Source organism: Labrus mixtus, chromosome 23, assembly GCF_963584025.1.
Source record: "Labrus mixtus chromosome 23, fLabMix1.1, whole genome shotgun sequence".
Classification (NCBI taxonomy): domain Eukaryota; kingdom Metazoa; phylum Chordata; class Actinopteri; order Labriformes; family Labridae; genus Labrus; species Labrus mixtus.
In genome coordinates, this window is record NC_083634.1 from 11,810,811 (window position 1) to 11,882,899 (window position 72,089).

General features: G+C 40.1%; 2 protein-coding genes and 1 long non-coding RNA gene across 19 annotated transcripts in view; 1 reads left to right on the plus strand and 2 right to left on the minus strand.

Annotated features, from left to right (window-relative positions):
• Nucleotides 1–8,406: 8,406 nt before the first annotated feature.
• LOC132958201 (multiple PDZ domain protein) lies at nt 8,407–53,397 on the plus strand. Of its 17 annotated transcripts, none has more exons than XM_061030887.1 (50): nt 8,407–8,502; nt 10,550–10,628; nt 13,361–13,527; nt 16,419–16,580; nt 18,058–18,197; nt 18,423–18,636; nt 19,057–19,179; nt 19,392–19,592; nt 20,079–20,181; nt 20,863–20,951; nt 21,346–21,595; nt 23,564–23,650; nt 23,955–24,034; nt 24,167–24,313; nt 24,598–24,768; nt 25,269–25,457; nt 25,550–25,759; nt 26,786–26,941; nt 27,283–27,435; nt 29,326–29,622; nt 31,237–31,348; nt 32,171–32,369; nt 33,363–33,401; nt 35,046–35,183; nt 35,574–35,654; nt 35,907–36,084; nt 36,293–36,403; nt 38,595–38,687; nt 39,518–39,580; nt 39,814–39,885; nt 40,604–40,787; nt 41,648–41,844; nt 41,984–42,075; nt 42,987–43,065; nt 43,415–43,480; nt 44,167–44,262; nt 44,344–44,418; nt 44,628–44,721; nt 44,851–44,996; nt 45,613–45,696; nt 46,617–46,810; nt 47,204–47,218; nt 48,687–48,834; nt 48,931–49,017; nt 49,108–49,189; nt 49,301–49,464; nt 50,245–50,349; nt 50,596–50,690; nt 51,667–51,790; nt 51,870–53,397. In XM_061030887.1, the coding sequence occupies exons 2-50, from the start codon at nt 10,613–10,615 to the stop codon at nt 52,014–52,016; spliced, it is 6,315 nt and encodes a 2,104-aa protein (XP_060886870.1). In that variant the 5' UTR covers nt 8,407–8,502; nt 10,550–10,612; the 3' UTR covers nt 52,017–53,397. The 17 variants fall into 17 exon arrangements, with proteins under 17 accessions (XP_060886870.1, XP_060886868.1, XP_060886875.1 ...); XM_061030881.1 differs by lacking the exon at nt 38,595–38,687 and adding an exon at nt 37,531–37,617 and having other exon boundaries at nt 8,408–8,502; nt 44,544–44,721; XM_061030878.1 differs by having other exon boundaries at nt 8,408–8,502; nt 44,544–44,721.
• LOC132958202 (uncharacterized) lies at nt 44,956–46,715 on the minus strand. The gene is made up of 3 exons (XR_009666733.1): nt 46,597–46,715; nt 45,550–45,734; nt 44,956–45,397 (listed from the first exon to the last, which is right to left on the minus strand). It is a non-coding gene; the product is annotated as an uncharacterized LOC132958202 (long non-coding RNA).
• Nucleotides 53,398–69,000: 15,603 nt separating the features above from the next.
• The window catches only part of LOC132958298 (leucine rich adaptor protein 1-like), a 4,597-nt gene continuing 1,508 nt past the window's right edge, over nt 69,001–72,089 (minus strand). The window contains exon 2 of the mRNA XM_061031032.1: nt 69,001–70,511. Coding sequence (XP_060887015.1) covers nt 70,122–70,511 — 390 coding nt within the window. The 3' untranslated portion in view covers nt 69,001–70,121. The remainder of the gene's footprint in view (nt 70,512–72,089) is intronic.

A 72,089-nucleotide genomic window follows, 5' to 3' on the forward strand; every position in this document is an offset into this window, starting at 1 on the left:
GTGCATGCCTACTGTCCGTGGGCACAGCACGCCTGCCCACATCCAGCATTACATCAGCTGCCATAAACCGAGCAACACCAACGTTACTCTCTCCCACTGCAGCTTTAATTCTTCAGCAGGGGAATATTCAAATGTACTGCAGAAATTCCCACATATTAAAAATAGATTGAGCAAAAGCAATAACCTGAACTACAGCTGTAGACTGACAGAATGTAGCTGCACAACAGGCTGATAGTCCGTACTAGCCCCTTTTTTTAGATTAAGGTAAAAGTTACTCCTCTTTTTGATATGATGTCTAATACATGCTGGATTCAGATTAAGAATATTTTGAATACTTCATTCCCTCGCAGATATCTTCCCCCCCATCAGTGTATCGGCTGCTATCTACTTGAGATTAATTAGAGTCCTAATGAATTGCAGTAAAATGATTTCGACCAAACTCGTGGAAAATGAGCGGATAATTGAACGGTCTGAAATTAAAGTTGGATCGATAACTCTCTGTGCTCTATTGGACGAGCTGAAGTGGGGCTTCTGTGTCTGCGCTGAGAGTGTGTGGGAGCGAGGCAAGATATGCACACCTACTGACATGTAGGCAAAGGTTGTGCGTGTGTGCTTTCTGTGTGGAAAAGGATGATGAAACCTTCACTTTAGCTAGAACTGGTTGTGTTTTATAGCTGCTGGTTTGGTATTGCATATCTGAAGACGTGTGTTTGCAAAGATTCTGAAGCGTGTTCCTTGTTTAGTTGTATCCAAATGCTTTATTAGGAGGTATTAATACAGGGTTTCCGCAAATAACGTCTCATTTATCCACACATAAAACCCTTCATGAGTAAAAACATTTAGTTTGAGAATGTACCAAATACATCTTATTACGATAACAACATCTGTTATTTTAACAACCACATATTCACCTGCAATGTTTCTGCTGCTTCCTTGAGATTTGGGTTACATGTCACTAACATGACATAAAAATCTTTTCATCAGGAAACACAGCAGCAAATACTGTGTACAAACCACAAAGAAAACGAGCGCCGCTTTGTGCTAAACAAGGGGCTTCCTCAAACCAGAACAGTTTATCTTAGCCGTCAACTCGTTTTTGTAAAACATGCAAAGTCTGCAGTTTATTTGAATAAGTTATGAATATGTTCACGGTGTTACTGGAGCTTGTCATGTTATTTAAATATGTATGCACGTTTGGGGAGGAGAGATCACAACTATAGAAATTTAGACCGATACAAAGGATGATACACATCTTACTTCTTCTACTCCAGTTTCAGAGTTTTCATTGTTTAAACTGAAAACTAGAAACTGGATCACCGGACGGTGACTGAATGTGCTTCTAATGTTTCCTTTCAACTGTGATATGTTATTCACATTGTTTCTGACTTATTCAAAGACTGGTTTACTTCATATATGTTCACTTCTCAACCAGAAATACGACAGCAGGAAACTGTACCATACCGAAGTACCTCCTTTGGCCAGACAGCCTTTGCTATGAAGGCAACCAACTCATGGAATACACTTCCTACCGAACTTAAGATAAACCACCAGAGTTGCCAACGTTTTAAAATGAAATTGAAAGAATTCCTGTGTAGAGATGTGTGTATTGTGTAGGTACTGTTTAATGGGAGGGGAGGGGTAAACTACACTGAGTCAGATGCTCTTCTTACCTTGAAGCATTCCTGAAGTTTGTAGACGTCATAAAGGGATAAAGATCTGCTGATGGGGCACAAACAGGAACAGTCTAACAGAAAAGAGCAGACGACATGAATTCCCTGTGGGTCAATACACAGACTGCTATAGTTGGGTTTGTTTGTTTGTTAATCAGTAAGTCATACAGTGTTAAGACAAACTCATTACCTTTAAAAGGCTTGAAGTGAAGAGAAAGTAACTGCTGTCAAATAAAGGACTGCTATCAGGAACAGCCTATACAGAGAAGCACATAAATAAAATATCCATTTATGATTCCATCATGGCAAACAAGTGTTTGACTAATTGCTTTACTTTCACTGTGAAGGAATAGTTAAACACTTTTGAAAAAACTCCTTTTTCCTCCTTTCCATTAGTTAAAAGAGGAGATCAATATAAGTCTCATGTCTGTGCGCTACTTAAGGAGAAGGCAATTAGCTTAGTTTATCATAAAGTCTGGAGGCAGGGGAAACAGCGAGCCTGGCTCTTTCCGAAGTTTAAAAACTTGTGTAGCAGCACGTCTAAAGCTCACTAATTAACACAGTGAATCTCACTTGTTTTTCCCCACTGGAAAAAAAAACGTGTTAGGGCGTCAATTTGAGACAAATAACTGGGAATTGTTATTTAGGGAGCATATGATTTATAAGGCAACAAGAAAAACAACATTCACTTACCCCTGGTATGGAATGAAATTCATGTTACTAAATGTACAACACAAGCACAATTATAGATGGACAAAATCTAATGCACCCAAAGGGTATATATAAAAAAAAAACACTTACAACTATAATCCAAATCATCAGCCAGCATAAAGAGCATCTATGAATTTAGAAAATATTGTTCTTTGTGCAAACCTGAATGCTGCACTGTACTCTGCTTTTTACAGAGAGGGCACCCTATGCCCACATCACCCTGTATGTTAGGCGTCATGATGACCACCTGTACCCGGTTAGCAACTAGCCTCCACATTGCTTAAATTAGCAGTCTGTTATCAGTGACTGAAAGCATCCCTCAGTATTTGTTTCTCAGTTGTTGTTTTTTTAAAATGACAAAAAGAATCAACTAATTCAGCTCCTACAGATATATTGGTATAGACCTAGATAACCTGTTTAGCTGGAAACTCATGTTGATCATTTGTCTTCTGGTATTTTTTACATAGACTCAGGGTGTATGGTGTTGATCATAAGATCGTGTTTTTGTTTTATCAGCTTTTGTTGGAGAGAATCCTCAGGTACGGGATGTCAGCGTGGTACAGTAATCTCTCTGTTCAGTTCAAATCTGAGCTCGCTGGTTTGGTGCAGACTGAAATGAAGGTTATGGGGAGGACTGAAAACCTCTCCCTACAGTCAAACTGAACCACTTTAAAAACTTTTGTACCGACGTCGATCAAATTCTGAATAATGTTTATTTGGCCACATGGGTTGTGCAATGTTGTCAGAAGACAATGATGGTTTACAGCTCAAAAAGTACATATGATAATTTGTTAATAAATCATCTTTTTTTTAACTGCACTTGAAAAAAAAACAAACGTATCAAATGTGGTGCTATGGTACATGATCACAGTCATTTATTGTGTCCTATTTAATGAGTCTAAATTCAACTGGCTGTCCAAAAAAGCTGGGCAAGTATGCAGGTGGTCATGTGCATCGCTACATGAAACATCAGTCATCAACAAAGAAGACACTTCTCGCAGAGATTCTTGGCATCACTTTTTTTTCCACCCTGTCACACATTCAGCATGGGTGTCACTTCCTTTGCAATTAACAGGCATTTTCACAAGCAACACCAAATTATAAATCATCATGACAGATAAACACAACTCTTCAGGACGCTCTTTCTTAGCTTGTTGTGAAATGTGGACGAAAAAAACAACCAGATTTGGACTGCACATTTTAACTATGATAATAGGTATAACTTAGAATTTTTTAAGGTTCAATACCAAAACTGTGTGCATGAGGATTGTGTATAATTGATTTAATATTGATTTAATATTACTATCTGGATTGACATGACATTTGGTGTTGACATTCCTGCTCCAAAGATGCACAAGATTGTTGATTTTGATAGCCCTATATGACCTCTCAAACTTCAAGCACACAAAAGTTTCCAAAACCTCCAAAAGCTGACCCTAGACCCCTAACGTTAAATTCAAGCTGCCAATTCACATTCCTTCCAGTAAGAGACTTATTGATTACCTATGACCCTTGCAACATACATACTACACAACATAGCCAAACTATCACTTTTTAAATACTTTGACCCTCAAGACCTTCTGACACTATCTGAAATGATCTTTAGCGCTAGCATCAGGATAACTGTTTTCGTTTTTCCAACTCTGAAACCTTGCGTTGTTCATTTTTTATGAATAGGATTAAGAATAATTGGCTCAACATTAAATTACCTAGATGAAGTTTAAAGCAGTCTTATAAATTGTGGTCAAACGCAATAGAGAGATTGTCTTCATAAAACCAGGAGGCCCCTTGTACTAAGTGATTATTATTTCATTATTTTCCACCTTGTCCTATCGTATGAAAATCACAATGTCTCATTCTTTCTGTGAACCCTTTTACATCAATTGGGATGTCACCGTTTCAAAGGCTATTTGAATGTTGATGGATTTATTGGCAATAATTCAAGAACGGCAGACAATGCCAGCTTTGCCCCTGCCAATATGGCTCAGTCATTGAATTTGCGATTCCTTCAGGGGTTTTATTCTTTATTACACTATATGACTTCATACAGCTAACTGGTATCCAATAAAGCAAAGTTCTGTCAAAGAAACTATGAGGCACTGGTACAACAATGTCATTTATTATGGCTGAGAAGGTTGTCATTACACTGCTACATCACGATGACCTTGAGTAATCACTTCCACTTTTAATCCCCACTTTAAATTGCAATCAGACCCTGTAAGCTAAGTGTGCTAACGTGACTAGCACAATGTATAAGCCGTGATAGGGTTTGACAAATCTGATCACTGTTGTTTGGTCTGCATGATAAATGATGGAGAAAATACAAATCTTTTTGTAGTCAAAGTTTTTCCAAATTCACAGAGGAACATTTCCAGCTGTCTTTTTTCATTTGTGGACAACCAAGAGATATTAATTTTTCTGTCACAGTAGAGGAAAAAAAACAGAGGATATTTGATTTTATGAGACTGAAGTGTAAGATTACTTCTTCAAAGAAAAAATACACAAAATCCATGATCAAAAAAGTTGGCAAATATTTAATAGATGACAACTGTCCAGTGTCAGCTGCAACTCTAATCAACCATCTCTAGATTACAGGAGAGAATTGGGAGGAAGATTTTGTTCATTATGCACTTCAATAAAAAAAGTAAAAATTTAGAGAATGAAGATAAAAAATAAATAAAAATGTTAAGAAATTAAGTTTTAATACAATTTCCAGACTAAAATCAAAATATCAATAAAGGTCGAAATGTCGAGAATAATGCTGAAATGTTGTTTGCCAAGAGGGGCCAGAACACGTTGAGAATAAAGTCAAAATGTTAAGAAAGAAGAAATTTCTGTCTGAAGATTCCACCTCTCATTATATATTTCCCATGCCTTGCCCTAATCCTCTTCTGTAATAGACCATTCAAACAGCTGAAGGTGAAAAGAAACAAAAACAAAAACGTCCTTTCTGTACTTGTGTTTAGAGTTTTCAAGTATCCATTCTTCACTTAAGAACTAAGGTTGTTGTACAAAATATTTGTACATTTTCCCATCTTACAGAACATGCATATTACTTTAGCTTGATAGCTTCAGCTGAAATGGTAAAGTATGGACTTGCAGAATGGTGTTCATCAGTGTGATTCTGCTCAACATCTGTGCCTGTGAAAAGGAACTTTTCTCAAAAGGATATGGTCTAGACCTGCTTCATTTTTTAAAAAGGTTTTGTGTTAAACTCATCTTGTGATTTGGTGCTACAAATAAAAACAGATTTAATTTTCTGAAATGCATTTGAGAAGAAATGATGTTTATTTATAGTTTGTACAAACCACACACAGGTGTTTCTAATTGTGTTAATCATGTCATTATGCCATTTAGGTGTGCTTCACTTTTTTTTAATGTACTGCTTTCATTAATGTAATGAGTTACACCTGCTGTCACGGAGAACATCTCACACTGGCCACATGGAATAGATGAATGACATTTGTAGCACACAAAACATCAACAGTATGAACCTATTAAGCTTCAGATTAAACAAAGCATTGGGCAATTGTAAAGGGTTACGTACAAAGAAGGTGTGAATTGACCCCTAGATCCAGTCACAGATGTCATGTCTCGTGTTAGTCTTAAAATATGACTACTGCCTTTGATTGGCAGGTTAAAAAAAAAAAAAAAATGATTCAGATGCCCAGTGCTGAGCTGAAATGGTTCATTTTCTTTTCTTTCTTGTTCCAATCTCTCGTCTTTGGCTGAGTCAGACCTCCCACATAAAAGTGGCTTATTGTCAAAGTAAGCGGGAAGTTACTGTGTGGATAAGAAGGAGGTAGAAGCAAAGATATAAATGGTGAAGGGATTTAGTCGGTATCAGCTCTGTGAAAGCTGCTTGTATCCCTTTCCCCCTTGTTGAAATGACTTCTTAGAGAGTGACCCTGCTCTTGTCTGGATGTCTTGATCCATGAAATGTAAAAGTTCTGAAGTTTTTTTTTTTTTAAAGCTTAGTGGTCAGAGGGTAAATGGACAGTTTGTGGCATCTACCTGAGCTGCAAAATACCTGAGATGAATAATCAGAGTATTGCTTTATTGATGCTGTTAAATTTGAGTCATGACTTAAAAGGCAACAGCTCTATACCAGTGTGCATTTCAGTTTGAGTAACAGCTCGTATCAAATTTGATAAGCATGGCGATTTGCCGCCTGAAATGGAGTGCATAATCCTATAAACAGGAATTCTGGTTCTATCAGCATCCTGTGTCCTTTCCAAGGTGCTTTCTGAGATTGCAAGTATTTTACTCTCCATCAGTAATCAAACTGCACCAATAGTGCAGTGTATTAATGATTATCTGACAAGTTCAGGATGTGTGCATTCAGTTCTAAACGACATTTATAAGCACAGTGCTTTGCCCCCTCCAGTTGAGCTAAGTGTATTTTCAGAATGCTTACTCGTGTTCTAGCAGGATGAGGCATACAATTCCTGCCTGACCAATGTGTCTGATTCACCCCAGAAACGTAGGCTATTTTTCAAAAACTACAGCAGCAAAAAAAAAAAAAAGGTAGGCGAGAAAAGTTATTCATGGAATGTGAATCCCAACACAAGTTCATGTCAATTTTGCCAAGAATGTGTGTCCTGCAGCCATGTCAACAGCCTGCATTAAGGATTCAAGTATGGATTATCTGTTCAGCAATGACTCAACAAAAAGAGAACGATTATTCTTCCTTTTTATGTTTTACCGAGCTTAGCATTTTGCTCAAGGGCATGCAAACAATGCACTACTGCACCTGTGACACACTGGCCAATTCTCCTCAGGTAGGCTATAATTTCAAGGATTTGATTCAGCCATAGACAATACAACATAACCCCCCCCCCCCCCCCCCCCCCCCCCCCACACACACACACACACAAACCTCCACGGCAACTAAACCTTCACATTGACTACGTCGCTTATGAAACTGTCTTAATGGTTTTCTCCTTTGTGGGAAATTGACATTACATGACACATAAAGACTGAATAATTTGAACAATGTAGCACAAGAGGGAGCGCTGTTAATAATAAATAACAATACATTTTATTTAAAGGCGCCTTTCAAAACTCTCAAGGTCACCTTACAGAGCATTGAATATCTGCACGGCTGCCATGCTAATATTCAGAACGCTCCCTCTTATTTAATAGAGTTTTATACAACAGTTCTACAGTCACCTTAGGCTATAGCTTATAGATCAGGGGTCTCCAACCTTTTTTCATCTGAGAGCTACTTTCAAAAAATGAAAGTGGCCAAGGGCTACTTGCATCAAATCGCTTGCACATTTATTATGTGACATAGCTCACATCAGCTGAATTAAGCTACTGTTTGTAGACGTGTGAAATTGCAATAAGCCAATGCTTATCAATAATCTTAAATTCACATCAATGTCCAAGAAAACATTAGTACTTCATACTTGTTTTTATGGTCCAAATATATGACTAGTGGGAAGAGGTGCATTTACCGTCGTCAGATTTTTATTTTTATTTTTAACACAGTCGGTCAACCTATAGGCGAGCTACTGAAAACCTGCCCGCCAGCTACCAGTAGCTCCCGAGCTACCTGTTGGAGACCCCTGTTATAGATGAATAGATATAAGATACTTTATTGATCCCGAGGGAAATTCAAAGCAGTAATAGTAATAAGTCATTAGCACCCACAGCTTATAATCGTAAAGTAGGCCTATGTAATCATTCATATGGCTCCATTGACTCCAGTTCCACAACTGGTCTTAAACTGGATTTAAACATGTCCTGCATTGATGCCAGGACTTAGGGTAGGCCTATCGGCGAATACAGTGTTTGGTAAAGAACAAGCTGTTAGGTTACTTAAGTTGTATAGCTATTTGACTAAAATACCAACAGAAAGGCACAAATAGCCTACTACAATGGTAACTGTTTTGGGTCCAGGAGCCAGGCCTGATATTTGAGGCCTAGGTTCCAGGGCAACCAGCAAGCGGCGCTTCAGTCCCAGCTTAACTCTCAGCACCGCTACCGCTGAAAATGTCCATTGAGGCTCGAGTTACACTACGCCCCATCTTTAAGCCCCAGTCGGAGCGCCGTTAACCACAAGACAACAGTGGATAGGATAGGGGACTGGCCGTCAGGGAAGTAAAGCTCCACACTCGTAAGTGATTATTTCTAGATGAATTTAAAGACATGTAACCGAGGATTTGGAGGTGTAAAAGTAACCTTAGCTCTTCTTACGGTCGCCTTTGTTGGCTACAATGTCGCTAATTAGAGGGGAAACATTCAGAGGCGTCTGTTCGCTGTGGGTCACTCAGCAAGAAAAAAACAGGATACAAACAGACTATCAGCGTCTGTTTTCGGATACAAATTATGTTCTGTGCACATTAAAGTGGGCGTTTTATGCCTCAAACCAGTGCTATGTTGACTTTTCGACAGTTTCTCTCTCGGCAGCCTGTTGCTTCTTTTCGCTCCGCGCATGAGATGGGGAAGGAGGAGGAGGAGGAGTTGAGAAAAGCGGATTTCCCAAAGTACCATGGCGACTTTATTCAAAAATACCAGCAAACTGCGTTGTTTATATCAACAATAAACAGACGTCCACAATAACAAACGCGTTATCGCGAAGAGCACGTAAGAATTATGTATAACTTATCCGACGTTAGGTTGAGCTGCACGACAAATTGACAACCTGTTATAATTAGCTATTTGAGGCTAACATAAGATTTTACCGGCGATTGTATTGGAAGAAAAACGCTACTTTAAAGTATTGATGTGCAGACTGTATGAAAGTGAGCTCGTAAGGCCTTTATTTAATCATTACAAGCCTCTGTTTATGTGCAGATTAAATGAATCCCTTCTAGCCTACTCGCTTCAGAATAGCCTACATCCCCAGCAATGTTACATTTAAACAAAAATGGACCACAGATCCGTGAATGCACCATTTATCATATAAGCTTCAAATGTTGACAGCAGTTCAAAGCCCAAGATCGTATATGTTTTGATGTGCATTTTAACAACTGATGTGTTTTTTTCCCCCTGAACTGGATTGCAGTTCGTTATTTGAAATAGGCTACATTAAGCTGTTTATGCATTTAAAGGGGTTGCAGTAGCAGGAACAAAGTAATATAAATATGTTCACCACAAGTGTGGAATTTTACAGCAAATTATCAGTGCAATATATGAATAAAATCAGCACATCTAAAAACTACTGTTCCTTTTTCTCACTTAAACAATACATCATGATTTGCAGGTCTAAATGAAATGATCTCAGGCAACATCATTATATTTTGAGACTAATAAACACACAAAGCAAATTAAATAAAGACTAATGTTGCTGGGATCCGTTTGCCACATGCACTGAGGCTATTCTAAGACTGTATACAGGGCTTTCAATTATCCCACCAATCTCCTTTAATCGTGTAATGTCTCCCTGGCTCATGACATGCTTGTAAACATAGCCACCTCTAAAGTCATGACGTGCATGAGATGGGAGTTGACAGCCATCACAGCATTAACGCGAGCGTTAGTTAAATAAAAAGAGACATTAACACCTTCATATTTTATTATTGGCTTGTTAAGATGCTATGTGTTCAAGGCTTTGGGTTCATGAAATGTTTATTTCTGCTTCAATCTGCCTATCAAACACAGTGGATGTTAAAAAAATTCTCCTGAATTTGATGGATGGATGGATCATTTGAATGTTCTACGATCAAGTATGGACTAACCTGTTTACTCTTCCTGCTGATGGGCCATGTATAAAACAAAACTTACAGTACAACATTTACTGAAAGAAGTCCCAGGAATGTAAATTACCAAATGTTAATCCATCAATAAAAGCATTAGCCTAATAAAAGGGAATGAAAAACCTGCATTGGATTTGTGTTCAAACGGCCTCTCTGCACCATCACACTGGAAACACAGTAAAAAGCCTGCAGTCCTTCAGCTCAATGGTTCCTCTGTGATGTTATTGTGAAGCATTCTTAAGAGATAAATATGTCCCTCACTGAAAGGAAATAAATCCATTTTCCTTTCACGTTGACCTTTACAATGGAGAGTGTTTAAGAAGTTGAGTTCAGAGGAGAATAAGGCTTTCCAATTCTTACTTCCTGTTTATAAAGAGTGCCTGATGGAGGAGGGAATTTGTGCCCTGATATTCAGGTCTGTGATTGTTATGAAAAAGATCTAACCCATCATGTTGTTATTTTCAGGTAACAAATAAGGGAAGAGTTGTCGTAAATGGGTACAAACAACAACCGACTGGACATCTAAACATGATAGAAACAATGGGTAAGTAAACCTTTTTTTTTAATTGCTTTCTGACAGTGAGATGCAACTTAATGAGTTTAGGGCTGCAGCTAAGGATTATTTACATTACTGAACAATTCAGTTGCTGATTCAAGCGGTATATTTATTATATTTACAGACCCGAAATGTATCCTCCATGAGCAAAGCACTTGGCAACATTTAGCAAAGTAACAGTGGCAAGGAAAACCTGCCTTTTTCCAGGTAGAAACCTCGAGCAGAACCAGACTTATGTTGAACGTCCATCTGCTGAGACTGTGTTGTGCTTGCAGAAAGAGAGCTGGAAAGACAAACAAACAAACAACAACAACAACAAATAAAGCAGATGTATGGCTACAATATTAAAGGTAAACGTACAGTATACACAGTGTGGTATTAGCAGGAATAGCAAAGTCTTCTACTTAACTGGTCAGTCTAATTTTAACATCAGGACTTACAATGATGATGGAATGGGGAGGAGCAGTATAAGGAGCTCAATCCAACATTTGTTTGACATGTTTGCTCAATAAATGAATGACAACATTCATTGATTTTAAAATTAAATATAGATGGTTTTTTTCCCTCTCAGTCGACAAATCCATTCATTGTTGCAGCTCCAACTGAGTCTGTGTTTTATATAATAGTTATTTTAAATACTTGTCAAGGATATTGTAGTTGTGAAATTGGTAAACAAGGAGTGTTTTGTTATTTTTCTGATATATCTTCCAAAGATAGATCCAAAGTCCTTCATCTTTCCCTTATTTAACAGGCCAGGCTTGAGTGCCTCAGAAACCAAGTACTAAGCTTTAGTCAGATTATTTACTACTACTATAATAATTAGGGTCTTTTTTTTATTTTATTTTTTTTAGAGTTTTTAATCTTTATTTCTTAAATCAGCATTTTTTACAAAGGGGTTTGGCGCAGTCATTTTGGGAGTCCATCTTTGCTGGCTCCTCATCTGCTTTTGGCTCAAGCATGGAGTGCTTCTCAACCAGCGTAAGAAGCCCTGGATTCAGTTCAAGGCGTGTTGACTGCCAATGTTGCCATATCTGACAATGTTGCCACATACTTGATTGTTTGTTTGTCCCCATAGAGATTTATATGTCCAGCTGTCAAGCTTGGAGCCAGACTAGTGCTGCCAGCTTCTTTCTTTAATGCCGCAAGCTGTGGTCAGTCTCAAGGCTGGCATGTTGACCGTGAGCTTATCAACTGTAGTGTGAAGGTTGGGGAATGGGGGCTGGATACAGCGGTCTTAGTAACATTAGGATATTTAAAGAAACTAAGACAATTAAAAAGCGTTACATGGAATGAAAGTGGTACTACATTTCTGACCATTTTTTTAGACAGTGTCCTCCTCATCTTCTGATCTAGACAAATCTTGGATTTAGAAGAAAAACAGGATTGTGGTTATCAATGAGGAAATTCACAGATTACCATTTTTGTGGCTTCTGATATACAGAATATTTAATAAAGACCTCTTCAAAGTTGAATTTGCATAGACATAACTCAATAATTACTCAAATTGTTGCTTTCTTTGACAAACAACTTGATTACAGAATATTTGCTGTGGCTCAACATTACCAACCAATTGTAGTGCAGAACACTGTCTGCTTAGCTGTGATGCTGCAGATAGTGCTAAGTTCATTGTAAACAAGATAGTCTGAGCACTTACTACTGTATAAACATCTCAATGACACAGTTTAAAACTTCCTCTTGAATTGTTTTTGCATGAAAGATGCTGTTAAAAGTTTTCCTATTGGAACATAAAAACACATGGGCCAATACCTACAATCCTTTGGTTCGCCCATATCGACTTAACTGATAACATCTGTTTAACCCGCTCTTGCCACACTGTCTTTTAGAAACACACATACATGCAACACCTCTGGTGGGACTCCTCATTATGCACACTAAGTCAAGATCACTGACAATGTAACAGCCACCTGCATGGGAGCAGAAGAGAATAGGAAAAAAATCTGCTCAGGCTCCATTGTCGCCAGCTTGTTTACAACCTTTGTTCAAACAACAAAGCTTTTAAGTGCAAAGAGTGCTTTGGACCTTGTGCACGCCCGATTAGGTGTTAGTCACAGTTGGTGAGCTTTGGAAATTGCTTCATTTCTGTTTTGATGACGTTGGGCTGGCCCATCCGCTCTAACAAGCCACTCTGGAGTTGCTCGATTGTGGGGCTTACGCAGGGTCCAGCAAGCAAACTGTGGAGGGTGGGCTTCTTTTATCTTTCCCTCCTGATAACCATTCTTTGCTGCTGTGCAACCCACCATTGACCCTATAGACAGCAACGGAAACATTGCTTTTCTGCAAACAAGCAGCATGCTGAGAATTAAGTTTTTCTTTCTTCTGGTATAAAACCTGATGGTTCGTGATTTCAATATAGTAAGGTCTGCTTGTCCCCAGTCAGCCTTAGCTAAGCCTACAGGTCTCTGCATTCTTCTTTATACTTTATTTACATGCCATTGTTAAACATAAAGAGAGAAAGAGTAAAGGCACAAGCCAAATTGTAAAGCTTATTGTATATTCTTAAGAAATGAATTCAAATAAGGATATTTAAATGTAAAAATGTGGCCATGTCCAAACACAATTCCCTGTCCCACTATCTCTGCCGCCCATGTGCTGATAAAGCCTCTGTCCTCATCACGTCTCTCCACCTCTATCTCTCCCTGCATCCACTCCACTCCCTCACTCCAACCGGCCCTGTCACTGAAATATGCGACGACTTGCAGATACCCAGCGTGCCTTGCAGGCGGTGGAGCGTCTCCAGGCCAAACTGAAGGAGCGGGGGGAGGTGCCCACCGAGGAAAAGCTCAACCTCCTCAAATCAGTGCTCCAGAGCCCCCTCTTCCACCAGATCCTGGCCCTGCAGAAGTCTGTCCAGCATCTCAGAGACCAGGTAAACTTTGCTTTGTTGATGTCAAAACACCAATTAGCCCGCCATCAAACATAACAACAGGACTATTTTATGCATAAAAGTTATGTAGGTTTTATTTGCTTGTAAACAATGCAGACCTCATTATAGAAAGCTGCAAGACTGTGAACTTGTTAACTATGAATAACATTGGTGATTACAAGTGAGCGATGCTACAAAGGCAACATGGAAGGTCATTAAGGGGTGCAAGGTAATGGTCATTTGGAGGTCCGCAACATTAATTTATAATATCTATAAACTGCCAAAATGACAGCTGGCAGCATCAAAACAGTAGCAGTCATATTTGTGTACTTTAATGGTCATGATGTTGGTTGAGGATGATTAGTGTGGCGACATTTTGATGTTGAGACATGAGGGAGCCTTTAGGAGTTACCCAGAGCAAGTTTGAAAACTAAAAGCAATATGATTACAATGGTTTTAGTTGCCAAAGACAGGATACATATTTGAGGTGTTTTATAAAATGACGTGGGTGTACACATACTGTACAATAAAGGAGTTTGTAGTTCTGTAATTATTCATGTTTTTAAGTATTTTCACAATGGCATTCTAATTCAGTGAAGGCTATGATAAGGGCTAAGCAGTTTAATTTAGTTCAAATTAGTGGTGGTCTTTCAAATGTAGGGTTATTTGTGTGCAAAGATTCCATCTTGGTGTCTCATTGCTGAACTGCAGTGGAGCACAAAGATGGAATTTTGCACTAAAAAGGCCCGTGCCCTTGGGAAGGTGCCCATTTAATTACACTAATTCAGAATATTGAAGCCGCATAACTGGTTTGGCTGAACTTTTGAATGCATTATTGCAAAGAAAGTAGACTGTGGAAACACATTAAGGGAGCTCTCAACAGCTGGTAGGGAGAAGAGAAACAACTGCAGTGACCAGTAATGGTTTTGATGAGCATATGGGATAGTTTCACTGTTTTAAGAATATAAAATATGTGTGGAAGTCTTTTGCCAATTACGTGATAACAACAGCATATCTCAGAAGAAAAAGAAACTCCTAACCTCAATATGGTTGAAATATTTTCTGTGCCCGTACACCCAGGATTGCTTCAGCCTTTATCTCTCCTGTTTCCCTCGTGACCTCACTGATTCAGTTTTTGGCTCGTGTCGAGACACAAACCCTTTCCCACTTTCAATCCCCATCCTCACTAATGTTGCAGCCATGGCAAAATTGCTGTCAGGGTTCAAGCCAGTTATAATATGTGAACATGAGCAGAGATAGTTGGTCCAAGTCAGGGACTCCTTTTCAGGCGGATTCTCTCCATAGAGAATTGAACATTTAAGTGGAAGGAAAGAGCTCTTAAGTCACAGTGGAGAGGGGCCAGGGAAAGCGTTTGAGAAATAGAGACGAAAATATGTGAGCTATGCAGAGGGAGGCAGGGATGCAAGAGCTTTTTACCCCTTGTGGAATTTAGATTATAAAAGCCCTGCTGGATTTTTTGTGTAGTAGAGATTTAGCCTATTTCAAAAGAGGTACATTCCTAAGTGTGTGGGCAGATGTATGCGTGTTTGTTTTACAAAGAAATATTTATCAAGCAGTCTTTTATATTGGAAATTCTCGTCAGATCTTAAAATGGATTTATTCTACTTTTGAACAATGGTAGAGACATAATTCAAGAGCTGCATCATGTTTTCATGGAGTGACAAACCCCTACTGCACTTGTTTGGTCCCCTTTAACAGACCCAAATTAGACAGAGCGTGTATTAGGTTTTGAGAGCCAGACACATGAACACAGACACACACTGTCCGTCAGTCTGGCTCTACTCGTTAGGCCTTGCACAGGCCATGTCGCTATGGCGACAAGGCCCCACTCCTCCAATGAGAAACAGGCCGCTGTGTGAAGTGGGGCAGAAACAATTTCTTAAATGTGCAAGAACCAAACTGGAACTTTAATCCTCTTAGCCAGGCCCCAGCTAACAAAGCTCAAGCATGAGGACAGCAACTTAGCAGCATGCTACGCTAACTTAGCCTGGCCCATAGGGTTTTTGTTTGCAGTGTGCAGCCCTAATGTGTCCTGTCCAGTGTGGTTTTGTTTCTTAGGATTAATCTGGGACCGTGTTTAAAGGAGGCATACTTTACAGTACATCTACTCAAAGCTCTGAAAGTTGTGCGGTCGACTTCCATATATGTATATATGTACACAATATACACAAGTTCACAAGGACAGCTTTAGCTTGGCAGCGCCATATGCCAAATGGTGTGTTTATGAAATTATTGCAGTGCATAATGTCCGTCCTTTTGAATCCAATTCAGATGGTCATAAACGTTATGCCCTTTGGCTAATGAAACTGGAAAAACACTGTTTTATGTAGTTGTAGCTTTCATGTAATTCATCTGTCACACAAGTAAAGTCATTGCACTAATTAAAACCCGAGCTTATTAAGGCATCCAGATGGCCAGTGATGCTTTTCCCCCACCATGATGGAAATATTGTATTTGGAGTCGAGTCATTGTTGGAACATCAGCTAAGAGTCATTATCTCCTGAAGGATTAGGCTGCCATGGATCCAGCTAATCGTGCTGGGATAACCAACTCTCTGGCATTAGACAACCACACTTCAGTGTTCTGGTGTCTAAAATTAAATTTGCTAAATTTAAACGTTAGCGCAAGGAATTAGTCGTGTTTTTTGTTCCAACTTTTAATTGTATTTGGTTGGATTAAAGCCAGTGATTGCTGCCTTCTGTAGAGGCATTTTTCTTAAATTAAAAACTGTTATGTAGCAGCAAACTAGAAACTTAACAAACAACATCTCATCTTTTACACAGGTATTTAGGTAAACATGAATAGTAAAATAATTAAACATGGGTTTTCAACATCACTCTCTAGATGTTTATCTTTTTTTTTTTTTTTTACAGGGGACTGTGCCGCTCTCACGTGGGAGTGACCTTGATGATCACGTCGCAGCAGTCAAGCCCAATGGCAGCCATGTGTCCTGCTCAGATACTCCAGCTGCTGCATACATCAATGGCCAGACAGCATCTGAGGAGTTTGATCGAACTATTCAAACTATGGCGCAGGTACGGACAACTGTAAAGCAAGGCAATCATTGGGCAGATCATGTGACTCTGCTAGTGTCTACAGCCCGTTGTAGAGACAGCTTTTGGTGTAAGATGGATTCATTCGTTTATTTGTGTGGCTATTAGCAAGCCTGAGACATAACTTGGGTTGGATGACTTTCTGCACCCAGTAAAGGTGCTAACCACGAGACAAGGATGACACATAAAACGATACGCCGCAATCTGTTATGAATATTATATGCAGGGATGTACACTCGGCCTCCTGGTCGATCACTCTCTGTTTTTCTCTTCTAAGCTTCACCCGTCCCCTTACTCTAATGTGTCTTAGCCTCGGTCATTGTGTCAAACCGTATCGCGATGGGTCAACTGGCTAGTGCAGTAAAGTAAAGGTGCACCGATAGATCAGCATTTGACCTGAATCAGATGATTTTCATCCTGCTTGGCTGTGACCGGTGATCGAATTGTCCTCACAAGAGGAGCTGATTCTGAGCCGATTTATTCTTTGTGAGGTATTCTCACAGACTCACAGACATGAGCCGTATCCTGCCATGTGCATGGCATCACAAAACAATAGCACAACAGCCACAAGAGCACAAGCTGACGTCTCTGCAATTTGTAAGTGAGGTGCCCATCAGCAGAGGAGATTGAGCTTTGACACACTGGAGGATAAGCAAAGCTCCTCTCCTTGCCCCTCTTGCCTGAACGTACTTCTCTGCCCTCGGGCAGATCCATGTGTCTGTGTGGCTCGTATCTGCTCTCTCTCTGACACACTGTCTCTCTTCCTCCTTCTCACTCTGTTTTCCTGCCTCACGCTAGGTCACCGTAATATACTTTGATTGTGGTTGGACACTTAAAAACACTTTAAGGGTGTAATCAAAAACTTTGACCTGATGTAAGACGTTGCACTTTGTAGGAAATATAATAGATTAATATTGATAACCAACTGATGTAAAACATAATAAAAAGTCATTTTCATATGTTTTTGCTGTAAATTGTAGTGCTTTAAAGAGAGAAAATCGGAATCAGTCAAAATTGGTATTGGCAGTTCAGACAAGGAAAGAATCAGTTATTAGAATCAGCTATAGATATGGCAATCGGTGCATCTCTGCTGTTACGAGAACGGCGGCCCGCTGCCAAACTTACATAGTATCCAAAGCTGGGGACCAGGGCACTCTATGGACATGGGAGATCAACTGGGAGACTACCTGTTGTAACTTCTATTTTAAGGTGGGAAGGTCACATATTGTTGCCTTAAGGGACATTCTGCTTATTTATGATACATTTCTTTTATTGTTTACACAATTAAAAAGTTCCTTTTTTCCCTTTTTGCATTGAAGATGAAAAAGGACTTACTTCACACCGAGTTCTTTTCTCTTGAGGAGCTCCACATAGACTTTGAATGGCTGCCTAAAGCTTTGATGCTATAGTGAATCAGTATAAAGCCAAATATTATACACTGCTTGTGTGTTTGATCTAGGGCCGCTACGTCCAACATGTGGACCTGCAGAAGCCAGTGTCAGGAGGTCTGGGATTCAGCGTGGTGGGACTTAAGAGCGAGAATCGCGGAGAACTTGGGATCTTTATCCAGGAAATTCAACCAGGAAGCATCGCACACTGGTATGTATCAATCATACAGCGAGAGAGCTCAAGACTGATTTAATTTAATTATGAAAAGTCTATGTTCCAGGAAGTATTCCACATTTGGCTGTTATATTGAATTTGATCTTTTCTTCAGATCAAAACTCTACTTTGAAAGCCCTCATCAGACAGTTAGAACCTCAGAGGCTCAGAAACCATTTATAACACTATGTCACTCTTTCTACCTGCTTCTTTCCCTTACAGTGATGGGAAGCTCAAAGAAGCTGACCAGATTTTAGCCATCAATGGCCAGCCCCTGGACCAAACAGTGACCCACCAGCAGGCTATCGCCATTCTGCAGAGCGCTTCAGAGAGGGTGCAGCTCGCCGTGGCAAGAGGACCGATACCTCAGCTGGCCAGCCCTGCGGTGTCTCGCACACCTTCTGCTGCTAGTACACTCTCAGCTAACTCCAGCGCGGTACAGACACTGCACACTCTTTCATGATTGGAAACTTGCACTTGTAAACATACTTGTTGATTTGAAGTTCAAGGCTTAGTTATGTCTGCAAGGCCAGTAGGTAGAAGGAACAAACTCTGACAAGATAAGCTTAAGGAGATGTACCACACTTTTGTTTATTACACATCCAGTTCAATCAGATAAACAGATAAAGACACCATAGACACATCCAGCATCACAGAAAATATGACACTATGAATACAAATAGATATATATATATTTCTAAATTGCCATAACTACTGATGAAATGTTATCCTTAATTTCATTTGGATGTTGCTATATAATAAATATAAGAAAGGCTATGTAAAGACCTGGGGTTTATGGCTGCATAATATAAAAAAAAGTCTTCTTTAATCTTCATTGTTTCTTCTCTTTCACTAGTGGCAGCACGTGGAGACAATAGAGCTGGTCAATGATGGCACTGGTCTCGGCTTCGGTATTGTGGGAGGAAAAACCACAGGGGTTATTGTCAAAACCATCCTTCCTGGAGGGATCGCGGATCAGGTGATTACATAAAAACATCTCTACTTTATTTATTTTGAGGGTTTTAAAATGATTCATTCACTGATTGCCTTCCAATTTCTAAATTTTAGAGATTGTTGTTACTCTTGTTGATCGTGAGCAAGCATAGAATCATTCTGTGTTAGTTTTTTTTGTTTGGTACTGACACATGATGCTACACATATTTAGTCAGAATAATGTGTTATTTACCTCAGGATGGCCGTCTGCGTAGTGGTGACCACATCCTGAGAATTGGAGAGACTGACCTGTATGGGATGGGCAGCGAACAGGTGGCTCAGGTCCTCAGGCAGTGTGGCAACAGGGTGAAGCTGGTGGTCACCAGGGGTCCTGTAGACGAGACTCCTTCTGTCTCTGCTGTCATGCCCGTAGTGCTCCCCACTGTCACTGAACAACAGGTGAGGAAAATGGTGTCACTTTAAAAACAACGCCGAAATTGTAATTGATTAGGACACACACAGAGTCATACACTTAGATCAAAACATTTCACACCTTAAGTTCAGCTTTTTCATCTTCAGCTTTATTCTGTCTTATGCCTGACAGTATGAATCAATGAAAATAAAGAGGGTTGAAGCCTGCATCACTTGTGACTCACACTTTGGAGAGCAGGTATTGCTTTCCTGTCTCAGAAACAGCGATTTCATGGCTATTTTCAACACTCAGCTCTATTTAAGTATGAATGAATTTCAGTGACTCACTCTTCAAATGACAAATATTCTTTCCATTGGTTTTTTATGGCTCACAGGTTCAAAGGGCTTTTTTCCCAAAGATGAAAAGTTTGTTTTGGTGACCATGCTGCTGTCAGATGACAGATGAATCAGCCTTAACTTTAGTTTGTTATCAGTTTTTGTACCTGTCATCCAATTTATTCAATCTTTTCACAGGGATGTGAGGAGGAGGAAGCTGAAGCGTTTGATGTGAGCCTTACTAAGAACACACAGGGACTGGGGATAACTATCGCTGGCTATGTTGGAGATAAAAATTCAGGTGAGAAACTTCAGATTACATTTTAATGTCGTGTTGAATTTGTACTTTGCATATTAAAGCTGAAATGATACTGTATGTATTTTCCAGCCTACAATCATTAGAACTGTGTAATAAAAAATAAGTTAGCATGTCCTGATAAACAAGTTAGATCTCCAACCTCTGCACTGGCATCTCTCAGCTTATTGCACTCTCATTGAGGTTTGGTAACTTCTTTCCACACAAAACCCAGAAAAAGTCAGCTCATGCTACCTTTCCAACATCAATTAGTTCATGGTGGATCTGGATGTTTGCTAATACAATAGCCTCACAAACTTTATAGGATGATGTTAATGTTTCAACCTCAGTGAAAGTGAAAAACACTTCATGATATATTTTTGCTTTATTTTCTTCCTCATCCACCTAAAAATCTATCAATCAGCTACAATGGGACAACAGACGGCTTTTTCAAACTATTTTATTGATTGAATAAAAAACAACATAAACAACTAAATTGCTAAAACGGATTCGCAGTACTTTTCCCCCCAAGGTCAGCATAGATGCATTAGCTTACAAATGCTTACACAGACTTTTTACAACATACTGAAACATCCGATGCTGTCCTCCTTTGGTCTTCTGAAATGTCTGAAATCATGACTGTGTTTGTCATCTCTTTAATATTTTTTTCTGATTCTGACTCTTCAGAGCCCTCTGGTATTTTTGTTAAGAGCATAACAAAAGACAGTGCTGTTGATCAAGATGGGCGTGTTCATGTCGGAGACCAGATTATAGCTGTAAGTACCCCAAATTTGACATTTGTAGCAATGACTATTGTGTCTGTGATCAGTAGCTGTGAAGGTTTTATGCTATCTATTTTAATCATTAAGTCTACGGAGGGCAGCCCTTCCACACTGAGTAGTTCCATTTTCTGATTTAGAACTCCATGACTGAAAAGATGAAGATAAAGTGTTTTTTTTTTCTTGCATCATTGGAAACATAAGTTAAATAATTGCTGTGTTTACTAAAATTCTAACACATTTTTTTACTGGTGTATTGGTATGTTTATGTGCTTTAATGAAATATTCTTCTTAAAGAATAATGAGCTTCTGTCACATAAGAATAAAAACCTAATCCAGCATTTTTCTGGCCTGTTTAACCCCTGCATTTACAAATGATCGCCCCCTGCAGGTAGACGGTGTTAATATCCAGGGATACACCAATCAGCAGGCAGTGGAAGTGCTCAGACACACGGGCCAGACAGTCCACCTAAAGTTGATCCGGCGGGGCTTCAAGCCTGAGGAGATCCCCCCTGCTGTTACCCCCGTCGCCACTGTCCTGACCCCATGCACCACCGCCATCCCCATCCCCACCACCACCACTGTCATGAGGGAGCTGGAGCTGGAGCTGGAGAGCAATAAAGCCGAGGAGGCTGTTCAAGGTAGGAAGGAGAGAGTGAGAGGAATTTAATGAGGGAGGACAAAAACACAGTTTGCTTCTCATCATCCTGTAAGAAAAAAGGTGTTGTTTGATGTGCAAATTTGTCCGAGACAGGAGTTTTTATTATGCAGTGATGAATGACTCCTAATTAAAATTTCACTCCAATCAACAAAAGTAAAATCCAAAAGAACTTTCAACATCATGAGTTATTGGGGATGATGGATATCCCATTTAGTGAATATGATGTGAACTTTATTCTGCTGTATTTGTTGATAAACTTTCATTAATTGAAACTCTTCTTGATGTTAAACAATGTTTTTTCCCTCTTAGACAGCTCCTCAAAAGCAGCAATTCAGTACAGCCATGTTATTGTCCATCTTGTCTTCATAATGGAGGGAACTGCACTTATAATGAATCATTCTTAACAAAGTACAAGAGGACAACATTATTTTTTCAGAAGATTTTGTTAAAACAAGTTCTGTTGAGTGCTGCCTTTCTCACCCAACAGTTTTAGTGCACTGAAGGAATAATGTACTGCATTGACAGACCCTCGTCTTTTTCTCTTACATTTCTGTGTTTGTTACTTAAAAGATGAATGATGTCATAATCTGTTTTTCTTTTAAATATAAATTTGTGAATATTTTATTCAGACATTTTTCAATGTCCAGTGGTCCCAAAAAAGTATCTACAGAAAGAATCCAAAGGTTCCCTTGTGCTGTGTAGATCCTATGAAGTATTCAGCAATGGACAAGCATACAGAATGATGCCCAATATTTGACATGGCATCCTTGCAACTAAGAAAATGACATCTGAGTTTCCTCTTGGGTCTTCATCTAAGGTCTTCATGATATGTTACTTTTAAAAAAAAAATTATATATTGTATATATACAGTATATAAAAACTACACAGGTTAAACAGAAAGATTATAATCTTGTCAGAACTGAGAGGATCTCTATGCCAATGCAAAAGTTGTTGGTTGTGATGGCTGGAGCTTGAAAGGAATTAGGCTAGGCAGCAGGAAGATGGAGCCAAAAAGCATGAAGAAAATTAGCATTCATTAGTTAAAAAGAAACATAAAAGGCAAGTATCGTCTTTGCTGCTGTAAAAACTATAATTAAAAATATTACAGCAGCACCCTCTTAGACAGTAAGTGTAGAGAAAAGAGTCTTCAACAAATGTATTCATCATTGCTTTCCACCTTGGTGGATTTACCCTTGGTGTTCTCTTGGGGTAGAAAGTAAAGTTTTGTTAGCAACTAGAATGTATTTAAGTCAACTAAGCGGCCATTGGATTATGAGTTCAGCTGAATGTGCACACAAAAAGAAATTTAACTACCCTGTGAAAATGTCAGCGTGAAGGTTGTTTACTTCCTTTTCACTAAATACACCAGTTTGCGTTCGTTTTATGTGGGCATTTAAAAGCTGCTGATGTACAGGATAGATTGTGGCTTGCTGACAGCAAGGGTACTAATTTCATGGGTGACCAATTCGGTGCCCTGTGGAACTCCAAAGACATAAACAGTGGCATGAAGTATTATAAAAAGTACCAGGATCATTAAACATATATTTGAAGTCCTTGAGTGATTATGGATAACATCAGCAAAGTCTTGCATGTCCTCTTCTGACCAATAGGGAAATTAGAGAAGTTTCTCTTTTAAGGTGAAGGTGTTAATAAAAGAGCATCAAAGAGCATTTTTTTCTCATATAAAAAGACATTTCAAGGCAAGGCAAGTTTATTTATACAGCACATTTCAACAACGAGGCAATTCAAAGTGCTTCACACAAGACATCAAAAGCATCATGACAGAGGAAAAACATTCTTAAGGTAAACTCAGCATTCATCTATATTTTTGTTTGTATGAGTGCGGATATTGGAGAATAGAAAACAATTTCCAGTAGCCTGTACTGTCATTGTGTCTGTGCTGCCGCCTGCTTCTGTCTATCTCACTGTCCATTGTGTGTTTTTACAGTCACCACAGATGAAAAGGCGCTCCACACAAAGAGTGACGGATCGGATGTCAGCCAGGCCACAGATCAGTTAACAGAAGACAAACATGGTAGGAGGCTGGGGTTCTCCTTTAAGTACACCAGCGGAGATACTGGGTACACATCTGACAGATAAGGGTTATTGTTGACAGGACCACACAGACTGGCCAAATACACTGTGAGGAAATACTGAGATGGGTGCTGTCGAGTAGATGCTGCACTCGTTCAAAGTTTTTTAGAGTGTTAAGACTTTATTATCGCTTTGGAAATAGTTGATGTTTATGTTGCATTGCTTGCTGGGAATAGTCAAAACCCTTGCATGTTTATTTTATTTTGTATCAACGCATGTACTTTACTTTCTATTGTGATTCAAAGGGATGACTCTAACAGCTGTTGAAGAGGAGGAACTAATGACAAAATGGCAAGAGATTCTGGGTCCAAGTAATGAAGTTGTAGTAAGTGACTTTCTTTCTCTCATTCATCAAATTAAACTATCCAGAACTATGTTTCTTGGCACTTGTTTTAAAAATTATAAACAGCTCATAACTGCTGATGTAAAGACTAACCTGAGTTTGTTTGAATGACAGGTGGCTCAGGTGGAGAAATACAGTGAGAGCAGTGGCCTGGGCATCAGTCTTGAAGCTAGCAACGGGCACCATTACATCCGCTCTGTTCTACCTGAGGGTCCTGTTGGTCGCTGTGGCAAGCTCTTCAGTGGAGATGAACTGCTGGAGGTATGTAGCACCATAATTAAACTAAAACATTTATTTAAAAACAAGGTCTACAGCAACAAGCTGTTCAAGCTTGAATAGGCATTGACATCATTTGGTTGAAGTGGATTCAATAAGCCACTTGTGTAGTGCTAAAGTAAAAAGTCTGTTTGGTGTGATGAACGACTTCTGCCTTAAAATTCAGATATTCAATTTCCCTCACATAACAGATTGAATCAAAGCTATATTTAAAGCTGCTCTACAGAGGTTTTTTTCATTATCAACAAATGTTGTTTTTTTTGTCACAGGTCAATGGTATATCCCTAATTGGTGAGACCCACAAGGAAGTCGTCAGAATCTTGAAGGAGCTTCCCCTCAGTGTATTTATGACCTGCTGTAGGCCCGCCCCTCATCTGCAGACTGACATGGAAACTGTCCAACCAGAGTCAGAGGATTTATCCACAACCCCAGCATTGAAGGTACTGTATTTCTTAAATTTCTCTGTTGTGGGATGAATAAAGGTTTATCTTATCTTGTCTTTTCATCAGCATACTACAGTATATAACTAAAGATTTTTGCTAGATTTTAGGAATCTAGTATTTGTTTTTTCGTAACACATATACATGAATTTGAAATATTTTTATATATTATTATATTTCTTCCAAATATCAACTAAAGTGGATTACGATTGTGTGATAAGCAGAAAGTTTATTATAACCAGATCTAGTAAGGCAGGAGCCAACAATATTTGCTCTAGATATAAAGCATATGAGGCCCTTTGGGAAGAGTATTTTCATCTCTCCAGCTTTATCTGTGATAATGTACTGAAGCTCGAGTATCGCAAAGATATTTCCCTTTTATCTCCTGCCAGAAACCTGAGCCAGAGACACAACTTGAGGCTAACAGCCTATGGGGTAGGGAGTGAAACTGAGGGAGGCATGCTGTTAGTTACTCAGAGATGTTGGGCTTTTTTCCTCAGCAGAAACAAATAGACCTGAGCAGTGTTCTGGTTGTTGAAGACTCAGAAGGGAACACAGCAGCAGTGACACGGGATAATGTCACAGAGGAGGCAATAGGATCTCCTTTAGCTATGTGGGAGCTGGAGATCCAGAATATAGAGCTCGAAAAAGGAGAAGGAGGACTAGGATTCAGCATTCTGGACTACCAGGTGGGAAATATTCCTGGAACATATTGGATTTGTGAAAATATGGAAGAAGAACCTCTTCTTAAAAGTACTTTTCCGGTCTCTCCCTGCCACAGGACCCACTGGACCCCTCTAAGACAGTGATCGTGATTCGCTCTCTGGTTCCTAACGGTGTCGCGGAGCAGGATGGCAGACTGCTGCCGGGAGACAGGCTCATGTACGTCAACAGCACCGACCTGGAGAACGCCAGCCTGGAGGATGCCGTGCAGGCCTTGAAGGGGGCCAAGCTTGGCACGGTCCAGATAGGAGTTGCCAAGCCACTGCCCGTAAGAACCAGAATCAGTATTGTTACTTTTCCCCCTTGCTTTAAATCCAAAAACGTAATGTAAAATGTGACTTGTGTGTGAGGGTGAACAGAAAATAGTTTTATACATAATGCTGTGGGGATTTTTTTGTTATCTGCATGTCATGGGTTTATCACTGCACGTATGAGTGGCTGTGAATCAGGCTGTCTTTATATCATGTGACTCAGTATTCCATCATGAGGTTTCGGCTTACAAGGGCTTGAATTTTTCATGCGGGAAAAAGAGTGGCTGTATGGTTAAGCTTTCCACCCATTGTTCTTTTCAGTGGAGGCGGCCATCCCAAAAAGCTCCATGCCCCTTTGTTTCATATTATTAAGTTCTCATTATTTTCCAAGAGCACAGACTCTCTGTAACATTTAAACACACATAGGCACCTGACAAAACACCCACTCAGTCTAATGCCATGTTCATGGCTATGGGATCCTCTGCAGAAATTCATGCATTCTTTCAGCTTAAGAGCTGCATTTCTCTGGTATTGAATCTGTTGTTGGATTACTCAGTGAGACCTCTGGGCTGCGTAGGTTAGCTGTATTACAGAGCTGTAGGAAGGAAGCCTCTGTGGAGCTTACAAATCCTCCCTCTGGACATGGAATGTGCTTCTACAGGGGTATTTTATCGTATTGCCTCCCAAGATTGAGTCAGTCAAGAGTAATCCTCCAATATGCCTATGCTCATTTCTTTTCTGTCTGGGCTGCATAGTACACTCAACTCTGAAGAATACATGAAATGTTTAAGATCTTTTCTGTTAAGAATTCATTCAAAGAGAGTCACGAGTGTGCCGTGTTGAGCATTTTCTCTTCTTGAACGCTTACTTAGCAAGATCAATACTTAACTCTTTACATAGTGTATGAAAGATTCTCTAACTCCTCACTTCTTTTTCCATTCCATACTAACATTCGTAGCAGCTTTATCTGGGCGTAAAAACCAAAAAAAAAAAAAAAAAAAAAAATAGCTGGAGGCACTGAAAGAATCTCTCCACTTTCCTAGGATTTAGGATATTCCCACTCTCCACACCCATATGGTGAGCAGGAAATAACTTCATCATCCACCATCCATTCATATGCCTTCAACAATATAAGGGTTGAAGAAGGAGAGGAAGGAGGACTGGCTGAGGGCGTCGTTTACCGAGCAGAGCCTGCATTGGTTAGTTAGCTTTTGGGAAAAGAACGAAGACATAAATACAAATAAAACAATCAAAACAACATGAAACATGGAAAATAAACAGTACTTTACATGTAATATTTTTTTTAAGAAGAGAGGTCTGCTTGCTTTTTTTAATTTAACAGTAAGCTTGGTTATATGCCATTGCTCGAGTGCTGCATTTATTTTTGTGTCAGCTGTATTTTGTAACTAGATAAGTTAAGCATGAGGGACTTTAGGTAAATATAATATTGTAATTTTAGCTCTCTGTGATTGGATAGTTCAAATAATAGCAGCCTGTATTGTGTCCCTGTGTGTTCAACTTCTTCCATTCGTCCTTACAGATTGACACAGGAGAAGCCGACCTGTCTGACGAGAAGATGTTAGATCACACTTACTCTAGTATCATGGACGACACTTTCCAGGCGTCCATGATTGCTCTACACGGTAGCACCTGCAGTGCAGACTTGGACTTCCTGCACTCATCTACACCCAAGGTAAACAACCCCTTTCTTTTCACCATGTAGTAACAGCTGAAGCTGAAAGCACATCTTGAATGTTTCCCTCATTTTAATAGATGTCCCTGCAACAGTAACTGCCCTTTAATGTAGTAAAAAGGTGGTCATTATGTTGTGCTTTTTGTAATTGAAGGCTTAAATGTCATGTGAAGTGGTTGCTCCCTTTGTTTGGGCAGTCATAACAAGACTGATTGTGTTGTTCTGTGACTATTGCAGCTGCTTTTGTTGCTTTGAGTGCCCAAGAGCAGCTCCCCAAATGGATCTGAAATTATAAGAAAATCAACAAAAACAGCGAGGGGCACGCAACATTTTTCCTTAAGGTATCTGTGTGCTTCCAGTTCTCCCAAAGGTTACAGCTGACCTTATTTGTCAGACTTTCCTTGGAAATGTATACTAAAACAAAGCATCCTAGAGGGACACACACGGCATAAGGCATTTTAAGGCGTTTTATGACTTGGGGATTTCACAGAAACAGATTTCAAATGTTTGTATGAGGTCAGACAGCTCAGTCTTCTTGTCATGATGAACAGTTTTCCTCCCTAAAGCTCCAGGGAGAAACTGCAGATAAATCTCAGCCTTACTTCAGTGACAGTAAATGGTGGCTCAGCTTTTCAGACGGGCAGACCGTATCTAAGGCGATATATTTTGAAGGAATATGGATGTGTTGTTCCTGTCTGGTCCATAACTGTTTGTGGGACAACAGTAGAAAGGTCAGCAGGGAGTTAAAGATCAAATAAGCGCAGTGAGCCCACAAAGACGGCCTCCAACGTTCCTGTCGATGAAACACTGACAGCTTCTTTTCTCATGATCACATTGATAGATTGCTGTTTTTGCTTCTTTGATTTGTGGTTGTTTGGCTTTGAAGAGAGTTATTCATGTGCACACACACAAGTTTATTCTCTTCAAGGCCAAAGAAAAAGTACTTTTTTAGATATTTTTTGAGACGCTCCTGTCTTATCTCTGTGTAAAAAAAGGACTGTGCCCTTTAAAAAAAACAGGAGATTAGATCAATTTAACAGACTCAACCAGTCCATTGATATCGTTCTGTGCAATGAAAAGTTTTATTCGGTAAACTTTGACTAGTGGGTGATATTTAAAGATTAATATTTGGACTTTTTCATGTTATGTGTGGATAATTTAGAGGTTTGCAAACTGAGCATTTTATTGAAAATTCCTTTTTTTTATTTTTTTTATCACTCCCTCCCTAATAAACCATGCATGCCATTTAAATAATTCTTACCCGTGATAATGTTATGTGCACTTTTTTGTAAGGGTATGAAGAAATGTAGCCATAAAAAATATAGACATTTTAAATAGTTTTAAGTTTACAACCCCCCCCCCCCCTAGAAATAAACACAATTTAGATGTTTTACTTATACCTTGAAATGTCATTCCTCTTTTCATAATTGATGTTGTACAGATCCCTGTGAATACTCACACTTTTAGATTTAGCAGCCCAGAAAGTATTTGTCCACCTCATTTGATCTGACTCACACATTTCTGCTTTAGATCTTTGTATCGTGTTTGTATATTGAGGCCCACTTGAATTTGCATATTTTTTATTTTTTGCCAATGTTTTATACGTTTTTTCCCGGCTCCCAAACAAAAGTGCTTGTTGAGATTCATCACCACACAGTCTGTTTCTAATAATGTCTTAAATGAAGTTAAAAAAAAAAATCCATTTTGTGCTTTGCAAGCTCAAGATCCCCAGTAATTCTGCTGTTCTCTATTGGCCACTGATGGCTTTTCTATGGCTCATTACAAGGAGGGTAGGACGGCGATTGAGCGAGATGAATTCCCCCTGTTGGGCAATTGTCTATCTAACAGAGTGGAACGTTCATTCAGCTGCTGTGCTTTGTTTTACCTCAGCTGACAGCTCGTCTCGACTTGTCGGAGGAGCCTCCTCGCTTCGCAGCGGCGTCCGGCTTCCCAGACGACACTCAGGCGTTCTCTCTGGAGAAGTCACCCCCGTTCTCCCCTCCGAGTCTGAGAGGTCACGCCTCCGATTTGACCTCCATACTGAGCAGTAATGATCAGTACCTGGCACAGCATGTGAGCAAAGAGGAAGAAGTGGAGACCTTGAACTCATACAGCACGTTTGCTAACGTCCCAGAGGAGTCTGTGGCGCTGCCTCCGTCTTTTGGAGATATAAAGATTTTGATGAAGGTAAAATAAGCTTATTGTGACCTGTAGAGTTGGTAGACTTCAAAACAGGATGAGCAATGATTATTCAGTTGAAACGATGAATGATAGCTGGTGATTGGCATGCAGGGAAAAAAATCACATATTTGAAAAGGTTAATTAGAAAAACTGAAAAATATATCATCCCTGATCTTCTTTGAAAAATAATTTCTCAAGGTAACTTCCTCCCTCTCCTCACTCAGATGTGAGGCTCTTTTCAAATATTGGAGAAACAAAAGTTCATGCTTTTTAAAATTTTCAATTCATTTCCCATGTGCTGCACCTGCCGGTACCTTTCCTCTAAAGCAGTGCAAGACGGGCTGTGAAAGAACCTCCACAAAGCAGAATAAATAAATAAATATCACCATGATGATGATTTCACTATTCATCCTTAACCTGATTAAAACGGTCTTTCATGACATTACATAGAAGTTAGTTGACTTATAATACTTCTGTCTGATTGTGAACTTTCTTGTATGTGTCTCTTTTGTCGTTAGCATGTCTAAATACATGCTTTGCCTGTGAAGGACAGCTGTAGTGATGAAACGTGATGTTCCCCTCTGCTATGGCGGGAAACTACAGATTTACATTAACTAATTTTTTGTATGGAACAAAATCCGCTCAAATACGGACCTTAACAACACAAACAAAAGGAGCATTCGCCTGTGTAGACAGTGACAATCAGTCCTGCACAAGGAATTATGGGAAATAAGGCATGCTGGGCCGTCACTACATACTATCAAGGGTTTACCCGGTCGGACAAAACAGGCATTTTAAGGCAGTGAAGTTATCTGCCATACAATTTTAGCATTTTCCTCCTTTATATCTAGAAAGATCATCACCATCCATGATCGATAAACTGATGGACAACCCTCTCACTCTTTTCATATCGTGTATCTGTCGCAAGCAGAGTCTCCACACACACACACACACACACACACACACACACACACACACACACACACACACAGATAGGGGAGAGCGATAGAAAAACCTTGATCTTTGACATTCATGGATTGAAGTGTGACGTCTCGTAGTTAATAAGGATCCTCAAATGCTTCAGTTTTAAAGACTTCTGTTGCTGTCGATTTCATTGAGGACCACGCTGTTTTGGATCGATTTGATACGCTGCTATTAATGTAAACATGATCTATACTCTCCCTTACACTGCTCACCTGCTGAGGTGAGAACGCGATCGCAGGTGAAAACATTCTTAACACGAGTTGATCGTTTGGGGGAGAAGTTATAGAACATACAGCCGATTATAGGCATGAAGAGCAGAGAAACAACAGGAGAAGGACGAGCTGCTGTGTGCATTTATTAGTGTGTGTGTGTGTGTGTGTGTGTGTGTTGGGGAGGCAAAGAACACTCTAATGGTGGAGCAGATTAAAGACGGTCGAGGAGAATAAAGACGGGTAATAGTTTGCGTTGAGAAATTATAAAACAATATAACCTCTACCTATCACCTGTAGTAATGTTGTATTTCAAACTTAACAAACAACTGAAGTTTGGGAAAGGCCGCTCTAAAGAGCCCAGCTTTGTTTGAAGTCTCTTTTCATCTTTTCTGTTGAATAACCTTGTCGAATTATCTCCCTTAAGGACGAGGACATCGGCGTAGAAGAACCGGCAGAAGACGATGACAAGGAGGCGCTGACCTCCGGGAGCAACTTTGAAAGGACTATCACTGTTGTCAAGGGCAACTCCAGCCTTGGTTTGTGTTAATTTCTTCACTTTTTTTAAATAGTTTATTTCTTCTCTGCATCCATCAAAAGAAGTGTAAATGAGGTTGGCCTTTACTTTTGTGGCAAATTTGTTATGAATGCCAGATGGGAAACAAAATGGTAGAAAAGATGATTTGGCTGCTTTCCAGTCTGAAAGGGTAACTTCAGGGGTTTCTTTTGCATTTCAAAACACACCGAGGGAACTGCTACTGACTCAGAGAATACTAAGTTTACCTTCTTAAACAAAAAGGTGTTCTGAAAGCACTCTTTATAATCCTCAATTCGGCCTCATTTTGCTTTTCAGTAGTCTTTTTGGATTTCTATTACTGTTTTGTTTATCCAACCTTTTTTACATTGGATATAGTTCCACTACAAAACAAAAGATGCTGCTGTTATTTTTATGATCTTTTAAAAAGAAACCCTGAGCTCTGAGGGAGTTTGAAAGTGTAAGAAATGTTGAGTAGAAATATATTATTCAACACTTTCGAGTGACTGCATTGAGTGTGAATTGAAACCAAATGGAGGAGTGCTTTTATAGTTTCAAAGGTTAATATTCTGGATTATGAGAAGAGGTTTCTTTTACTGTTTCGGTAGGGAAAACTCTGCTGTCAGTCACTTTTATATTAGATGGAAATGATTAATGAAGCTATAATATACCATTATATTGTAGTGAGTGATTTTCTTTGATTATAGAGTTCAAATGTTCTCTTGGTGGCATTGTTTGATCTGTACTTCAGGAGTTGTTCCTCTAAAAGGTCCAAACTATTAGTTCCAGGCTGAGTGTGTAACAGGAATTTTTTTTAAATCTAAAGGGATGACGGTGAGCGCCATGAAGGATGGTCTGGGAATGCTGGTTCGCAGCATTATCCACGGTGGCTCAATCAGCCGCGACGGGCGTCTGGGTGTGGGCGATCTCATCCTGGCTATTAACGGCGAACCTACAGCCAACATGACGAATGTTCAGGCCAGAGCCATGCTGAGACGACACTCTCTTATTGGACCGGACCTGGGGTAAGAGACTGCGAATGCAATGCAGCCACTTGCATTATCTGTACATTGTGCAATGTAATGTGCAAACATAAAATAAGAGGTGTCACTATACTTATTGAAAATGACATGTAATGCTGCTTACGTATGAAGTCATTTTAAAAAGTAAAAACTCTGAAATATGTGTCTAGATGTGGATTCCTGCTCTCAGACAGGATCCAAAGAAAGTACTGGAGCACACAAATCTCTTAAGGCAAATGTGTTTAGGTGGAAAGGACTAACGTTTGGATGCACTGCGTCTTCCTCAGAGTCCAACATTTGGAGCAACATTTTGCTTCTAGGAATAGTAATGCAGAGCAAAATCAAATCTTGATCAGGAAATCTATTTTTTATTTTATTTTCTTCACATCTGAACCCTTGTAGTTTCATCGTCTATGATCAAATGATTCCAGTCTGTTGATCACAATTAAAATCTGTTTTATTTTTTCTGATCCACTTTTATCTTTCACTTTGCTGTGGATCATTTCATTCGAGAACATTTTGCAGTCGTTCTTTAAAAATTCAAGAAAAAAAGTCTCAGCAAACTTTGACTTATTAAGCTGAATTCTGAATTCTCTTTACTGCACTGAGAGCTGGCCGCGCTGGTGTTTCGATACCAAGGTCTTTGAAATTGTTCTCTGCTATTGAAAAATGAATGGTGCTGCTGAGTTCTAAATCTTTTTCTTCATTAGAAAAATCAAAACATGAGCAAGGCTGCCAAATTTTGGCAAAATGTGATTACATTTTAGATTAATTCAAGATGTATGATCAAATTGAAACTTCACTAACCCTTGACATCTTTTCAAAAACCTGAATCAATGCAGGATTGATTTACTCACCTGGTCTGCTCATATGTTGCACTGAAGGAGTTTATATTCCCTCCATTCTGGTTGTGGTGTTTCACACGTTCTGCATGCTGAACTAAACGTGGCAGTTGTGTTAGCTTTGGTGCATAAAAGCAAACTCTTCACGTTCTAGATCTTGTGCCACCGAGGACGATCTGTGCCCATTTTATGTGTGAGTATGACTAACTTCCACGCAGGTTGCGTTTTTTTTTTTTTTTGTTGTTGCAAAGAAGCTGCCGTCTTGGTTTTCTACCTCCTTTTGTTTTTCTCCATCTGCTGTTGAGCTTCATCACTTTCAGTCAAAGAGTTTTATCCAGACAATCAAAAAGAAAGGTTGTTTATTTAAGTCAAGAGGAAATACAATTATAGAAAAATATTTAAGTTTTCGTTCTGAACTGCTACTGGTGAAGATGCTAAAGTTTATATCCTTGGTTTACAGGTTCATCTTGTTGTTGTATAAACCACAAAAACTAAAAATGTGTATCAATACATATTAACACACATAACCCGTTTTCACATATACACTCCTGAGAATATCAAGATTAATTTCAGGGGGGTTCTCCTGAGGTAAGACATGATTTTAATATAAGGCTTGGAAGTAGCAGGTGATGCTATAAAGAGAATATTTGCCTTTATATCAATGCTACATGTAGTTCAATGGAAACACAATGTCAACAAAAGAGTGGAGAAGAAGGACAACATAATGTAATGCAGCAGTTTAATTATGTACACAGAGATCATAGTGGTCACGTGCATACACTCTATGCAGCAGTCACAGTATATAAACGTCACTCCCCCTCCTATTGGCTCGAGGTGAATTCTTCTGAGAATATCCTGCTGTGTTCTCATATCAGCTCACTCGTCTTGCTGCAAAAAAACTTGAAAAAAAAGTGCAACTGCAAGTGTGAAAAGCACCATCAGTCACAGCAGTATCTGGATAAATCTTGATAGACTGCATCACTTACTGACTAAACTTCTTTCCTATTATGTCTGTGACTAACATGTTCACTTGTTATCTTCATGCTCATTGTTTTCTTTTTAACCTTTTATAGCTCACTGTATTAGTATTACTCATTGTTTTTTTTAAGCTTCTCCATTTCTCTCACAGCATGTTGTTCACTCCTCCTTTTAATGACCTCACTGGACTTTAATTTCCTCTCTGTCTGCATGTCATCACATTTATAAAACCAAATCAAGCTCTCTGTTTCGTTCCAATGTGTCATTGTGCCCCTTCAGAAACAACTTCACTCTGACATGATTGGAAATCAGGCTTTAAGTGGGTGTCATTTCTCAACAGGAATTAGAAAACCTGTCCATGATTTCATGATCAATGGCCCCTTCAGATTTGTCACATGCTTGTCATGCTGTCGATGATTTGTTTAGATTATGAGGGCTCACATCTGTCAGATGTCAAATGAACTGCATCGCACCTTGGGCTGGTGATATGGAGAATGCATTTCAGAGACAGTTCATTCAGGTTTACTGAAGTCTTGTGATCATATGCAGGAGCAGAAGGACATTTGATGAAAAAAAAACAAAAAAAACTGCTGAATGAAAATAGGCAGATTTAATGAAAAAAGAAAAAGTTCCATGAAAGCGGGGGTAGTTTGATAGCTTTCAAAGCCATTTGCACTTGAATGCAGTTCTCCATTTTGGCTGAATTACTGTGAGAGTTCATAATGGGTGGGTAAAGGATGTCAAATGTATTGTTTTTCAGAGATGTCTGATTCATTTGTGTGTGTGTGCGTGGTGTATGGTTGTGTGTGTGCATGGTGTGTGGTTGTGCGTGGTATGGGGTTGGGGGGGGGGGGTTCAGCATTACATATGTTCCAGCAGAGTACCTGGAGGAGTACAAGGCCAGCCTGGAGCAGACTACAGATGAGGTCTTCCCTGAAACTGCCCCAGTCACAGTCCCAGATCCAGATCCTGCTCCGGTCTCAGATCCATCTCAAAAGTATGTCCTCAAAGCCGAGAGAAATAGACAAACCCCTTATGCGTACATTCAGTGTGTTACATGACAAACGTGTTAAATGTATTTACCTCATTGAAAAGCCCTGGTTCATCGTGCAGTGTTTATCTGCATGTGTGTGTTAGCTAGCAGGATTCATCTTTTTGTTACCCTTTTTATGCTTTAACGCCACCAACTGGCAAACAGTGGTATGACATCAAACAAAGTAAAGAGGAGCTTTAAAGTGCTTCTAGTGTTCAAAACTCCACAGGGTACCTATCATGTTCTTTTAACAAATTGTCATTTTATCTTGTCCATAGATCTAAACAAACCTTAACACTTGTGTGAATAAAAAATGTTTGAATTAAATCAGACCAATTTCCTTTCAACGTGTAGAGATATTCCTAACCTCCCTGAAAGGGAAGATGGTGAGGGAGAGGAGAGCGCCTCTTACAACAACTGGAATCAACCAAGGAAGTGAGTACACAACTATTTATGCTTAATATCTCATTTTCTGACATTCACCTCAAAGGCATGATTACAAATAAATACACAAGCATGAAGCACTGAAACACAATGTTACTTTGGAAACTGTTGATGTCTGAGATAAGATTTTATTTACATCAAAGCATTTAATAAGAATTCACCGTTTAAACAGTACCAAAGCAACAACTCTGAAGTGAAAAATGTTTTTAAAATAGAGTTCTGTGGTTGTTGTCCCTCCCTCAGAGTTGAGCTCTTCCGCAAACCCGGCAAGTCCTTGGGTATCAGCATCGTTGGAGGCCGAGGGATGGGCAGCCGGCTCAGTAATGGAGAGGTCATGAGGGGCATTTTTATCAAGCACATCCTGGAGGACAGTCCTGCTGGACAGAACGGGACCCTGAAGACCGGAGACAGGATTGTAGAGGTAAAGGAGGAAGACACAGAATCAATCGACTTGTACAGATTTCCAACTTCATTGAGTGTTTTTCCATGTTCTTTAAGGCGGGGTCATTTTAGGACAACCAACAAGCCCTGAAGAGAATGTGAAAAACGAAATAAATAAAAAAACACTATTCTGAATTGAAATGTTTGGACACCTGACAGACTGCTTTCCCCCCCGCTGTCTCCTTCAGGTGGATGGCGTGGACCTAAGAGATGCAAGTCACGAGGAGGCAGTGGAGGCCATACGCAGGGCGGGCAACCCGGTCTCCTTCTTGGTCCAGAGTATTATCCACAGGCCGAGGGTACGTCTGTGTTTTAGCACCAATTAATACCAACTACTGTATAATCAAAAGGTCAGAATTTCTCCAGTCTGAAGCTTCTTTTTCATGCATGATAAAAGGTCCACACCAGCCTTTTGGGCACTTTCGAACTAAAATGTCCAAAATAAATTCCCTGCAGTATCTGCTTTGCTTTTTAAATGATAAAGGCAGTCATTCTGAAATCTTTTGTTAAAGCAACAACAAACCCTGCGTGGCTTTTTAAAATATATTAGCACGTTGAAACCTCTAAGTAGCACATTCATTGAAAATCACCGTATCCACAACATCGTTTGTTGTTTCAAAGTGCCCTCAGGCTTTTAAAGCATGACTAAGTAGTTTCCTGCTGGGGCTGCATCTGGCTTTGTTCCAGCATCAGATCTCTCACAGTCAGTCACTTTTTTTTTTTTTTTTTTTTGTGACACCTCAAATAATTCCCACATGCTTTCCTTAACATTCTGGTTACTCATCTTTACGGCTTGTGGAAACTCATAATGTTATAATAAGGCACATTCAGAAGAGGCACACGAAGCAAGGCAAGAATTCATGCTTAAAAAGAATCATACTTAACTGTGGTGACGTGATATATGCAAACAAACTCTTTACTATAATAATATTGTTTGTAGCCATAGTAAGTGATTCTGAGGGCGCCATTAAGCCTTCAAATCCCACTGCACGCTATACTCCTGGCAGCAAACAGCAGACTTACTAAATTAGCAGCTAACTGGTTGAAACAGTAGAGTATTTAGCATTTATTAGCTTAATTTGGCATTCAGATTTTTCCCTGAAGTGTTGGTTAAGGACAATAAAAGAGCTACAAGCAGAGTGAATATGTGACATATTGACATTACTCCAAATCCGCTGTTAGCCGATCGCAATTTATTTAAATGTCAGTTAACTAATGTTTCTTATTTCCAGTGTCAACCATCTGCTTTGAATTTAGCATCCAGACTTGAGTGCCTCCTCTTCATCTCTATGAAGCAGAAGAAGTTGAATTTCAAAACATTCCTCCTCCCTTAAAAAAACAACTATTCTTTATTTTCACTTCATTATTTTCTACATTATGAGTTGCCTCAAATCTACATCTGTGTTCCTCCACACTGCTTCCTCAGCCTGAGTCAATATATAGTCCAGCTCCATCACCTGCTGTAAAGAAACACACTGCTGCGTTCACATGCATGCCACATGCCACACGTCAGGTAATCTGTCCTTCTTGTCTCTCATTTCTTTTGCATCCGCTCTCCATCGCGGCTAATCTTTGTTGCCTTACCTTTAGTGCCTTCTTTCTCTTTTAGTCTCTCTCTTTACTTTGATGCACACATCATGAGAATGGGGGGAAGAAGACAGAGGAGAATTGGAGTTGCCTTCTAGGAGAAAAAGAAACTGGGTTTTGATTTGCTGGCTTCTTATTCCATTTTATGATCTTACTGTAACATAACATGAACCATAAAGATGTTTTTAATCACACAGGGGGAAATGGGTTTTTGCCTCAAGTAGATTAGAAACCTTTTGTGCCTACGGTGTGTTATTTAGATATACAACACACATCCAGACTAGATGGAAAAGGAAAAAGTTCCAACCTATGTGGGGTAAAAAGGTGTGAATTCTGGAAAGTTAAGAGAAGAAGAAATAGTTTCCCATGGATTCTAATGCCATTGTCTTGAGCTGAAACTCAATTGAAATTTATAACAAAAGAGTGAATAGCTTAATAAATATTATTTTTGATTGGACGGTAGTGCTAAGTGCTTTAGGCAGGTCAGTAATGCCGTTTTCAAACGCAGCCACCGGGGCCCACCTAGAGAGTATAATAACATATCCTCGCTGTTTCCCTTTTAAGTTTCCAAACCCTCTCTTGTAAGCAGTGAATAATCTCCAGTTAGCCCGGAGGAGTCTTTGAGACATTTTGTTCAACCGTTTCAGAGAGAGAGCCTTTGCTCTGATTTATTTTTTTTTTTATGTGAAGGAAAACGGCTGTCCAAAAGGAAGCGGCTCGCTTTAATGGCTACTCATTTAAATAAAACCTGAGGTGCCACTGTCCTCCACATACTCACCACTCTTTCTTCCTTTTTTTTTCTCCCAGATGGCCTCTGATTCAATTTTGTCTGAACGACTCAGCCATCGTATTAAATATTTGTCATGTTGTCAGCTTGTTGGTCCTCTTGTGTGTTGCTTTTAGAAGCCGCCCCTGCCCTTTCTGAAGCTTAATAGCCACTGTGGATCGAGCCTTCGCAGCACTAATCAAACCTTCTTAGCTCCTGCCCTCCCCCAGGTTAGAACGCTACCCGATGTCTGTGTCTGCCTGCTTGTTTGTCTTTCACTTGACCTGTACGCCTTTGTGTTAAATTGTATTAACTTTGAACTTCTTAACATTTTGTTTTCTTTTTTTTTTTTTAAATCTGCACTGTCACCCTTTAAGCAATCATTATCGGTATGATGCCTTCTGTGCTTTGCTGTCGCTTTGCCCCAAATAGGAAGGGAAATAAAAGCACAGGCTTTGACTTTAAGTGCATTTTATTTTGCTCCTGTCTCCAGCTTCGACAGCTCAATTTCTCCCAATTATCCCTTAAACACTGCCCCAAGTGACTCACTGCCAATGTAAAGAAAAAAAGAACATTCAACAACTAGCACCCAACAAAAAAATACTATTATATGAGGATCTATAAACTGCAATATCTGTGTTTTAGAACGCTAAACTTTCAGGCACAACTGAAAGCTTCATCATTGGGATCAATGGTAAAGCTTGAATGGACATGTGTTGCTGGATAAGCTTTTACATTTAGCACATTCAGGTTTTGGCTTGTGTGTGTGTGTGTGTGTGTGCTTCAGATCTTAAGTCTTCACCTTCAAGTTAGCAGAAGAAGACGTGAAAGTTTTTCTTCATATAAATATTATGGATTATTCTTCAGTGGTAACATTTACAGACCGATGGTTTTCATGATACAGCAGATGGTGCACAACACTGGTTTGAATGTTTTAGAAGACTTTAAACCTTGTGCAGTTTTTGATATGTATGGGGTCTCCGCCTCTGCTCTACAGCACAATATGGTGCACTGTGTTTTCACCGCTAACATTATGAATGTGCTTTCTATTACTAAGCAGTCGTCAAACACAGACTCCAGTGAGGAGCGAGCTGCAGCTATGACGAGGGACAACAAGGACAAGGTTTGTGTTTCATATTATCATCAATGACATCCTTTATCAGTGGTTTGCATTCTACACTGATTTAAAAAAAAGAAAGAAAAAAGTGTCCCAACACAAAAGCCTTTTCAGAGCGTTTTCTCCTTTTTGACGTAAGTTATGTTGTCTTAGGTTTATATGTGTGTGTCCATAGACGTAGCTTTGTGTCACAAACGTGTTGTCTTCTAAAGTTTTTGCCCTCTGTCTCTTCTCTGTAGGAGGCTGACAGTCACAGTAGACTTGTCCTCTTCCTCTCTCCAACTAACCCTTTTACTCCTACCCCGTTTAAGGTTTGTGGGTCTCTGTGTTGAGCTTTCCGACTTCCCTTTGTGTGTATGTGTTCGTACAGCTATGTTTATATACCACAATACAGTTCCTCCTGTGTTGCATATAAACTAACATGCTGTACATGCATACACCTGTATGTGTCCTAACAAGCCCCCTGTCTCTGTCTGCTTTTTGTGAAATCAGAACATGTGTTGTCCTTTGCTTTCTCTCTTATCCTATTAAAAAAAGTAACAAAATCACCTGTATGGTCAACAAAAGCACATTTTAGAATGTCTGCTTCATATTTTGTTGAAGGATCGGTTATTTAATCGTAGAAGAATAACAAATTAAACATGATTTGTTGCTCTTGGGGTGTTCTGGGAAGTGTAGATATACATTTCTGACGAGTGAAATTTTTAATGGAAGTACTAATTCAATTTTTAGAAATTACATCAGTAATCATTTTGTGATTAAATCCTGTAATGATCCTAATCTAACTTGTGTCAGTAGCTTAATAAGGCTATTTCTGAGTCAAACATACTCTGCTCCAACTGATGAAGCTGTTAATGTAAACCAAGCATACGGCATCTGGTCATTACATCAACAGCTCTGATGTGTCTTCCTCATGTGAAAACAACTTTCATCAAGCTGATTCAGACTTAATACAGAGATAAAGCCTTTTTTGATCCTCCTAACTCTCACTAATAAACTATGTTCTAAACTCCATCTGTGGCGTGACAGCTGACGAAGCGTGAAGCAGCGAAGGCGGCTCCCACCAGCAGCAGCCTCCCCCTGCCAGTGGTGCCCCATGTGGGAGAGACCGATACCGACACGCTGACGGAGATTCCTGGCAGTCCTGCCGCTGAGGCAGAGGAGGACAACGAGGTGGAGGAGGAGATGGAGGATGAGTTTGGATACAGCTGGAGTGAGTTTTCTGTTTCTAAAATTGATACTCTTTTCGGCAGAAGTTGTATTTGGTTTGACACTGGTGTGGTGATAGAAGAGCACAGGGAGATGATGTTTTTACTGCAGCATGCTTTTTCACATAAAAGCCACTAGAGGTCCCCAAAGTTCCATGTTTGTATAATAACCTGCTCAAAAAACCATCTACACCCTACTATAAACAATTCACATTGTACCTCTGAAGGACTCAATGTCCTAAAAAAGCTATTAGCATCCTTTAACCGCTGTTAAGTCACAGGAGTACAAACTCATTGCTTCAAGGACAACGGTCACTTTCATTCAGCTCAGGCAGCCAGCATAAAGGACAGACATCCAGCCTCCGAACACCTGGGACTGTGGTGAATGTCTGCAAATGTGTGTGTGTGTGTGTGTGTGTGTGTGTGTGTGTGTGTGTGTGTGTGTGTGTGTGTGTGTATGGGAGATAGTGTGTGTGTTTGTCCTGCGGGGATAAGATTGATGAGGCTGGGCCCGGGGAGGTGAGTTGTGGAGATTAGTACAGGACTGATGGTTCAACAGTGGCAGGGAGCCCAGAACAACAAGAGCAGGTTTGGTGTGAACAGTGGCTATCTAACACACCAGAGACAGGAGCTGAGGTAGGAGAAAAGACAGGAGAGTGCAGGGAGAACGAGGAGGAAGACAATAAAGACAACCGAGACAAAGCGATAGAAAGACTAAACGACATTACTCCTCAAAGCTTTACTTTTTGTACTGGTGCATCATCACATGACCTGACATTGAAGACACTTTCCAGCTGTATTGTCTGCTTACATCTGTCTGTCTGTCTGTCTGTCTGTCTGTCTGTCACCTCCTCACTTCTCTCAGAGAACATAATCCAGCGCTACAGCAGCCTCCCAGGAGTCCTACACATGATAGAGCTAGAGAAAGGCAAGACGGGCCTGGGACTCAGTCTGGCAGGGAACAGGGATCGCTCACGCATGAGTGTATTTGTGGTGGGAATAGACCCCAGCGGGGCGGCCGGCAGGGACGGACGTATGGTCGTGGGGGATGAACTCCTGGAGGTAAAGATATTTGACTCCTTAGAGTTATATAGTCTAGATTTTAAACATATTATAGTGTGTTTATTATGCTAAATGCTTGTTTTGTCAGTTTTTAATACATTTTAATGATAATAATTCTTTATTTTTTGTGTCTTGTTAGATCAATGGACAAGTCCTCTATGGCCACAGTCACCAGAACGCCTCCTCCATAATCAAGAGCTCTCCGTCTAAAGTCAAAATCATCTTTGTCAGGTACAGCATATACAAGAACACTTAAATCCTCCTATTCAAGCTGCTGTGAGCAAAAATCCATGGCAACAGAAGCTGCATTTATTTGACTGCCGCAAATGTAACCTGACTTCAACTGAAAGCAAAGTGATGTTGTAATGTTGTTAGAAATCCAGTAGAGGGGGCTATTGTAACTCAACAGAAGGATGCACATGAAGAAGAGGCATTGCAATTCATATACAGTACAGGTTCAATTTACAGCATATTCCTCCTACCCTGTTTGAGGTTTGATGTCTCTGAGCAAAAAGTGATCACGAATCCGCTTCAATTCTCCAGTTTATCTCGAAAGAAATGTGTCAAAATATTAAGTAAATAAATAATAAGTAAGTTTTAAACTCTTAGTCGGACTAAAAAACATCACATGCTAAATTGGCTCTGAAGTCTAGTTTTTAGAAGGTTCTGTTTGTTATATTAAAGATAAAGTATGCTGGTGTGTATATTAATGCTTAAGTTTTTGTGCAATATTCCCACAATGCAATGCATACAGGAAATAGAAAGCTCCCCATGCGTACATTTTTTGTGAATGGTAATGAAAGAGCTTAAATTAAAAGAAGGGTTGTAACATTTCCTTTAAGTATATCACAGTGAGTGAATGTGTAGATTAAAAGTATATTGTTCAAACTATAAACTGTTGGTATACAGAATGGATTTCAGACTTAACAGCTGACATACCAGAGTCAGACACATATGACCTTTGACCCTCCTCCAAACAGTCCTTTTCAGGATCACACTACTTAACCTTCTATTTAACTCGCATCCCTTTCCTGACCCCCCCCCCCCCCAAAGCACACTTTGATCAACAAACGTAAATCATGTTTCCACTGTCATGAGGCAGAGGAGCAGCCATTTACGTGAGTTATGACTCTTTGGAACAGGAACACAGAGGCGCTGAACCAGATGGCTGTGGGACCGGTGTTGGAGCACGAGGGAGACACAGCAGAGCCCCACACTGAGGTACGACTGTATGTGGCCACACACGTACACAAACATGCACAAGGCTCCACAATGATGGACACAAAAACCAAGCCGATTTTGGATGGTGAAACTTCACCATGATACTTTAAACCTACTCACAAACTATTATCAGCATTTTTTTACCCAAAACAAGTCCGTTTTCATTTGCTCCTGAAAGTCTCTTTGTGTGGTCTTTGAGGTCCATGGAGGGCCAGTGTCACTCCCAAGACAACCAAAAACCACAAACACTGCTGTAGAGGCCCAGACACACACACACCAGACGCACACATGCACAACAGTTAAAGTCACTTACCCCTTACTGTACCAACTACTGCCTCTCTATTTACAGCTTGAATCTGCTGCTAATGGTGAAGCTGACACTTCAGAGAATGTGAATCACATCATAAAGCTGAAGGTGAGACACACCGGACCCCCCAAAAAGATACACTGAATTAGCAGAATTAAGACAATAATAGAGAGAAAGTGGAGAGGAATGTAGTAATGAGGGAATTGTACACAAAAAAGGTCAATGGGGTAGGACAGACAGAGAGAGAGAACACAGGAGCGGCCGAGTCTGACAGACAGGAAGGAGAAAAGACAGTCAAATAGAAAGTTAAAAGAACAAAAACAAGCCAGTGAGTGGGAGTTAAACAGTTCTACAAAGGATATAAAGGCTCAGACCATCAAAGGCATAAAGGAGGAACAGATTTGACGCTCTAGTGGGGAAGATATTGTAAGTTTTATTTACCAAAGTCTTCAGATGTTTTCAAGCATTTGAAAAGATCACACTTACCAATATCAGCTGGAAGTCTCACCAAAGAGATCATGTTTTCAAGTTTAAACATGATGTTAGTATTAATGCAGCATGAATGAACTGAGAAGCACAAACACTCCTCTCAGGGAACAAAAAGGTCAGAAGTTGATGCTGGGGCTATTTCTGTTTCTGGGGATAATTGCAGACAGTAATGACTGTTTTCAGTAGCTGCTCTAGCCCCTTTATTTAGCACGTGTTAAAGCTACATAAACAAAATGAGTGAGTCTGTCTGCATGACACGTTGACACAGTTTTAATTCCTATTCATGTTGATTATTTTTTTTACAGGATGAGGGAGGACATGGAATCACCTTTGTGGAGGGAAACACAGAAAGCGGAGTGGAGATTCAGAGTATATGTGAAGTGGAAGGACATGCAATGAAAGTGAGTTTCATAAACTATATTTAACGGTTGTTTACCGTTTACAGGTGATTTCTAATCCAAAGTTTGACTTACTCCATGTAGGAGGACTGCATGAAACCAGGGGACAAACTCTTAACTGTGAATGGGGAATCAGTGCTCGGCTACTCTGTGGAAAAGGTTAGAGTTCAAGTCCAGGGTTCTTAGCAGAGTTTTGAGTAACTCTCATGAGAATGTAAAGAGAAAAGAAGATGATGTAACGATGAGGAGATTCTGTCTGATTAGTAAATTCTACTGTCTTTTAGGTGAATTCTCTTCTGAGAAAAACCAAAGGCCCTCTGAAGCTAACCTTCTCTGCATTTGAGACCTCCTCCTCCTCCTCTCCCCAGTCAACCTGCCAGGATGGCGTCCTCACCAGTTTACCCAGCATGCCTAGTGCAACCACGACTTCAATGAACCAACCAGAGGCGGAGGCAGCCACTAGTGAGTCTCCTTACACCTTTTAATCTAAATAAGTTGATGCAAGTTTTACCTTTTATTTCAGAGGTAAATTGCCCCTCAATTGGTTTGTTTTTGTATTCTAATTCATATCCTTTGCTTTTTTTCTTTTAGGTTTGAGCCGCTCATCCACGCCCTCCACTCTGACCTGTGACCCAGCGACCTGTCCCATCATCCCAGGGTGTGAGACCACCATCGACATCTCAAAGGGCCGCACAGGCCTGGGCCTGAGCATCGTGGGGGGCTGTGACACCCTGCTGGTAGGAAACTTAAAGAAAATAGATTTTCCTGAGGTAGTTTTAATAGGAATGATTTATTTGAAAACATGAAACAGTTTAGAAAAAGAGTATTTGGCCATTTCACAGTCTACAATCCCTTTGTGGAAATATACTTTAAAAGTACATTTAATTGTAACCTGTTAGTTACCCCCCACTTAGAATCTTAAGTGGTGGTATAACAGAAGTTCAAAATAGTCATGGCAGTTCAGGAATGTAGGAAATGATGTTGTCACAGCCGTCCTCCTCCTGCCGTCCTCTCCTCAGCCCATCCATTCTGTCTGCTCAGTCAGGCTTGGGAGGGAGCTGCTCTTTGTCTGGCCTCGGCCGCAGCAGACAATATCCAGCCCTGGAATGTAACCTCTGCACCCCAAATGACACTCTCCCTGGAACACAGAGAAAACATAGTGGAAGCTAGAAAGATACACACGTTTCAAATAATGCATGTGAACATTGGATACTTGGTTACTCTATTTTTTTTTTCTCCAACGATTTACTGTCCTTTTTTTCCTTCTACATAAACAGTTACTGCCCTTACATCATCATCTCCAGCAGTTCCTGTTCACCTCCTTCTTCTCATTTTTTTTCTCTTTCACTCCAGGGGGCCATCATTATCCACGAAGTATACGAAGAAGGGGCAGCCTCCAAAGATGGCAGACTCTGGGCAGGAGACCAAATCCTTGAGGTGCGGTGCGATGCGGTACAATGAGCATCACATATGACCTAGATAAAAGAGGAGGCTGAGTGAGACGTGGCCGCTCGGGGAAGTTTTAACATGAAGGCTAAGCTAATCTGACTGAGCACTTTAAACCCAAACAACTCTTTGCTCTTAGTGAGACAATGCACTGAAGAATAAAGTGAGTAAAAAGACAGAGTTAAGTAAACATCGGGGTGAATCCAGTTTGTTTTACATTAAGAGACAAGTTAAGTATAGCAGCTCAACTTGGATTTGTCCTCTCTTTGACCTCCTGCTTTGTCACAGAGGGAGGGCTGGGGTGTGGCTCGGAGGTTTAGTCATGGTCGCTCAATCTGAAAACCTGAATTGAAAGGCACACATGCATGCACACACACCAACACACACCCTTATGACTTAATTGCCTTCTACTATTCCTTTCTGTCCCCGAGCCAAGCCGTTGTGTTTACAAAAGCGGGTCGGCGAGGAAAAGTGAAAAGAGCAGTTTCCCAGTCCTCCACTGCATGTTCATGGCTAAAGCTAATGGGCGATTTCCTTCCTTTGATGTTGAAGAAAAAGAAATGGACGTCAAACTCTTAACTGACCACTTGGGCTTCCTTAGTGGGATGACCGCTTACCATGTCTAAACATTGGGACATCTTTTCTATATTAATATCCAGTGTTCAACAATCTCAGCAGCACTTAAAGAAAGAAACATTTGTACTTTCATAGCCTTGTGCTGCATTTACTTGACATCAGGAAACTTACTACTTACTTTGCAGAATGCAGCAAAATGAGAATTGATCTGAGTAATTTGCTGTTTATATCACTGATGTTTTTCTTTTCTTCTGTTGCTCTTTTAAATGAATGAATGGTTACTTTATTAGAATCAAAGCCGTATTGCTGCATTACCTCCTTTCCTCTCCTCACAGGTGAATGGCATCGACCTGCGTGCAGCCAGTCACGACGAGGCCATCAACGTGCTGCGTCAAACCCCGCAAAGAGTCCGCCTGACCGTCTACAGGGACGAGGCCCAATACAAAGAGGAAGACCTGTGGGACTCGTTCACTGTGGAGCTCCAGAAGAAGCCGGGCCAGGGCCTGGGCCTGAGCATTGTGGGGAGGAGGTGAGAGAGAAATGTATTGTTAGTGCTAATGCTTAATGCCTTACCTTAGATTTATCTGTATACAGCAGGATGCATAACAAGGAATAAGTTTAAAGTTGCTTCTTCATTGAGGGCGTTGAAGTTGGCTTTGATGGTTTTTGCAAGGAGTAAGCATGTTATAGTAATATATTTTATTATTAGTACTTTATAGTAGTACTAATATGGTAATAGAAGTAGAATGAGAATTAAAAATGAGAAAAAAGTCTGAAAATTGATTAAGTCAAGCAGCAAGACGACAACAATAAGTGAAGAATAGTATCATGATATAATCAACAGAGTTAGTTTAATAATACTGTCATTTTAAGAGACAACATAGTGTGACAGTAAATGTATTAATTTTCTTTTTTGATGCAGGTCACGGGAGCAGAGGTAACCTTTATTAAAAGGCCTGTAGAGTTCATTAGTGCATAGCAAGTTAAAGAAACAAAACTTACCACAGAAATAATTAGGTTTTTTTAAGATATAAAATGCTTTAGAATGCTTGCTTCTGGAACCCTTAGGTTGAATTGGTTTAGTAAACATGAAATGATCTCAGCAAAGTGATTTTTTTTCTCTTACTTTTTGGCTCAATAACTGAAATGCCCTGCTAGACATGTTAGCTCACTTTAACTTTGTGTTTCCCTTACTTACCTCAAATGTACCTATAATGAGGAATGTCAACTATAACGTTGACAGGCAAATTCTCTCACACATAAAATCAACCATCTATTCTTTCAGCTACATTTATGGGTTAAAGCACACGGGGGGGCGGGGGAGCTTGCTGGGCCACATGCTGACAGCCTGCTGCCGTCAGGTGTATGCAGCGTTGTGATTGATCTCACCCCTAGGATAACACACAGGAATGTCATAAACCATGCATATGAATGGCTCATTCTATGTGTGTATAACTGTTAGGTGAAGAAGTCAGCCTTTATAAAGCTGTAAATCTTTGCCACTGTCAGAGAGGTTTTTCTACACACATGTGGAAAGAAAAACAAGGAAAATGCTTAGTGTAAGGAAAAGGCAGCGTTGTAAGACACACTCTAAAACCTTGGGCTAAAATGGAAAGAGCAAGCATAGAGTTAGTGGTGGAGCTGTGACAGCCAAGTGACTGTGGAACTGGGGATGGAGAGGGAAAGTGTTGCTTTGCTTCACAGCTTCTGCTTGTGTTACTTTCATCCACGTGGAGATTGGCACTTGGGATATGCAGAGATTACAGCAGAGATGAGCTTTTGGATATAAGACAGAGACTGAGGATTTGTCGAAGCATGTGTACAATCACATCTCTGTTTGCTTTAGCAGGTGATTAGATGGAGGTGCAAGGTCACCTTTTAAATTTGACTCTTTGTTTCCCTACTTTTTCGTCATTTGCCAACCATCCCTGATTAATAGAGTCTCATCGCACACATTTTGGTCAAACAGACTAAAGCATGGTGAGGGGCAAGTGTGGGACAATTCATGGAAATTACTACACACAGCTCTGGTTGGTGTAGACATCTCCGTGGTGGATGATCATTCTTAAAAGTGTCCCCAATGCACCCATAAGAGTAAAGAATAATAACATTCACTGTACCGACTTGCAGTACTCAAGCTGGAGAACACATTTATCGAGGTCACAGCTGGGGGGGTAAACGCAAGTTTTTGCTATTAAATATTCCATCTTACCAGCTGTTGGACTGCAACTTTCCACGTTAGTGCAGAGGTCTGTTGGAAAAAAAAATGGAAAAAAGCTGGATCAATAACATAACCTCAATTACAAGTCAGCACTTTGACCAGATTAAGGTCAAACACAGCAGAGAAAAAAATCTGAATGATGACTGAAAGATAGTAAAAGATGTCATCTCATCTTTCCAAACAGGAACGACACAGGAGTATTTGTGTCTGATATTGTGAAAGGAGGTTTGGCAGACACTGATGGAAAACTGATGCAGGGGGATCAGATCCTGTCAGTCAACGGAGAGGATGTTAGATCTACAACTCAGGAGGCTGTAGCTGCTCTGCTCAAGGTATATGTATAGAACAGGCCATTGGAAGGAGGTGTGGTGTGTGAATGATATGAAACTTTTTGGGTCAAATGAAACATGATGTGCTTTGTGTTTCAGTGCTGCGATGGGCCTATAAAAATGGAAGTGGGGAGGTTTAAAGCAGGCCCCTTCCACTCTGAAAGACGGATGTCTCAAAATAGTCTGGTACTGTAATTCTACATCATCAAGTTAAATGTTGTATTTAAAGAACTATTAAATAGTCATTAAACACTGGCCTGCTTGTCTTTGTTTCAGATGAGTGAACAAGGCAGCTCAAAGGTGGCCTCCCAGCTGTGTTCAGACTCTGGAAACCTTCCTGCTGATGCTGACAAACTAAGTAGGAGTCCAGATTTTGAATATTTGTACGATTAAAGCCGTCATTAAAAAAAAAAAAAAAAAACTGAAGTAGATCCATCCTAACATGTTGTCTTTTTACTCCCACCTACAGCTGCCGAGCATCAGGACACCCGGATGGTGGAGTTCACTAAAGGTCCCAATGACTCTCTGGGCATTAGTATAGCAGGCGGTGTGGGCAGCCCTCTGGGTGACATACCCATCTTCATCGCCATGATGAATCCTGTGGGCGTGGCTGCTCAGACGCAGAAACTCAAGGTACGAGACTTAACGTCCCCCCTTTCCACAACCTTTAAAGAACATGCATAGCCGTAATTCTTGTGTGGGATTTTATGTGAATCTCAATTATTTGCAGCAACGTCATTCCTGCTCATTTTATACGGTTTGTGAATCTCAAGTCTGCCAAAAGGTCAAGAGCCCGCAACCTTCAGGCGTGACCCTCGCAGTCAAATGACAATTGTATCTCTGTGTTACGCACACTGGAGGAGGACAATAGCTTTTGCTAGCGTCGCTAATAAATCTCCCACTCCTGCATTCACATCAGTGAGCCTACAGAAGGGCTCAGTGAGATGAATAAGGGCAAGTGTTGAATAGCATATTCATGCTGCTTCATCTCTTCAGCCAGGATGAGATGAGAATGCTGCATAATGAAATTACTCAGCTGAACAGAGGAAAAGTCCTGCTTTTGAGTGGTGTGGTGAATTAATATTTCAAACTGTTTTAGCGTCTCATATCCTGTTAACACATAGAGTTTCCCACATTTTTCAAGTAGAAGTATTAGAATGATAGAAAAAGCATCTCGGAAAGCTTTGAAAAGTGTCCCTGCTGTGCTGATGCATATTCATACTGCTTTTAGGAAAAGAGAAATGTTATGTGAACATATTCATTATTTAAAGTAGGTCATCATGAGCCGTGCAAAATAACCCAGAGTCTCATCTGCATCTAAAGTTTCCAAACTTCTCTTGGAAATGGAAATGTCTCAAGTTGTTATTCTTTCCTTCGAGCCTATTAAATTGTTTTTATTTCTGATTTTTCCAGATTGGTGACCGCATCGTCAGTATCTGTGGAACGTCAGCTGAAGGAATGAGCCACTCACAGGCGGTCGCTCTACTGAAGAACGCCACAGGCACAATTCAGCTGCAGGTCAAACACACACACACACACACACGATCTCTCACCTTTTCTGTTCTTATTAGATAAATGTGTAGACCCAGATAGATAATCTGCAATTAAACATCTTCCATATTCTTTTGATCTTTACTCTATCTGTGTGCTACCACCGGCAGACTTTGAAGTACCACTGGTGTCCTTCAATCTTTATCTTGCAAGTCTGACATGCCATAAAAATGTGTTGTTGTGCATGTGTTTGTGTTTTTCATGCACCTGTAGGTTGTAGCAGGTGGTGACACCACTGTGACAGGTCCCTCTCAGGAGCAGGCAGCAGGAGGTCTCACACCCAGCTGCATCTTCCAGGATGATCTCTGGTATAAACCTTAGTGTTATAGAGAAACAACAACATGAATATTACCCTGATTTAAGTAGTGTTATGGTGTCTAAAGCCTGGTGTAAACTGTGGGATTGTATAAAAGTTGTGGCAGAATGTCAGCTCGCACCAACTCGTTGATGTGTTTCTCAGTTGTCTCATAATGCTCAAAAACAAACACTGGCAAAATGCTCTCACACTCACACACACACACACACACACACACACACTCAGCATCAGCAATAATAACAGGCTAGCAGCTAAATCATAACACATAAGAAGACACATCAAACAGGCAAGCCCGCTGTTGCCATGGTGCTTTTAGACGCTGCCTGCTTGTTTGTGCAGGCACATTCAGGAAAAAAAAAGCTCTGGAGTCAGGGAATCAGCTCGTGGCTCTGCTCTTACTGTGCAAGTGTATTGTTGTCATATGACCAAGATTTCAAACATGCCAGAAGATCATCCAACCAGTCAGGAGCAGCAGCGATTGGGCTTCTCGCCCCACTGTACACTGCAAGACTTCAAAATTAGCCGTATAGTGTATGCCTGGCTTAAGGGACTGTATGACGTATCAGACGAAACACAGAACGTTAGTGTACCAGTTTCTGTATTTATTCACTTTTTCGGGGGATATTTTGAAAATGATTGTCCCACTTCAATAATACATTTTGAATTTTACAGCATCAGATGGATGGATAGATAGATGGACAGATAGATGATGTGAATGAGCTTTTTTTTCCCCTCATGTTTTCTATTGTGTTACTTTTTATTTTGAAGACTCTGCCTGCTGTGCTAATGAATCACTTGTCTCATTCTTTTATATGGGCCCTGGGAAGAATAGTACCTCATGTCATAATTAATAGGGAAACAACATTAATATACTTCAACTTGTTTTTTTAAATATTCAGCTATTAGGGGAGAGGGTGTTTATTCCATTATAACTAAACAGCCCCTAACTGTCCTTGTCTTTCCATCAGCCCTCCTCAGTATAAGACCATCACTCTTGGACGAGGACCAGATGGATTGGGGTTCAGTATAGTCGGAGGGCACGGCAGTCCCCATGGAGACTTACCGATTTATGTTAAAACTGTTTTTGGAAAGGTAAGTGGCAATTTCTCCGTTTTACATCAGAAGCGTTAATAAAAGTTTATTACTCACGAGTGTGTTTCTGTGTGCTCAGGGAGCAGCGGCAGAGGACGGCCGTCTGAAGAGAGGAGACCAGATAATGGCCGTTAATGGACAGACCCTGGACGGTGTCACTCACGAAGAGGCTGTTGGCATCCTGAAAAGGACCAAAGGGACTGTCACCCTCACTGTGTTGTCATAGCGACACATATTCAAACACTGTCTTCACTTTGTTATTACTCTCCTTATCACACATGAAGTTATTCCACATCAAGAAAGACTGAAACTTTTTATGTAGCATGACATGCCACGGGTGTGATGTCATATCTAGCACAATACTCATGTCACAGCTAGAAGAGTCACCTGTGGATATATACACACTGAAACATGAACTATACACTGATAAACAGAAGGAGCCTGATAATTCAATGTAGCTTTCAACACTGTAAGACACGTTAGCCTGTATTATAGGTATACCAGAAAACAGCATTTATCACAGAAACAGTCACCCAAAAATACACCTAAAATATTATGTTAAGTAAATATTAAGCCTCACAAACTGTTTGCAATGTAGGGAAACATTTATTGAGTAGTTAATGTGTCTGTAAATAGTTTAAGACACATAGCGAAACTCATGTTACATTCCATGGCTCTGGACCGAAGTATTTAGAGTTTTTTGCTGTTGTCTGTATTACATTTAATGGCTTGCATGGTTTATTTTTATGACTATTATACAACAGGGAGGGCCCCAAGGTAGAGACACAAGATTTCAACAGAGAAGCAGTCTTTTTTTATTGCGAATTTTAATAGTCTGGGGTCTACTTATGGGGGAAACATCCCACTGAATTAAGAGCATAAAACAGAATGAAAACACTCCTGGAGCAATTAACTGATTAGTAGGATTTAGCTAATAGCTATATTAGCTGATAATAGCATTATTTGTTTCTTACAATGCCCTGCTGTTGGCAAGTTTTCCGTTAGATTTTCCTGAAAGCCTAATGCTGCTTACTGGTGTTTATCAACTTATCATGAAGTCACTGTTGTTTAAACAAGTGGCCAAGAGAGCATTTTTGAAAGTGCTAAAGGACTGATATTTTCAACACATCCCTGAAGGAAAGATGTGAATTCCTTGATGCGTGGTCATGAAATTAAGAAATGTGTTTTAAGTGCACACTTGAGGAGAAGTGTTTGTGTGTATGACTTATTCACTGAACGTTAGTGCTGCTAAAGCTGACACATTAGGTATTATTTCACAGTATTTCTATTTTTTAAAGTATTCATTATTGTTTGTTTCATTTAAGCGCACAGAAAAGTAAAATGCCTGCTATCTTGTATGGAATAGACAAGTGGTTTTTACTAAGTGTTAAAAGGTCAAATGTTTATGGACCTGAGCTCATTTTGACCTTATTATTTACCCAAAACACGGTCATGTAGAGTGTAGAATTCAGAGTCATTAGATATGTGTGTGTGTGTGTTGTGTGTCCTAGCCCTTTCAGAGAACTCTGTGTGTTCTCTAGAACTGTCTATGTGACAGTATTGAATTTATTCACACTGAATTAAATAAAAGTGACCTTTGGATTCAATCATGTGTGTTGCTTTTGTATCGTCTGAAGCCTGATTATTCGTTGTCGAAAAGCAGAAAGCATACTCATATAAGCATCGCCATAGGAAACAAGACAGAAAATCAGTTCAAAATATATAATCAATTCCAAGAACACGAGCATTTCATCACACAGAAGAGTGCCTGTTAGTTTGAAATAACAGAATGATATAAAATTATGATAAAAAGTAATAGTAGTGGAGCTTTGGAAAATGCTGGGCATCTCTCCAACTGTTAGTCAATGTAACTGCTCCTTACAGTATACATTACATCTGCAATACATCACTTAAATACATTTTTTATCAGGGAGATAAAAGTATGTATTGTCGCTGCAGGTCACATTTAAATGAAAGGCGAAAGGGATGTAAATCAGGCTAAAACGATGATGAAATGGGCACAGATTTGTAGATGTAAGACAATAGGGCCATGTGGAGCAGCACTTGAATAGCCTCTCTGTTGCCACTCGAGACTTAATAAAGCCTGGATAAGGGGACTGAGCTCTCCATTAAAATATGGCATCCCATCTGTCTGCATGCTGACAAGCGTAGGTGCTTAGCAACCGGTCACACGGTTTGTGTGGAGACCTGTGTGCAGTACGTTAACTTCTTCAGTCAGTTAATGCAGAACATGGAGGCCGCTAATTAATCAGACGAGTAACTAAGACATTTGAAGTTATTGCTAATGAGGTCTGAACCTCTGGGTTGTTGGGGAACTCCACTGTGGTACTTTTATAGGATAAGTACATACTCAACTGTTGGGTGACTCATTCACCCTGTGGTCACATCCATACATAGTAACATGCAGCTGCTGCTAGCTAAACCACAAGCAAGACCTCTGTCTAAAGAGTGTGATGGTTTATAGTGATTCACAGTGCTGTTAGCAGGGAACACTGTGGCACTTTAAAGTAGAAGTACATCAACTCTACTTTTGAGTGACTTTTTCAGCCTGAAGGTCAAGATCCAACAGCTTCATGCAGCTGCTAGCCAAACCACAAGCTTCATTAACCACAAGAAAGGTATTGCCTGTACTCGACAGCTGAGCTTTCCTCAATCACAGCCCCCAGTGTGTTCAGAGATTATCCACCTCCCAAGCCTATTCAGGAGACTCTGGTTCGTACTTTCATGGTAAAAGTTCAAATTCTCAACTGTTGGGTGACTCCTTTACCCTGTGGTCAATTTAACACAGTGACCTGCTGCCACTTCTTACTAAACAACAAGCAAGCTACCTCCTGCACAGTTGACCTTTCTTCAAGCCCCTGTTGATTTGACAGCCCCAGTTGATGTAGAAGTACTGCTGTGTTTCTGGGCAGCAAGCTAACTAAATCACAAGCTAGTTGCATCCTGCTCTTGACAGCTGAGCTTCCCCCAAGCACCTGTTGTTTTAATAGCCCCAGTGGGAACCGACGTTACCCAGTCCCCCTCTATATTCAGGAGACGCTGGTTGGTTTACCTAAGGCTCGTCTGCACAAGTCCTGATCCGATATCAGATGTTGCTACTGCGTCACGCTTGGCTTGAATGCAGGCAAATGGTGTAAGATTTCTGCAACAATGGCGCCCAAGATAATGTACTTTACAGGACTGAATTTTCAAAATGCCAGTCAGGATTTTCCCATGATCACGACTTCTTCTTGACCCTATAAACTTGAGTCGTAACAAAGACACTTTTAATGTGCTGTTGCAAACAAAATAACTGAAGAGCGTGACCCACAGCCTCAGTTGCAGCCTGGGAAATAAGATTGTCACCCACTGTTCAAATATTTCAGAGCATGACTCATGCTAGCTCTATCGAGAGGTTAAACAAATATAGACAGAAAGTTGATGATGGGACCATGATGACTCAGCAAACATGGCTACAACATCGTGCAGCTTAAACATGCAACTCAAAGCTTGTTTTCTTTCTCCATATGAAGGTGCAAGTAGTGAGAAAGTGATAGAAATGATCTCAGCGACAGTAAAGCAGATCTTTTTCAGGTTTGAAAGCAGTCTTTAAGAACACTTCCAAACTCCAACACTTACAGATAAATGTACATTATACAAAATAGATGGTCTGAGGTAGCATAGACGTACACAATGTATAGTTGTGTAGGAAATGTTACTTTTTGCCAAATTCAAGTTTCATTCAATCGTCAGAAGACATTGTTTTGATGGAGCTAAATGAACAATAAAAAAACAAAAAATATATAATTGGATGTTTCTTTTTTCTGTCGAGTGCTAAATGCTTCATGTAGAACTGTAGAATAAAATAAATATCACACTCAAAGTCATGCTGTTATCAGAGCCGCGCTGTACGACATCATGACCTGAATTGTGATGTTGCTTAATGTTCCCTCGAATTGACGCTCAAGTCGCCCATATCTGAACATCTAGCCACATAATCAGATTAAAAATGTAAAATGGTCCAACACATCTTATAATGACCAACACATCATATAATGACCAAATATTTACAAAGCTAATGATATACCCGTCAGCCACAACTGTACCTCTATAGCCAACTAGCAAACAGAATGCTAACACCATAGACAGTAAATAATAATGGACCAAGCTTGAGCGATGTCTCCCATCTGCTGCTGTTGGGGACTTTGGAGTCCAGTCGATGCTGAAAGTGCTGACTCAGCCTAAATTTCAGTCAACCTAACGTCAGACTAAGAGCTAGTGCTCTAGCTCTAATAGGTGTGTTTGTGACTTCAAGCAGACCTTGACAAACTGCAGGATTTTGCACTCCCGCATTAGCTTCATTTCATCTTTACACAGGAGGCTGCCACTTTGCTTACACATATCTTAAATGCTGAAAAAACGTGCTAACATTGGCTGAAGCTTCGCCTTATAGAACCTGGCATGGCTGTAGACAAGTCTTGCTAAAAACTGGCAGCTTATCATACAAGCCTCACTGAGGCATGTTGTCTCCTGTCTGTCCAAAGAAAGTGAGTATTTTTATAACAGCCAACTTCATTTGTTTTTCTCACAAGGGTAAAATAAGCCTGCCCTGACATATCAAACACACACAAAGAACACTTAGAGCTGTAGGCAGACATGCTCAGTTTAACAACATCACTCATCTCCTGAGTATCTGATCCGCCTTGTGGACTCCTCAACGTCATGGAAATAACTCTGCTATCTTGTGCATAAATCAAACATCTCCTTTTCATGGTGAGGCTTTGTGTTTAGAAGAACACATGGTCTTAAAAGGTCACTTTTCAGATCCTGACCTAACAGTGGCACGCTCTTGCATACACAAACTCGCAAACATGATTAAATTTCCACTGAGGCTGGGGAGTCAAGTTTCTGCGAGACTGAACACACAGCTCTTTCCTTCATCAGCTTTGAAGGGAAAAGTTACTCAAAACGGTTTCTGAGGCAATCAGTTGACCTTCCCTTCACAGTGACTCTGTCGCCTCCAGTCTTAGCTGTCAAAAAGATTAGCAAATGACAGGCGTGTACAGTCTGCCGCATTGTTTGAGTCAGCGTACATTAGTTGCTCTTTAAAAGTCCTTCCTCTGGACACAAAGGTTTAACTGCAGACAAATTGGGTGTTGATTTTTGGTGACAACAGAAACTATCCACAGTAGGCAAACACTTTAAAAACACATCTATAGTTTTAGGGATGTACTGCCAATCTGCCTCATGAAATGACTAATAAACATTTGGATGGGAAGATGATGCAAGAGCCCTGTTTTTATTAGATTAGTATGTATGACAAAACTAAATAAATGATGATCAACCATAGACAATGAGTCTGAACCTTTCGGGGAAATGCTATGACAGACGGATAAACAAGTCCTACAACTAAAACTGGGAATTAGGAATAAGTGCAAGAAAGAAAAAAAGGGAAGTAAAAACCTTTGCGTGACAAATTTAACACAGCCCATGCTTATGTGGCGTTTTACATATCTTACTCTGGTGTCTTTTCCAGGTCCAAAAAATATATAGCCATCCTCCTGTATTTTGAGAGTAGCAATCATATTTCACAGAGTAAACACTCAAGACACAAACAAACACATACTTTCCTTCCTCACCATAACCCAGAATTATACTAGTCATACTTTGTAAGCAGGAAGCTGGATGTTTTCATGATTTACAGTTGGGGTTTTCTTTATTACAAGGAAAGCTAGAGCTCAGCACAAAAACTGGCGCTCCTGTTCAAATAAAGCCGGGAGTTAACCAAAGCAGCAATGACATCATGCGAGATCGGATTTCCTGCTCACCTTTGGTGTGTTTGCACAAAGTGGAGTTTGAAGGCTGAGTCTCGTGTTTGCACAGACAACAGAGAGCATGTTCAGTGAGGGAACACCAAACACTAACATTAAATGTTTGGTGTTGGCACTTTAACTGCACTTATTACATGTTGGCAATACAAACAGTCTAGTCAGCTCAGACTCTTAACAACACAGCAGACAAGACAGTTTTAATGACCCATCTTAACTGTCTGACCAACCACTCCATAACAGGAAGCCACTGCACCTTGTCTAAAGCACACCTTGCGTGTTCCCGCTGGTATGTTTGCATTTCAGTTACAGCCTCAGATTACATCATCGGGCTGAGGCCTGATAAGACAGAGCGTGTAATCAGGGTTTTATGAGCTGTGTGTAAAGTAATGCAGCGACGCAGACGCTGGGAAATGTTTGCAGAGCTTAGGGATTCAAGAATGACCTGTGTTTGCTTGTGTGAGGTGCACATGGTCGACCTTGTGGAAGGACACTTGTCCTTCCTTTGTAATTCACAAACAGAAACAGGACTAATGGTCTTCAGCCCTGTCAACAGATCTATAAAGACCAAGGTACAGCAGTGCTTTGGGCTGAATTATAGCATAGGTATGCTAATTTACTCACAAAGACAACAATAATAAGTATATATTCATCCTGTTCCCCCATATAAGCGGCATTCAGCCCTGCAGTATAAAAACATTGACGCATTATCACAGCCATGCAACCAGTGTGTCTAAAAACACAGCCGTGCAACATACCAAAGGTCACACAAACACTCTGCCTGTTCCACATTTGTTAATGGTCCGTATTGACCGTCGTCTCTCTGCACTGCTGCGTTAAAAACAAAGGCATCCTATTGATTTCAAAGCAGGATGGAAAAATGAGCCAGTGATGAAAGCCCATTTACGCCCCTGGCTCTCGCTGTTATTCAAGCACATTTTCCACTTTCTTTCAGAGAACCTGTCTGTGCTATTACACTGAAAAAAGTGTCAATTTAAATGTCATCCCATCAATAACCTTTTTCTTTTCCCCCTGCTACTTGCTCAGACTTGAATATCTCACTTTTGATTCATGATTAGTACCTTTTAAAATGCTGAGGATGACATTTTTAGAGCCCCTGTTATTTTTTCCAAAATTAGAACCAAGTCTTTAACCCCTATTCAAAAGTAGGTTGCAATTATTGTGTATTTTAAGTCAAATGGAGGGGTGAAGCCGAAAACCTAAACCAAAAAAAAAACTGCTTCTGTGTTTACACCTGTTGACCCTGAGAGCTTTCTGCAGACTGTGATCTGGCATGTTACCAAGTCATTACTTGCATCATGAAGCATTATCTCCCCTCACCCTTTAATTATTAGAACAAAGTCTTGATTAAGACATAAAATTCACCCCCTGTGAAGTTATCAAGCACCCCATCACTTTAAAGCCTTAAAGGGATATTTTCAGCTTTTATTATTTTCTTATCTGTTGAGAATCTCAAGAAGCTCCTATTAAATTCCAGACAATACGGGTTGGGTGTTATCTTTGGATTTTGAGGACATCTTCGCAAGGTTACGTTTTCAGACAGACCCACAAATAGTTTAAAAGGGTCCGGGTTAAGTCGCTACAGTAAAATAAATCCCTATACATAGAAATTTGATTCTAGTAGTGACTGAAAAAAGGCAAGATGGACTTTTAAAAATTACATTAGTGGGATTAGGATTGTTGTAGACCATTTTTAGATCATGAAATAAGCAAAAGCAACGGGCATTACAGTTAAATTAGGCCAGAGGTGGCATGGCCGCCACTTTTGGGGGTGCCACCCCTTAAATCCTACACCGTGATTGGATATTCTCCTTGTCAGAGGTGGGACTTCAAATCAACTACTTGTGTTGCAACAGGCTGCTTGTAGCTTTCTTTGCATTTCAATGTGGCACATTACCTTTCATTAGTACTTTTAATTGTAACTTTAGACTAACATGTTTTAAAAGATTTAAAAGAGATATATGATTAATGGAGAAAGAAAGGGTAAATAAATGTACTTCATGCCACCCATGTACAAATCCTAGGGTCTCCCAACTAAAAAAAATCTGGACACACTGCTGGCTTTAAAATGTATATCTTAAAAAAAACATGTTTCTGTTAACATTTTGTTGCAAAAAAAACAGTGTGACTTCTTCTGTGATAGCTCTTAAGATGCTGCACTTTACATCCAACCCTCCTACTCTCTCTTTGATTTATTACTTTACCTCTAAACGAGACCACAACAGGCTGAACGCAGACCTCAGCAGGGCTTTAAAACATGTTTATATGACCCTGAGCAGGTGAATGTATCCTGCAGCCATGCAGCTCATGTCTGGTTTGTTGCTGTTAAAGAATTTGCTGCAACTGCACATTGTTCCTTCTTGAAGACCACAGATGCCAGATAGTTCTGTAAGGGTGTCTGTTTTTTTTTCTTCCTTTTTTTTTTCTTTTACATCCTGAGTGGATTCTTTAAACAGGTGTACCCGTGTCCTCCAGTCATTGTAAAACAAGGCAACGAGGGAACAGAAACATGTTTCCTCCATGTATCGTGCTGCCTCCAAAAATCAATGCAAATTTAACAACTGCTGCCAAAAGGTGCACCTCCGAGCGAATGATGGCAACCTGGTGCACTGTCACATTAATAATAAAGAAGAAATGCAGCTTGGTGACAATGTTGCAGGACTTGAATAGATTAGAACACATGCTTGAGTCAAATGCACGCAAGGGGAAAGGACTCTGTTTTTGCATAATGACAACATGGAACAGTAACGACAGGTATTCTAAAATGAGAAGCTGTCAATCATTTTACAAAGTAATGAACAATATAAAACAGTTTGCCTATAAGTTTGTGCCGACATTATCTTGTAGGAAAAACCCTCCTATGCAGCTATTTCTCAAAGCATTAAAATGCTAATACAAAACAGCTTCATATAAACTTCCCCACTTAAGGAGAACTGATAATCTCTCGCAACAAAAGCTCTAAGCAGCAGCCTAAAAGTTGTTAGTTTAAGAGCAGAACCATTCAGCGTATAGCTTTAAAAAAAAAAAGTTGTGGGAGCTTATAAGGCCTCCATCAAACAAAAGCTGTAGGCTATTTCAGGGAAAACTTTACATCAGACATGCATGAACCTGTTATTTTCAAGCAGCCATGTCGATTTATGCACTCCTGATATGGTGCTACCTCTATCTCCATTCCTAGAGGCAAATCAAGCGACAGGGGCGTCACCATTCATCATCATTTACGACAATAAAATCAGATTCATTTTGCCTAACCTTGCTTGGAAGATTTATTTAATCACTTTTAAAGACTAACACAGACATTGGCAGGGTCGACGCTGTTGTTGTTGTTGTTGCTGTTGTTGCTGTGAGAGTAATAAAGTCAGCACATTTCTGTATGTTGATGAGGCACAGAGAGTGAGCTGCCAACAGACATGGCTGCAGGGCTAAGCTAACACATGGCATCATTAGTGGACTCTCTCACGTGACTTGACAAGCTTCATTTCACTGAGGCGAGATCATCGACATGCATCTAACATCCGGTGGTGTGAGCAGAAGTAATGCATTGTCAAAGTAACCCTGTGGTTTTCCATCCATTAATGATTAACACATTGATTTCTACAAAATATATCATGTGTGAAGAGGTACAAGAGCATAGGATGACTGTCATGACAGCTTTTAGTTTGTTTTGAAATGAGGTTTAAATCAAAGCATAGAAGAGAAATGATAATGATGAATCACTCCAAAGAGAAACCCCTTTGTTGTAAATGTCAATGAATGAGCTCCTATGAATGACTTGTGTTAGAGCAATCCACATAGTTTACAGATCTGTAAAGCTCATCTTTTTTTATGTAAATGAAATGCAAACCCGGCAAAGGGTGAGTCCTCTTGAACAAAGAACAACCAGCCATTCGAGAGGGAAACTTTTCAACAACTGAATCAAATCAGGTATTAAAGTTTGCACAGTATGTGTTTTTCTAAGGCAGACTGAATGAACAAGCAGTAGACAGTAATACGGAAAAAGTTATGTGCAGCAAGAAATATCAGCTCTGCACAACTGTATTGAAGCCTTGCAGTCATGCATGTGTCCTCCCAATGTTTTCAGAAGTGGGCTGCAGTGGAATCCCTGCTATGCTGCACTGCAGACCACGAGCCACAGATTCCCCAACGACCTTCACGCCAACGTTTCATAAAGAAAGTGCTTCTTGATGCAAAACCTAACCTTGTATGATACACATGTACATGTTTCATTTTGTAGATATGTGTAAAGTTTAATGCTCCGAGTCGTGACCTATCAGCAGGAAACTACATTTGGAATTGTTTTTCATTCAGATGTTTTTAGTGCAAAAAAGGACAATTTAACATCAACTTTTTGGATATTTTACAACAGAAGATGTAGTAGTAAATGTGGTTAGTAGTTATCTGGTATACAGTTTATCTCTGTAAGGTTAAAATAATGTCAAAGGTTTAGACATTTCTATTTTAGTGTTAAAGGATGAGTTAATGTTCCTGAAAGCCATTAGCGGGGTACTTCACAGCTGAATGGATTCACAGTTTCAGAGGTGATGAGGTCTATCTTGCTCTTCCATTACTTTTACCCGATCAGCAATCTTTCTTATCATTTGTCTTCATTAGTGTGTACACCATCCTCACCTGTGTAAGTGAACAGAGAAGGTGGAGGGAGAACTAACATGCAGACAGGCTGTCGGAGAGTAATGCACCAGTCATTTTAATGATGATCTGTGCAGAGGCAATCATTAACATAAACCTGCCTGTGGCCTCAACACTGTTAGGTCAGTTATCACCCTGCTGTTGCTGCACTGTCTGTTTTTAAGCTGATGTCATCTTGGCTTGCATGGAAATGTACAATAAAAAAAAAATAGCATGGTGGCCATTTTCCACTGATGTCACTTTGAGGTTGTTGCAGGTTAGGAATCATGCATGTCTTTATCATATCATTGCCAGTTACAAAGCGCTTCACAAATAAAAGCAATCAAACAATTCATACAGTGAGGAAAATGTGCATAAATAAAAAGTACACATAAATCACAACAATAAAGTGCGCTGTGGACTGCAGACTCTCCTGAGACCTATCAGTAACAGCCTGCTAAGAGGCTTTCCTCCCCCACCACAAAGAGCTGTCTGTTAGGGCCATGGAGGCATCCCAGGAGTCAGCTGAGGCAGGTGGCTATCCCCACAGGGTATGTATGTGGGGGCTGGGAGGCTGAATGCTGGAGTAATCAGAGACAAGTCAAGACAAAAGCTTGGTGTTATTTTAGCGGTGTGGGTTTCCAACTGTTGAATGTCTGGGTTAAATGTTGCTGGAGAGGAACACCAAAGTAAAGGAAGGAAATAAGGGGCATATTTTATGTCCAACTCAATTGTCTATAGCTGCAGCCTGGACTCATGAAAATAATAGTGATGAACATTCAATTTGTCTCAGTGTTAATGTTTTTGCAGTATATTTGTTTGAATGTATTTTTACCTTCGTTAATCGGTCTTTGCATCAACTGAGTAAATGAAACTCAAATGTCACATGCTTTATAAATCAACTTGAGGAAACTCTTTCCAAATGTCCCTCCAAATTTACACCCTGACCCTAAATGTCCTTCTCTTTTGCACGCTATCTTTCAGGTAGATGGGGCTTGACGGTAATTCAAACCAACAAAAGTGACTCTGCAGCTCTGGATACAATCCAAACCCCGATCAAGTAGAAATGATCTTGTGTTTTCATTGAAGCTCTGGATTTGAATGAAGGGGCTTTAAGTGGGCGCCGCTGAAACCTTGCCAATTTTGCATCTTAATCCCTGCTTGATATTAGTTCTTTACCTGCTCAACCAAAGCACTTAAGGGATATCCTACAGGTAACCCTGTGGATGAGATGCAGAGGATGGTTTAGGTGGCAAATATTAGGTTTTATCTTGGATGGCCCTTGGTACCTTTTTTGACTTATCAGTGCCAACATGCAGCAAAAAGGATTGCATCTATTTATTAAAACATAATTGTTAATCTCTATTTGATGACACATTTCATCCCATCAGGGCATCGCACGGACAAAAACTGCTTTGTCTGTTTTTCAGGAATCAAACATGGGAGTTGCTGAAATACATGTCATGATGATGATCAGATGGAAACACTCAGCGGACTGAGAATGAGCAGATATAAACACAGGTGGACAGTTGGGAATTTTTCTCAATAAGCTACAAAATGAGTTTTGACCAATAGGTAGAGAATAGAAGAGAAATGTATAACCATGCTGTAAACTGTAAGTCACTGATAGAGCGCTAGGAGCACTACAGTTACTGTGGAGTCCAATACTTTGTCTTTCCCAAGAGGATCACATCTCTCTCCCAGGGATGATGACAGTTTATGAGAGAGTGTAGACAGAAGGACTAGGAAAATGGAATCCCACAGTGACAAGGAAGTTGTGATACTCTTGTGTACAGTAATGAAAAAGAGATGATTCAAGAAGAGGTCCAGAGCTCATACAGGCAAACTGTAGGAAGGACTCCAAAGTCTTGCTCTGATCGAAAAAGCCTGAGGCAAGAGTACATTAATTGGGACATTCTTAAGAATAATTATTTATTGAGACTTGGGAAAGCTAGAGAATATTTGGAGTACACACAACAATCTGTCTCTGTGACAAATAGTTTTCTCTCCTGGCTGTAGTTCACATGTCTGAATGAATTGAAACAGAGCTGGTTTTTTTTTTTGGGGGGGGGGGGGGGGGGGGGGGGGGGAGGGGCTGTTAAGATATTAAAACAAATAAAATATGGAAGAAAACAGCAGGCAGAAGAATTACAACAAGACTTCATATCTAACAGATTGGTGGAACATCCAAACTTCTTCATCACAAAGTTGTTAGATCAATGTCTCTTGACCTCTCTGGGTCAATCAATTGTGATGCTTTCCCATTGACCCCAAACTGCCCCTCGTTTGACCTGGATGAGTGTCCAGGGAACTACAAAGCAGTTATCCACTGGGAAACATTTTTGGTCCACCATGTTTGCCAACAGAGGGGTAACCCTAGCAATGCTCCTTTAATGACACAGCGTCCTATTGTTGCTAGGTAACGTTTGAAAAAGATTGTTGACCTTTTGGCTTCATGATTGCCGGCAGGGTTTCTCAATGAGATAGGTTAAAAACTAGTGTGGAAATAACGCAAAATGAGAACGTCTTCATTGGCAGTTTGAGTGTGACAACACAAGTCAAATACACGGACAAAGCTGGAAAAGTTTTCAATCTATCTGAAATAATCTTATACACTGTAATAGCGAGGTTTCCATGAAGTTCAAAGAAACCATGATAACATACTTCTCTCAGTCTCTTTCATGACTCACAACTTTGCTGTCAAAGAGCATAGCAAAAGTTCAAACGCTCTGGCAGGGTCAGTGCCTTCTGTAGAACTCCCTTTGATTCCTAATATAGTCACGGAAAGGCTTCCTGGCTCAGATAGAAAGAGAAAAGGGGAGTGAAAAAAGGGGGGATCAAATGGGATAGAGGTTTGTTTTGTTCGCCCCTTCCTATCTGGTGAAGGTTCCTGGCTGATGTAGCTTGGTGTTTAATCTCAGCTGGATCAACAGCCAGGGCTGCCAAAGAGTAGTCAAGAGAAAGGACCCCAAAAGAGATAGACTGTAAGTGGAGAGAAGGTAACGCTCATTTGATATTCAGAGTAAAGGTTATACTAATGATGACTAAGTGGCCAATCCTTCGTTCCTGTAATAAAATAACTTTAAATTTGTTGACATTGGCGGTGGTCACAGTGTAACTGGTTCAACCAGTCCATTAGGAAATTATCTCCCAACGATCCTCTGATGCTAATGCGTCAAAAGGTAAAGAGATTGATAGTTTGTTTAGTAGAGCTTTGTATGTAGACACATTATTTTTTTTTCTTCACCTTTTGTCATTCAGAGTTATGTTGCAACAATGTGCTGAAATTATTAAAGGCTTTGTCAATCTCAAGGGAGCTGAATATTCTAAAGATGAGTGTCTGTCGTTACCCCCTTTACACTTAATGCTAAATATGTCAAATGTAAACTGGTACAAAATAACTGTAAATAAAAGTAACACTGCCCCATTATGAAAATATGTAAACAATAAATACTGTGAAGTGAAAACCCGAAGAATAACGGTCAACATAAGTTTTAAAAAGGATAATGTTGAAGATGTTGATTTATTGTCTTTTATTTCATACATAAATACTGTATATAGAGTTAATTAGTATTCAAAATGAGTGGGATATATTAAAATGTTAACCTAGTCAACGCTATTTTGTCATTCCAGCTGACGTTGTTAGGATTTTTTCTGTCTGTCTGTTTTTGTGAATGTAAATTTACATTTTGGCAGCACCTTGGGTATTCACTCAAATGATACAAGAGTTTCCCATATTACCTATTTATTCTTGACTTTTGGTTCACTGAGCCATGGCCACACTAAATACGTAAATGTACAGATGGGATTGATATCATCTTGTGAGATTTCCCAAACACTAGAGCAAGATGGCCCAGAATTGGTCTCATGGGGCTATTGTAAATCTTTATTGCTGTAACTACATCTGATAAATAATCAAGCACGCCCTCTGTTTATACTGATTAAAAATAACCCCATGAACTATGAATGGAATGTACCAGCATAGAAGCTAATATGTTCTCAGGCCGGCTTCTGGCAGTATTTGGGTTTCTCAGATACTTTCTTGGTGATGTTTACAGAAGCTTCCAGAGGGTGCTTTATTTACCACATCTCAGCGAAGCTATTTTATGAGAGCAGGGGGCGGCGGCCATTGTGAATGTTTAATATTTGCACTGATGAACACAGTGTCTGTTCTAAACAGTGATTTCCCAGCAGCAGAAGAGTTTTAAGAGGCTCTTAAGAGGATACTCAGAGTTCAAAATCTTGGAAAAATGCCAACTGATTTCTCCTTCAAGACGCCAGCTCCTTGAAACTGGAGTTTTCCTCACTTAAGAGGTAACCTATATGACCTCCACTTATGTAATAACCAAGTATTTGCTTGGTCTGAGGTCCATAGCTATCATCGCATCAGCAGCGCAGAAAAACTTAAAGGACAACTTCAGGGTTGCGTCAAACCTTGACATTCATTAAGTATTTTTCCTAGACGATACAAGATATGCATGCTATGGAACAAGCCTTATTAAGTTTGCCACAGCTTCATAAATCTCCCAACATGGAGCTCCTCATGTCTGGAAATGTAATAAGGCCGACACGGTGGATCTAATGTGCGTCATCCATCATGAGTGTAAGCATAAGCATGGTCGCTTAGCACACAGACTCATTGCAAACATTTCTTCTTAAGTTCACCATAACTCCCTTTAATATAACTGATGTGTAAAGAGATCTCCTGTCCATTTAAGGTTGTTGGATAACTGTGAAGCACACCAGATGCCCAAAGAGAGAAATCCCAATTAAACCAGAGTCAAGTAACTTGACAATGGTGTATGTTTACTGTGGTATCTGCTTCCTGTCTGGCTCATTTGATCCCCCACTAAAACCTTCTCCACTAACCCTGTATCCGGTATCCTCATTTGGTAGCATGGCGACAGTTTCCCAGATACCAACGGTATTGGTTTCCCTTCATCTTGTGGCACAGGCCCAACCACAGTGTCTAATTTGTTAATGGATCCCTGCTGGAAGCTGCTGTCGTGACTGTGCATGAGTGTAATTACGTGTGCTTGAGTGAAGAAACTAACCATGAGAAAAAATAACATCAATGTTTTGCACTTTGAACCAGAACTCAGAAGGCTGATTTTGCTTGCTTTCAAAAACCTGGGTGTCATTCACCCTTTGGAACAGGGTGTCTGTAGGCGGACGGAAAAATTCTGCTGACTTCATTCTCACTCTCTAAGAGGAACAATTATGTTGTAATTTGACTCTTCACTTTTACTAGGAAAGGGTGAAAACGGAGGTTTAAGTTTGTAGCTGGAGCAGAAATTATGACTTTTTCTAGAACTGACGGGGTGACTTGTTAAAAGACGGCACTGATCTCACATCTACGAGCTGTGTCAACTTGTTCTCACTTTTATGTAGGAAATGTACACTTCCAAAGGGAAAGACAACTCTAGAGAACTCAGAGGAATTTTGACTCATACGTATTGCAGCAGAAACTTGCAAAACCTGTTTTGTGTGTCCAATTATGTAAAGGCCCCTACCTTTCGTCTTCACATTTTCCCTTGAGGGATAGAAGACAGATTTGACGTGGTTGCATTTGTTACTATGTGACATTTTGGGGAAGTTTAGAGAACTTTTTGTGTTTTTAATTGAATTGCTGACAAGAAGGTCATGCTGCCATTCATAAAGCTCTGCGGTTTAGTGTGCCTGGTTCAGCTTGACAGGGAGCTTAAGCTAACCAAAGCCTCTGGGAGGTGGAGATAAGGAAATTGCAGCATAAAATCCAAATCAAGCAGCTTTGCACTTTGAGTGAGACAAAGTTCCAAGTGTGCTTAAAAGTGGTTGGACAAAGTGATCATATCTGTCTAGAACTAATGTAACATTAAAGGCATCCATTGTGTCCAGTGTTATTTTCTGCTAGAAGATTTCAGGATTTAGCTTCATTCGAGATTTCACAACTGCTAGTTCCATATAATACGAGACAGCTCCATGGACCAAGTGAATAATTGAAGACTAATCCAGCAAGGCAACATGTCCTTAGACAAGTCCTGATGTCAGTCCTGAGTCTGAGAACTCCTGATACCGTGCCCCATGGCCATGCATTCATTTGCAAGCCAAAGAGACCTAGCTTCTCATCTTTCCTATAATGACTTTCCCTGTATAGTCTGTCTGGAAGTTCAATTATCACATGAAAGATAAGACACAAGACAGACGCAGAACAAATGAAAATCAAGAAAGAGGACGGTGAAATATTCTGTACAGACGGTCTTTCAATTCCAATTTTGTGTCATTCTTGATTGGTGTTAAGTTACACAACTTTGTGAACTCACAACAGACAGTCAAGAGCGTTCTGTAATACGATTCTTTATCCAGGATATTACAAGGAAGTCTTTCTAAACCTCATCCCAAATGCCATTCCCCTGTTAATGGCTTGGGAACTTCAAAGGGCAATTTTTTTTCTAAAGTTAGAATCATCTTCCTGTTTTTCTTTTATCAAGTGTTATAGAGAGAGAGAGAGTATAATTAACGAGGGTCATTTTCAACGCAACATTACACAGGGCATCAGAAAGCCTGACTTCATTGCAGAGAGATGAAGCCTAACGTTGAATTTACCAAAAAAGGAAACCACCATAATGTTCACTTTCCATCTCATTAAGATTCAGTAATGGGGTGTGTGAAATTGTTTTTTTTCCTAAAAATGTGGACTTATACAGCAGTTAGACGGTATTTTTTCCCTTCCCTTAAAAACGTACACAATGTGACTCAGAGGAAAATCAATATATTATTTCATTTCCACAACAAAGTTAACAGCAACAAAAAAATCCCCAAAAAGGAGGCAATGACAATACAAAAAAATCAACATGAGTTTAAAGCTAAAAAACAAACAAATCCATGTATCCAGCAATGTAATGCTCTCATTTAATCTTTTTTTTACAACAGAGATTTAAAATGTGCCCACAGAGCAAACATGTGTTCCACATGTCCAACACCAACAAATCTCCCATCTGTTCATGGGGTTTCGCCCCCCCCCCCCGGGTTTAAATTATCTGTAAGACAATCAAATCGCTTTGGTCTTTCAGTCAAGCATATGTGTTTTGAATGTGCTACTTATCTCTTCTGTGTACATGTATACACCACTTTTTCAGGATGGGGTTCTCCTTGGGAACTTATGTCAGTCAAAATGTGTAAGAAAAATGAATCAAAAGCTTTAACGTTTACAGTAGGCAACACTCAAAGATTTGGCATGGAAACAAATTGCACTTGCTGTAACACTTAAACACTTAAACACTGCGCCACTTAAAATAGTTAATCTCTCCGATCACACAGCATGAAATGCCCAAATTTCCAAATTGCGGCTTAATCCTTATCTACTCCTTTACTTAGTAACTTCCATCAGTTTATAATGGTTGACCTAACACATAGTTAAGTTAACATTTATAAAGATAAAGAAGGACATTTGCTGTTCTGCTAATGTTGCTACTTCTATCCACGCCTTACTTGCTAGGATGTATTCTTAATTGTAAAATAAATAGCTGAGGTACTGCATATCTCCAAATAAATACAGTATTGGTTTTAAATAGAGCACCCCTTAAATTCAATTGACCTGCATGAAACAGTATTAAGACATTAAGAGTTGGTAAGAAGTTTCATTGTGGTTAGTGTGACATTAAGTGGGAATGGTTTCATGAGGTGTGCTTTAATGACAACTTATAAGGAAATGGTTTCAAGGTTCAAGGTGTCATGAGTCACTTTCTAAGTCTTGCCAACATCTTTGCTGCCGCTACACTGACAAAATGCAAATCATGTGAGAAAATAACCTGACAGCTGTGTTAATATGTCAGAGTTAGTCAGTAGTCTCTGCAACCACCATGTTTAGCTTCATATTATCCAAAGCAGTAGTATTCGTCTGATTCCACCCTGAGTTTCAGAGGCGACTTGCTGAAAGCATCGCCGTCGATAACTGATTTATCCACAAAACCGTCGAGATCTGTTGGTGACGGGTTGTCCGAGAGGTCCTCTGCTAGCGTGTCCAAGTAGCTGCCCACAGACAGACTATCCAGTCCGTCACTGTTCCCATCATTCAAGCTGTTAAAGCTGCCTCGCAGTGAGGTACCGTCCTGGCTATCTGACAGGCTGTACAAGCTGCCCGTCAGGCTCCCCTCTTGGCTGGCAACGCCTCCTTTGTCTTCCATCATCCACCGGATGGACTCGATGCCCTCGTTGATAGACATCAGCTGCTGCATCAGCTTCCCATCAATGGCCCGCAGATGTGCCTGTGAGAAGAAAGATATCTCCATAAGGTAAATCAATCACTCCATGTTTAGCCCTTGAAATGAACAAAGTTACCTCACCCCTCTTTACATATAGAGCAGGTCAACATAACTCTCTTTGTAATATTATTCACAGACAGCAGACTCAATCCACTAATGAGAAAGCAGCCAGAAATAAATTCAGTTTTTAGGGTAGAAACCTCAAGCAGAACTGGACCTATTTGTAAACAGCCATCTGTCTGTGGAGGAACTTAAAGATGATTCAACATTTAAAGGAAACCGTCGACATTATATAAGAAAAAAATATACATTTATGATTATCTATTCAGCAAGAAATGTGCATTTCTTAATATTTGAAACTACTCCTTTACACAGATACATGAAGCAGTATGCCCTCACTAATACAATGGGAGCCAAAAAACAAACAAAATCCAGTGCTTTAATCATAGCTAACTACTGTGGAGGGGAAAAAAAACTCTTCATATTGTAAAGGAGCTGTTCACAAGCTTAAGATCCCACCACATGATTTTCATAGGCCGAATGAACTTGGGCTTAGAAAGTGCCAGATAAAAACTCGAGAATCAAAACTTGGAAATCTCCCTCTGCTGACGGAGATCATGTGATATGAATGAAAGCTCCAATTCGGCTACAAAATAACCCTTGTGGTGAGTTTCTTTCTCAACTATTGTTAGCATTCTTATGCCCTCTCATTGCCAGAACACTATGTGCTATTTGTTTAGACTATCAGGCTGTGTTGTGAACAAAAAGACCTAACTATGTGACACACCGGAATGGGGACTAAAAGCAGGAAGTAGTTTGCATCCACGCTTCTGAATGATGTGATGCCTTAACACAGTACGGCTTTTGATTTAGGTCCCTGCCTTGACAATCCACGCCATTGACTGGCGGTGGAAGTGGGCAGCCTATGTAGTCATTCAAAGCACCCAGTCAGAATGAAAAATGGTTAGCGGACAGCTGTGACAGCCTGGAAGGTTCAAAAAGCATCGAGGAAGATGACGGCAGACAAGGCTGGCACAGTGTTTTCAGACAGCTGGCGGTATTTGGAGTGGATTAGCTACCATTCTTCATTTAGCTCATGTTACTGCCGGTGTGTTTGCTTTGTGAGCATTACTACCCGCTTTATACACACATGGAAGCTGAGCAGATGGAATCATCTTGGAATTGTAGTCCAAGGAGCTATCTTGTGTTAATAAGATGGCACCGGTGGGTCCAAATCCCAAAATGTGTTATTGGACACAAAAAGGGACTATAATATTGACAGCAGCATGAACATCATCATTTGAACTGTTAATATAAACACTCACAATGTTCCTTCAAGTTTGTGTCTACTACACTTGTGCAAACCAAAACAGTGACTTCTGGATGGACAATTAAGAAGGTTACACGTGGGAAAACAAAAAGGAGGCTGCATTTCTAAGTTGACTATTGACAAGTGGCTGCCTATCAACTTTTTGAAGTTAGTTTGACAGAGGCAGGTAATGTTTTTCTTTATAGACTATGAAATGGTATGGCTTGTTAGTAAATGTGACATTTTACAATAGAATAAGACCTAGGAAAGGT

Bases quoted from the DNA above. Each gene is read 5' to 3' on its own strand.
- LOC132958201 (XM_061030878.1), top strand. The intron at 19,180-19,391 runs GTGATTACATAA...TATTTACCTCAG, and splicing joins CTGGAGGGATCGCGGATCAG to GATGGCCGTCTGCGTAGTGG. The intron at 44,722-44,850 runs GTGAGTCTCCTT...TTTTTCTTTTAG, and splicing joins AGAGGCGGAGGCAGCCACTA to GTTTGAGCCGCTCATCCACG.